The 72,089-nt window shown below is 38.6% G+C and overlaps 2 protein-coding genes and 1 non-coding gene across 3 annotated transcripts; 1 reads left to right on the forward strand and 2 right to left on the reverse strand.

The window, feature by feature from the left end:
* The first annotated feature begins 32,047 nt into the window (after positions 1 to 32,047).
* On the forward strand, positions 32,048 to 37,843 carry LOC111903517 (glutamyl-tRNA(Gln) amidotransferase subunit A, chloroplastic/mitochondrial). Its single transcript, XM_052763773.1, has 15 exons — positions 32,048 to 32,224; positions 32,305 to 33,216; positions 33,306 to 33,491; positions 33,622 to 33,780; positions 34,718 to 34,799; positions 34,885 to 34,991; positions 35,111 to 35,187; positions 35,244 to 35,320; positions 35,459 to 35,552; positions 35,655 to 35,682; positions 35,842 to 35,946; positions 36,150 to 36,205; positions 36,613 to 36,768; positions 37,070 to 37,421; positions 37,510 to 37,843. Exons 4-11 carry the CDS (start codon positions 33,641 to 33,643, stop codon positions 35,843 to 35,845), a joined length of 609 nt encoding a protein of 202 aa, XP_052619733.1. The 5' UTR covers positions 32,048 to 32,224; positions 32,305 to 33,216; positions 33,306 to 33,491; positions 33,622 to 33,640; the 3' UTR covers positions 35,846 to 35,946; positions 36,150 to 36,205; positions 36,613 to 36,768; positions 37,070 to 37,421; positions 37,510 to 37,843.
* A 7,213-nt stretch (positions 37,844 to 45,056) lies between these two features.
* On the reverse strand, positions 45,057 to 46,682 carry LOC111903516 (60S ribosomal protein L13a-4). Its single transcript, XM_023899283.3, has 4 exons — positions 46,339 to 46,682; positions 45,712 to 45,828; positions 45,482 to 45,569; positions 45,057 to 45,352 (listed from the first exon to the last, which is right to left on the reverse strand). The coding sequence occupies exons 1-4, from the start codon at positions 46,608 to 46,610 to the stop codon at positions 45,209 to 45,211; spliced, it is 621 nt and encodes a 206-aa protein (XP_023755051.1). The 5' UTR covers positions 46,611 to 46,682; the 3' UTR covers positions 45,057 to 45,208.
* Positions 46,683 to 63,931: 17,249 nt separating this feature from the next.
* On the reverse strand, positions 63,932 to 64,038 carry LOC111903569 (small nucleolar RNA R71). The gene has a single exon (XR_002854216.2). It is a non-coding gene; the product is annotated as a small nucleolar RNA R71 (small nucleolar RNA).
* Positions 64,039 to 72,089: the final 8,051 nt, after the last annotated feature.

Below are 72,089 nucleotides of genomic sequence, written 5' to 3' on the forward strand. Positions count from 1 at the left end.
CCTTGATATAATTCCACCTCCTTGAACAACCCTAACTATTGACGAAGAACTAACATACCCAAAATTGGAACAAATAGATAACCAATTTGATGCCCCACTTACGACCGAACCAAACCCGAGTATTCTATGGATAATAATTATAAAATTCAACAATTTATGGAAAACGTAACCAAAAGCCAAGATATACCATAACATAACTTGCTGATACGTTGTCACGTCCACTGTTCTTCAACTTTTACAACTCGAAACCTTCGAAGTCTCCCAACTATTGATGATGAATGAGAAATAACCAACGATTGAGAATGCATTGACAACAATCCAATAATCCAATATTCCACCAAACAAAACCCATGTGTAACTACACATACCAAAATCTAAAGTTGATTGACAAATCAACCACTGCTTATCCTAAACTATAGGTAGAAATCTATACATCGAGCTACAAATCCTTCAACAACTGTCACTCAACTCGGGCATCCCAAAGACCTCAAGTTGTGTTCATTGGCATCCCCGAAAGCGGCCATTGGCTACAACGAGCTCTCTGACCAACAACTTCTTTCGTAAAGACACTCATGCATTCCTGAGCACATACATTAGATGTCAACTTGCTCTGCACTATCGTCTTGATCACATCTTGTACCAAAGTCTCGCATACCCGAACCACAGATCCCTCACCCATTATTCTGAAACCATAAACTCATACAAATCGATGATCTTCCAAGTATAATACCTAGTTCTTCTCCACTTAAGGTTCAGACTATCACCAACCGATGTTGAAAACAAAACCTACTTCAAACCGGCTCAATCAGGTTCACACCCTTCCCGAATCTTGGAATATATAACACAACGCACGATGATCTTACAGAATAAGACCAAGCAAACTCAAAAACTTTTTGAATCTCAGATGGAGACCTCAGAAACTTCCTAATCATAACAGCCACTGTAATCAAGAATCTCATGCAGATGCACAAGAAATAATTCTGATAGTCCGTTCATAGCATCGATTCCCTGTCCAAGAACAAATTGACTACCACACACTTCGCCTCTGAACCCTTAACCATCATGTCATCTTGAGAAAGAATCTAAAAACAAGAGGCATAATCCTCATAGTAAAGATACAACATAGACAATGAAGGTTGTCGTTCCCAATTTACTTCTCCTAGTCACTTGGAACAACCTGCTAGAACACACTCTAACTGAACTCAGAGAAGGCATACCCTTGTCCGCATCCTCTATAGTCTCTACGATAATGACGCTCTTTCTACATATGAAATATCTCGAGGTAAACATACCACAAGAATCCTCTTATGTATTTCCACCCTCGTCGTAGATACCGCAACTATCTAGTTCCCCCACGGGGTCTTCCTCCAAATTCTAAATGCTCGGTCTCTCTTCCCCTCAACACAGAAAACGGGAAGAACAAAACCCTCTTCATAGAAAATGACATCATAAGCCATTGGCGGATTACTCAACCTTATGGTGCAAATCCTCAAGCCGCTTATCCCAATCGCTCCCTTCTTGAGTCTCGCGACTCAAACTGGCACTACCTCGAGCAAGGCCCACAAGACCTTAAAATCAATTAATGCATCTAGGTATACGCCATTCAATCCCAAACTGACATGGCCACTAAGTCCCAAACAATCACCAGACCGGTCTTCATCCCAGACAGCCATAACCAAAAGGCTGATAAATACCAAAATTATGCAACATATTCATGGTGCCAAACAATGCTTCTACCCCCAACCAACTCCTTAGAGTTTCCGAGACTTTCCTTGATTCGAGTACAGATCATATGCTTTCAGTAGTATGGGCCCAATAATAACTTCCACATCTACCCGTACTTTCCTCAAGAATGATCTCAAATCCTCAAAGTCACTTTATCAAACTGGTACCCCAGTACTTGCTAAACAGTGCATCCAAACTCACTAAAACACTTCCTAGGCTCTCTCTAGGTTCCTCATCCACCCTACCATCAGCTGTTGAAAGACCTCTACTAATGTCAGTTAACTACTTCACAAATACAATTACATGCAACAAAGTTTAGATAACCCTTCGATTAAAAGACTCAACCATACAACGGTTAGACTCAAACAAGAGTTGCACAACAAGGCCATGTCAACCACTCTAAGATTATTTAACCCTTAATGCATGTAACTTAACATATTCATGTGATAACTAACTTACATCAATCTGAGTCCTACAAAGCACAAAGCAAGCAACATTCAAGCATAAAAAACTAATAGCATTGCATAAACATGCAGTCCTATCTGAGAAGCTCCTAAAGATCTCTAATCACTAGCATGCATCACTACCAGCTCATAAAACAGGCATAATTAGGGGTGAGCATTTGGACCGGTGGACCGAACCGGACCGGACCGGACCGTTTTTTTGGACCCCCGGGCTGGTTCTCGGTTCTAAGATTTCTCGCCGGTCCGGTCCGGTTTTTTTCCCGGTCCGGTCCGGTTTTTACCGGGTTTAGAACCGGTTGGACATGATTAAGATTTTTGTGACGTTTTTTAAACACACATAACTCATTCGTTTTAAGTCGGATTGACATGCGGTTTTTTCCAACATTTAGTTTACTGTTTGTAGATGAATTTAGACTATAATTTTGTTTAATTTGGTATTATATTTACCATGTTACAAGCCTTCAAAGTAGAGCTATCAAAGCTGAAAAAATTCAGCTTTTCAGCAACATTTTGTAAGCTGTGACGTTTGTTAAACACCCATAACTCATTCATTTTAAGTCGGATTGACCTCTGATTTTTTCCAACATTTAGTTTACAGTTTGTAGATGAGTTTAGACTATAATTTTGTTTATTTTGGTATTATATTCACTGAGTTACAATCCTTCAAAGTAGAGCTATCAAAGCTGAAAAAATTCAGCTTTTTAGCAAGATTTTATAATCTGTGATGTTTTTTAAACACCCATAACTCATTCGTTTTAAGTCGGATTGACCTACGGTTTTTTCCAACATTTAGTTTACAATTTGTAGATGAATTTAGACTATAATTTTGTTTATTTTGGTATTATATTCATTGAGTTACAATCCTTCAATGTAGAGCTATCAAAGCTGAAATATTTCATCTTTTTAGTATTATTTTATACTATAATTTCTAGTCCGCGTTTAGCACTTGTGGTAGAGTTGTAAGTGAGTATTAAACTAGTTTATCGACATTGATAGTTGAAGCTTTGTTATGGACCCAATATTGGGTGATAAAGTTTACAAATCCGATAGTTGACAACGTTGATGATATAGCTTTGGGTAAAAAAATTACAATTTTTATTCTTTTTTTATACAATTATTACTTTTTATTAAATACTAACAGCATTTTTATGTGTGTTTATGTAGAGATTGCACAAGCTTTAAATATGTTACATATGAATGACAATGATATGGGGAAGAGGCCAATGAAAGATTAGATTATGAGTTTATGAAATTTGTTAGTTTGATTGATTTTAAAGTTTAAACTATGATTTTTGTTGTTACGGTAATACTTTTGTATGTTTGTCTTAAAATTGTTTAACTTTTGTTGGTGAACTTGATTTATATGTTAGTTGCTTTTATTTAGAAAATTAATTTTTGGAAATTGCAAGTTATAATATTATACATCAATGTAGATTAGTTAGGCGTGAAACGGAAACATATTAATTTTGCAAGTTATAATATTATACATCAATGTAGATTACTTATTATACTCTAAGCAATTAAAGTTGTACCGGTCCAAACGGGTCCAAAAACCGGAAAACCCGGACCTGGACACGGACACGGACACGGACACGACTCATTCGGTCCGGTCCATGGTCCACAAAATTCTTCATAACCGGTCCGGTCCAAGAGCCGGTCCGGTCCGGTTCGGTCCGGGCCGGTCCAAATGCTCACCCCTAGGCATAATGCAAATAACCTAATCAGGCAGCCTACCATGCAAAACTGGGCAGATCCTTACCCTAATCTAGCATGCAATTCTCATATACTCGTATCAAACATCAATCATAAAACACGTATAGGTATTTTGGGAATACTTACTTGAGCTAGGCTAATTGCAAGCATCACACCCCTTTTATCTTAAAAACATTTTTAGAAAATTTTACTAATTACTCAGTTTTAGTTCAGGCACACCCAAGAGTATGCCTGAATCCCATAAACCAAATCACTGATACCAAATTGTAACGTCCCAAATTTCAACCCAATTTTTTTCATTTCAACATAAAAGTATTTATTCAATTTACAACACCAAAGATCTAAATAACACCATTTGATTCAAGCATTTATCAGAGTATCATTAAAAATTATCATGTGCGGAAATCTCCAATAGATGCGATGCAATCGAGCCATGCCCCTTTTTTAATATAAGAAAACCTAAAACATTTAAACCATAAATCGTAAGCACAAAGCTTAGTGATTTCCCCAAAATACCACATCCAATACAACACAAATAAATATATATGGGTTATCAACAACTCTGGAGACTACTGAAAGTCTTAGTGGGCAAACAACACGCCCTATGGTTATCATGTAACATCCTAATACTAAGACCCACAAATTTCATTTTTTAAAATTATTAAAACCAGTATTCCCAAAACCTCATCATATAGATCCAAATAAAACAAGTGAATCAATCATCATTTCACATCAGAGTAAAACAAGAAAATGCGGAACGAGGTGGTGTGTGCACTGCAATCAACGCGAACTCTTCCGTTTAAAAATCAAAGAACCTGAAACGTAAACTGAAAACGGTAAGCACAAAACTTAGTGATTTACCCAAGATACCACATACCAAACATAACAAATCACTTATTGGGCCCCCGTCCAGTATCAAGTCCCACTCGGCTTTGGGCCTCGTCCGGCATCGAGCCCCGCTCGGTATACATATATGTTATTCCTAGGCCCCGCCTGACATCGGGCCTCGCCCACTACACACATAAACATATATCACATAATCATACTAATAAATACGATGCTCATAAAACAATAACATACGATACAGTCATCGGGCCTCGCCCAACATCGAGTCCGGCCCAGTATACATAGCAGTACATATCACATGCAAGGGTCATGTAGACTCCTAGCATCCCAACATAAATAACAAGGGACGACATTGATTCCTTAGACCCGTTAAACCCAGTGAGGAAACTCACCTCGCACTACCGAATCACCCTGATAAATCCATGGTTGCTGGTCTGACAAATCCCTAAGCTAACAATATCAAATAACATCCGATTAATAATTGGATTCCAATCCATCACTATTAACCCATAAATAGGGTAAATGAGCATTTTAACCCTTCTCCTAGTTTGGACCAAGACTTAGGCCCAAACCTCTAATCCAAAAGGCCCAATTACCAAATAATCACTCAAGGCCTAAACATGGCCTAATTTTCCAAACTGGGCCCAAATACCATTGTAGGCCTTCTCGAAATAATTATCAGCCCAAAACCTGATGGCCTAACAGGACCCAAAACGACTAAGCCCAAAAGATGTCCCAAACCGAATCCCAAACACCGAAATCCAATCCTGCTAAGTACGTAGGGCGTACTTAGTTGTATGCTAATTATACATGCTAAATGGCTTGTACCTCGTGCGTATAGACTTGTACGCCCAACATACTCACACAATAAGCCAAAACCCTCTTTAAGTACTTAATGCTTAAGACCAGAAGTCCAAACCACACATCTAATCCCTAATAAACGTCTAGAACCATAAAGTCACTGACTTTAAGACTTTGCATGCCCCAAAAGGACCCAACTTCAAGATATAGCACTTTACTTTCACTAAATGGACATAATCTCATGAATGGGTGATTCTAAACCCTAAAGGTGCCAACTTTATGGACTTTAAACCCTAGAAACACCAAGAGTGGCATCTCATAGCTACTGGAGTGGTGACAAACCACTAGATCTCATTCATGGGGCCAAAAAGGGTCCAAAACCCATACAAACTAGATATAAGCTTCTAATGAGCAAGGTCATAGCTTTTTAATTCAAACAAGCTGGAAATAAAGTAGAGAATCAGGATCCACAAGCTCTTCCTTGATCCACAACTTTACACCAAACTCCTTCATCTTGAATATAAACCAAAACACACCAAAATGCACACAATGAGCTCAAAACACAAAAATGGAGGCTAAGGAACGATTTCTAGGGTTTTGGGGGCTTAGGGGCTAGTAAAGATGCCAACCCTAAAGACTTAAGATGTTTATCTAGGGTACAACGCCCTAAATTAGGGTTTCCACTAACTCCTCGTACACCCTGCGTACTCCTCTTATGCCCAGTGTACGAGGTATTGCATCCATGATGACACCCTCCTAGTATGCTAAGCATACACCAGTGTACGTCTCATGTACCGACCCTCGCACCAATACGCCTTCCGTACTCCCTAGGTACGCTCTGCATACTTGGGTTTCCGTTAAGCCCTAATATACTTCGAAGCCATAACTTCCTTAATATAAATATGATTCTGATGATCCTTATATCCATGAAAAGGTATCGAGAGGTTCTACGCTTTAATCAACTCATACTTGCCTTACAACTTCCCATAAAAAATCCAATCTCCATAAAAGCCTAAGCTGACATATTACCAAAACATCATCCACCTCCAAATGAGTCCGGATCTCAATTCCTCAAGGGTCCTAAGTCTGCTAATACCCAATCATTGATCACCACCCCGAAAATGGGAAAATATTCAGACCAGGGCGTTACAACTCTCCCCCATTTAAATTAGATTTTATCCTCGAAATCATTCCTTACCATCCCCGGCCCACCAGACAACCTCAGCAACACGGCCACAATCCCAAGCATACCACAACCTTCCTAAGGCAACCAAAGCCAACCCTAGCAGGTCTCTCCAACCCGAAGATGAACAAATCATTTCTCAACCTAATATAATCCCATGAAAAATAACCACGTCTACTCAACCTGAAATCTGAAGTCTCGAGATGGTCTGACTCTCTAACAGACCGCCCATACTGAACCATTGCTAATTCAATTCTACTTATCCCCCAACCGACTACCCAACTTTCTGATAACTGGAGGTTCCCACTAGAAAATAGAGTCATAGACTAAACCCTATTGCCGACAACCTTTCACTTGACCAACGGGACCGATATTCCTTCGAGGGAAGGCTCATTCTAATGAAAACATTTCCAATTCTACTTATCCCCCAACCGACTACCTAACTTCTGATAACCGGCGGTCCCACTAGAAAACAGATTTACAAACCGAACATTGTTACTAAAAAATTTTCACTTGACCAAAGGGACCGATATTCCTTCGAGGGAAGACCTTGCACACAAATACCTACGATTCCTAATGTGAGTTTCCACCAGGAACGAACTTGGTACATAACTTATAACCCGAGATCCAAGGATCTACACTTGCATTTCACCTGAAACCTTTTGATTCACAACAACCCCTCACTAAACCGGGATATAGAGATTCCAAAACCATCGCTGAGACTACTAGTCTCGCACCTGGTCCAACCACCACGTTCCCAAGAGTCCAAATAACAAGGCTATGTAGCCTAAACATCCATCTGCGCCATTCGTTGATCACATATTCAATCATGGAGCCCAAGATCCAATACCTTGACCCAACGGTCTCTACCAGGTTCCACCTGTATTCCCATATACATACAAGCCTCGCCCACGGGTCCCACACAAACTATACCATGGAGCGGGCCTCCCCCATAGGTCCCACCCATCTTAGAGCTACACAGGCCCGACTCCACCCTGGACCCCAATGGTCCTCAACCTAAAATAAAGAAATACTCCTCGATAGTCCTGACCGTCATGCCCATTGCACTAATAGATCCCCCCATTTATGCTCGTGATCATTTCCAATGATAGTCTACCTGAAACTGGTGAATGTTATGATCCCATCACAGTCTTACAATTCTTCTAACCAACCATGGTCTTACCACACCCAAACCATCACAACCCCATGCATCCTGAGCCGAAGCTCTCATATCCCATTAAACTTGATGGATTCCTAACCCATCTTATCTTTGTACAACAGGAACCGGCTATTATCTGAGCCTACCAATACTAGCATTCCATTACTAGCCAAACTCAATAATCACCCAACTCCTGAAATTCAGATAGATACTCCCATAGTTCCCAACATCCCAATAACCCCAAATGATTACCATGATACCACACCAAATCCTTAAGTTCGTATGCTAGAGACTAAAACCCATTACCCTTGCTCTGAACTAGCGAATATTCACCCTAACTTCCATCCTCAAAGAATCATTGAATTCTAACCATCTACAATCCTTTCCATAAAAAAAATCCCTTGGCACTTCCAAAGACCCAACGACTCAGGTGACTGCCACTACTATCCTCTTGCTAGCTCTCCTTCCCTAGCAACGGTAGTGATTGAACCCAAAGGTTCTCACATGGATAATTGTTGATCATACCAGAACAGATGTTAAAACGACTGAACCTTGACTTCATTGGAGAACCAACCAACTAATCCGATCATAGACCCATCAATGAATACCCGTGAATTGATCCTGACAAAGACCCACTAGTGATTCATGGCATGCAAAATGATATATAACAATTCTTGATGATATAACTCAAACAATAGTAGAGAACCAAACCAAAGTTAATGCTTACCCCCAAACCAATACAAAATTCCCAAGCAATATAAATTCTGACAATAAATAAGAAGTAAACAAAAGATAACATACCCACAAAAGAACCTATTGGAATCCTGACCTCGTCTTCTTGCCGAGATACTCGTGGTAGAACCTAAGCGACCCCAACCACTAAGCATGGGCAATTTGCGTGGGTATGACCCGACATATGACAAAAATGGCACAATTCTACCTCCAGTGTGCCTTCTTACCGGAAGTGGCCCTTCCGTCCGCACCTTCCGCACTGAGACTTGTTGCGCACATCCTCATGTGACCTTACATCCTTCGTGCAACCACCACGGCGCCTCGGGTCTCTGGCACTAGATATGGCAACATCCAACTACTCCGATCTCTGAACCAGACCATGAGTTCTCTTCCTCTTCACCAACTGCCTATCCAAACCAATCTCTTGCTCATGGGTTATGTAACGCCCGGGTTTCAGGGCTAAGCATTTTTGTCAATGTAATAGTCTAGGTCAACTCTTGTAACTCTTTTTGAAGTAATAAAGATGAAATATTTGAGTATTATGTGAATTATATGTGTTTATTATTTAATTATAAATGTATAATTAATAAAGAATAAAAATGAGCGTCAAAATTAAAGTGTGAGATAATCCTGATATCTCTACATAAAGTTGTAGAATATGTCTCAAGGTTTCCGTGCATATAAGGAACGCCGAAATCCGAGTTATAACGAAGAAGTTATGACCCGTCGAAGTTTCACGACAGAACCGACACGATACCAGGAAGCGTGAATAGTGAATTTACGATAGAGCGAGATTTAGCCTTAGTGATCTAAACGAAAGTCGTAGAATATGTTAAACTAAGAACATCGATAAAAAGAACGCCCAAATCTGACTTCGTATGAAGAAGTTATGAGATTTTAAACAGACCAATCCTGTCCCGGCTTGTTAAAAATATAACTTTAAAAATAAAGTCAAAATTAGCCGACGGAGTCTAAACGAAAGTTGTAGAGTACGTCTTCACCTACGCGTGGATATAAAGAATGACAAAACGGAGTTCGTATGAACGAGTTACAAATTATAATAGCATATTTACGTATTAAAATAAAGTATAAATCATGTATACGTACACATATATATACATATGTATATATCATTAGAAAGGTGTCGACGATGCGGTCATTATAAGACTAATGTTGAGTTCTTTCGACATTAGTTTAGTACAAATATCATTAAATCCATTTATAATAGTATTATAGAGGGGTGTTTAGTTGTTTATATAACTAAAAGGTCATTAAGTAATTATGGAGGGTAGTTTTTGAAAATTCAATTAGTATAAATAAGAGCCTTGGGCTCTCATATTTCTTGCACCATTCTCTTGATTCAAGAGTCTTTCTCTCCTTATCCCCCGAGCATTTAGGTCCCTCGTGATTCGACTTCTCTTTCTGTAGCTTAGTATAGTAAGGTGAGCGCTGAAGCGCTGCACGAATCTTTCTTAGAAAGATTCAGCGACGAAGTTCTGCCCCTGCAGAGCCCGACTCCTAGCTAAAACCCCCTTGTAAGTAAGTTATGCTTACCTTATTTTAATATAGCTTATATTTAAAATTAGTATTGTTATTATGAACTTATAATAAATATTTGAGCTATTATTATAACTTATATAAGTGTCGTTATAATATTTTTTTTAACTACTCGCGGTACGGGGAATCTGGTTTAAAGGGCCGCATAGGGTTGTTGGATTTCAGAAGTGCTATATGCCAAAATGGTCCTGCCCTCCGGTGTTTTATGTCTGGCCCCTGTCTGTACATAGTGGTTGGAAAATATTGTTTAACGCTTATATAATAATAATAATACTAAGACTAATAGTTGGTCACGGTAAATATTAGACTAAAATTTAGCGATAATAATGCTAGGTTTCGTCGAAGGAAAATAGAATCGTTAGAAGCAAGCGCTGCCCGATTTTGGAATCATCACCTTAACAAGTGAGTGCATAGTTACTTTCAACTTACACATAGATATGAATTATTTTATATAAATTACGTGCTATATGTGCATATTATCTGAATACTTGCTATCTATGCTAGATGAACGTTGTTATACATGTTTTCAATGATTTAAACTGTATATGTATTTTATATCTACGAAAATGTTGGGGTAAAACATGGGTAGATGCAATAGGTGATGTGTGATAAAATGATGAGAGGCCTCGATGTTGATGTTGTTGATTCTGTCATCTAGCGGAGTATGGATGACGACCACGGACTCTTCTAGACAGTCCAGTGGAACACTAGCAGGCTCGCAACCTGTAGGTGTTTGTGAACGATATGTTCACCGGTGTACTCCATCCCCCACATGGTTGCCTTTAGGACATTTATTGTTGAGGAATCCCCTTAGCAGTAGTTTCCGTCCCGATGATGATCCTTAGGCTAGGTCCCTTATGATAGGTGTTTAGGGACGTAAAGTGAGGATAACGGGAACGGGTAATCGGGTTATTGTTGATCGATGAAATTAATAAACTTATTTATTGTGGGTTGAAAACCCTATGTGCTCACCAGGCTCCCAAGCCTGACCCACTCAGTTTTATGTATTACAGGTAGTGGCGCATGAGCATAGGTGTGATGTTTTGGACGAGGGATTGCGGATATAGGCCTGTAGATATGAAATAATGTAGTAAGGCTTATATTGTACTGTTTATGCTTTTGATCTGTACGAACATGACATCCCGAGTCTTTTAATGAAATACATTTCTATGGAAATGCTTTTGATAAATCTTTATCATATTTTTGTTTTGGGACAAATTCCGCAACACTTTCATTTAAAATGTAGCTCTGATTTTTAAACAAAGCATAAACAAACCGGTCTTTTCTGGCCGTGATTTTGGGGATGTCACAGGTTAGCCCGACCATCCCAACAACCGCCTGAACGGTCGACGTCCGGCCCTCAAACCAGGCGACCAGTCTATCTGCGACACGTCCAATTATATCAGGTAACTCCTCACGTAAGGCTCGCGAAACCTCCGTAACAATCCAATCATGGGATTGACCCTCCTGAAAACAAGGTGCATAACCCACCTCTGATCCCAAATGATGAGAAGTAGCAATAGGATCCTCTTTCCTGAAGGATTCTAGGGAACCAAAAGCGTTGGGCTCTAGATGAGCCCCTAACTGCCCTGCTACAACCTCGGCCCGAAAGACCCCGACGACCATCCAAGAGCTCCAAAATCTCTTCCTTGAATAAACCAAATATCACCGGAGTCCATTCCAAAATATCATAGGTAATATCTGATAAGATGAACTCCCGCATCCGTTCATCGATCGGCTCGGTACCCACACCTAAGCCAGAACCAGAACACGAACCCCCTTCCTGAGTGCTCAACACCATATTGAAAATAAACAACATGAAAAAGATCATAACATACCCAAGAATCCTCATCCCACAGGATTCCTAGATTCTCCAAGACTCTCCCCGATTCAAGTATGGATCCTATGTTTCTAGTAGTACGAGCCCAATACTACCTTCCACACCTATCCATACTTCCCTCAAGAATCATCTCGGATCCTTCAAGTCACCTTCTCAAAGTAATACTCCAAGCACTCACTAAACAACGCAAAAAAAAAACACTGAAGCATTTCCTAGGCTTTCCTAGGTTCCCGACCTCACCCTGCCATCAGCTATTGAAGAACTTCTCATAATGTCAGTAGCTACATCATGATCATAATCACATGCAACAAAGCTCAGATAATCCTTCGAGTAAAATACTCATCCCTATAATGGTTAGAATCAGACAAGAGTTGCACAATAGGGTCAAATCCATCAATCTGAGATTATTCAACCTTTATTACTAATGGGTTTTAGCCATAAGAACATCCTATGTGCTCATGCAAACCCTAATGCCATGATCTAGGTTTCTCTATTGTATACGCTTATTCATCCAAGACTTTAAACCCTAAATATAGCATATGATAGTCAATATTAGCATAATAATGGGTTTAAGATATTACCTTGATTGTTATGTAGCAATAACAATCTCAAATCCTCCTTGTAATGACTTTAGAAAGCTTAGAGTCACAAATGTCACTCCTCTAATGGTTCACAAACACCAAGAGCAAAATGATGAAGAGGAGAAGAGAAGGAGGCTGCCCAAAAACGTGTGGAAACCCTAGAGAACAAGTTCACCACGTTTTTGGGGCTTAAGGGTTCTTTAAATAGTGAGGCTATTAGGGTTATCTAACAAGGAAACCCTAATTTGGATGCTTAAGCCCTAAGCAACCCATGTACTCCTTTCTTAAAGGCCTTTGGACGATTTCTAATGGGTTTCCCCATAGAATTCGTCCACCCCTTTAATATGGAGTCCATTAGCCCAATATTCAACTATCACACAATTGACAGTTCTAGTCCCTTAAGTTTAATTAATGTCTTTTAGCCACAAACTTAATTCTTATTAATTCTTGACTAATATTAATTAAACAATATGATTTCTCCTTTAATATATTATTCTCATAATATATTAATAAATCATATTTAATCCTTTCTCTCCATAATTCATCCTATCAAGTTGCTTTGGTGAAGGCAACCCAAAAGGACCATGCACCATCGGGTCAAGTACATACCAAAATAGTTATGGGCTTAGACACTAATCCAAAAATTACATGTGACTTAACATATTCACTAAACAACTAACTCACATCACTTAAGAGCCCCACAAAGCACAAAGCAAATAGCATTTGTGCAGTTGCAATTTGATCCATAGAATAACCAAAGATCATTCAAACCCACACCCCACAACTCAAGCTATGAACCTTTACTCTCGTTGTCGACAGCCTTACACATACAAATTATACCCAAACCAGAAACCCATGCTTCCTAGGCTACAAGGCATCACATAACAGGCCAATCTATCACTGACTAATAAGAACTAGCATGCAAGTCTACAAGCTTATTCAATAGGCATACAAGGCATATCTCCTAACATTCTATAATGAAAACATCGAGAAGATCTTTAGCCCTAACTAGCACGCGATTCACAAATTCATAACTCAGCTCATAATCAGATAATATGTATGGGTATTTTGGGAGAAACTTACTTGAGGTCGGTCGATTTCATGCACCACACCCTTTCTTGTCTTAGAAAAATCTTTTCTTAAAAATACATTTATTTTTGAAAACTTTACCAAATCCTCAGTTTGAGTTCAGACACACCCGAGAGCATCTCCGAATCCCTCAAACTAAGGCTTGATACCAACTTGTAATGTCCCAATACTAAGACCCAAAATTTTCATTTTTTTATATTTATAAAACCATTATTCCCAAAAAAAACATGTGAATCAATCATCATTTCACATCAGAGTAAATCAAGAAAATGTGGAATGAGGTGGTGTGTGCACTGGAATCAACTCGAGCTCTTTCGTTTGAAAATCAAAGAACCTGAAACATAAATTGAAAAGCTTAGTGAGTTCCCCAAGATACCACATACCAAACATAACAAATCACCTACTGGGCCTCCACCCTTCATCGGGCCGCTCCCGGTATTGAGTCTCACTCGGCTTCAGGCCTCACCCGACATCGAGCCCTGCTCGGTATAAATATTTGTTATTCTTAGGCTCCTCATGACATCGGTCCCCGCCCACTACACACATAAACATATATCATATAATCATACTAACACATACAATGCTCATAAAACGATAACATATGATACAGTCACCGGGCCTCGCCCGGCATCGAGCCTGGCCTGGTATACATAGCAGTACATATCACATGCAAGGGTCATGCAAACTCCTAGAATCCCAACATAAATAACAAGGGCCAATATTGGTGCCTTAGACCCGCTAAACCCAGTGAGGAAACTCACCTCGTACTGCCGAATCACCCTAATAAATCCATGGTTGCCGATCTGAAAAATCCTCGAGCTAACAATATTAAATAACATCCGATTAATAATTGAATCCCAATACATCACTATCAGTCCATAAATAGGGTAAATGACCATTTTACCCCTTCTCCTAGTTTGAACCAAGACTTAGGCCTAAACCTCTAATCCAAAAGGCCCAATTACCAAATAATCACTTTAAGCCTAAACATGGCCCAATTTTCCAAATTGGGCCATAATCCCATTATAGGCCTTCTCGAAATAATTATCAACCCAAAACCTAATTGCCCAACGGGACCCAAAACAACTAAGCCCAAAAGATGCCCTAAATCAAAGCCCAAACTCCGAAATCCAATCTTGCTGAGTACATAGGGCGTACTCAGTTGTACGCTAAGCGTACATACTAAATGGCTTGTACGTCATGCGTACAGACTTGTACGCCCAGCGTACTCACCCAATAATCCAAAACCATCTTTAAGCACCTAATGCTTAAGACCAAAAGTCCAAACCACACATCTAATCCCTAACAAAAGTCTAGAACCATAAAGTTACTGACTTGGTGACTTTGCACGCCCCAAAAGGACCCAACTTCAAGATATAGCACTTTTCTTTCAGTAAATGGACATAATCTCATGCATAGGTGATTCTAAACCCTGAAGGTGCCAACTTTATGGACTTTTAACCCTAGAAATACCAAGAGTGGCATCTTATAGCTCCTGGAGTGGTGACAAACCACTAGATTCATTCATGCGGCCAAAAAGGGTCTAAAACCCATAAAAACTAGATCTAAGCTTCTAATGAGCAAGGTCATAGTTGTTTACCTCAAACAAGCTGGAAATGACGTAGAGAATCAGGATCCACAAGATCTTCCTTGATCCATAACTTTACACCAAACTCCTTCATCATGAATATGAACCAAAACACACCAAGATGCACACAATGAGCTCAAAACACAAAAATGGAGGCTAAGGAATGATTTCTAGGGTTTTTGGGGGATTAGGGGCTGGTAAAGAGGCCAGCCCTAAAGACTTAAGATGTTTATATAGGGTACAACGCCCTAAATTAGGGTTTCCACTAACTCCTCCGACGCTCCGCGTACTCCTTGTACGGCCAACGTACGAGGTATCGCATACACGCTAAGACCCTCCTAGTACGCTAAGTATACACGAGTGTACGCCTTGTGTATTGACCCTCGCACTAGTACGCCCTGCGTACTCCCTAGGTACGCCCTGCATACTAGGGTTTCCATTAAACCCCAATATACTCCAAAGGCCATAACTTCCTCAATATAAATCTGATTTGGACGATCCTTATAACCATGAAAAGGCAACGAGAGGCTCTACACTTTAATCAACTCATACTTGCCTTACAACTTCCCAAACAAAAATCTAATTTCCATAAAAGCTCAAGATGACATATTACCAAAATACCCTTTGTCTCCAAAACACAAACCAAACACCTAAATAATCCAAATTACATCATCCACCTCCAAATGACTCCAGATCTTAATTTCTCTAGGGTCCTAAGTCTGCTAATACCCAATCCTTGGTCACCACCTCGAAATGGGCAGCGATTCAGAACAGGGCGTTACATATCAGCAACCCTGGAGACTACCTAAAGTCTCAGTGGGCAAACAACATGCCTTTTGGGTTATCAATAACCTTGGAGACTACCCAAAGTCTCAGTGGGCAAACAACACGCCCTGTGGGTTATCAGCAACTCTGGAGACTACCCGAAGTCTCAACACACATAAATATCACATATCATAGTAAAAGTAAATATGACCCTACCATAAGCTGTTGACAACGATAGCTGTGATATCCCCTATTTTCCAGAACTGAAAAAAAAAACATTATTCATGCTTTAAAAATCTTAATATCTTTGTTTGTGAAAATCCCAGTATATTAAAACATTTTGACTACAAATGATTATCTCAAACTAAGGATGTCATAATCAATACAGTATGTAAGTTACATCATAAATACCTAACAATCTTGAATATTATGTAGGTCTTCTCTTCAATCACACAACATCCTAGTCAGATCTTCAGTAGTCCTAACACCGTTACATGTGATGCATATAAATTATGTGGGTCAGGTGGGAAAACCTAGTGAGATACATAGGGCTTTCAATCTCACAGTGTTATTATGATAATAATCCATAATTATAAATCTGGCAAAACCAATTGTTATCCAACAACACATCATAAATATCTATAAGACACTTTACCATTAGTTACCCATCCCGTCAATCCTTACATATTGATCATATGGTAGTGATCTCATAAAATATATCCTAATGGATCACTGTAATCAACGCGTTAACTATACAATTTCGGGATATCCTTGGAAGCAAGCGTTAGTCAATGAAGGCAGCCAGGGGGGATGGAGTACTCGAATCAACATATAATCCTATTTAGATCAATAAAATACATTAACACCACCAGAATTAGGTTTAGTCAGGGGTGGCCATTTATACTCCACTAGATGACTTAGACATACTTAGCGTTAGTCTAATACCAACGCATCCTATTCAACTGTCTAAAACAAACACAACATTTATGGTTGTCTAAAAGGAGGGGAATAATAATATAATACCCATGTGCATAAAACATACCCCAACGATCATCAATTTCATCGAATAGATTTTTACTCTCTGTTCCCATCGTACGCATACCCTTAATATGATGTTACCCGTTATCCAAACTTAATTGAACTAAGCATCTCCTTTGGGCCTTAGTGTATAACTAGACAAGATTACAATACATGTAATCAACATTCAACACAAATTTCATGCCTATGTAATATCTTTATAATACAGATTATAACTATGCACTCTTTCAACTCGAACTAAGCATCCTTTATAAGTCTTATTCCATCACTAGGAAAGACTATAATGCTTGTAATCATCATCTAAAATTTGTTTTCTTGTTTGTGTCATGTTATCACAATACAGTATACAACCATACTATTATCCAACTTAAATGGATCTAAGCATCCCTTATACGTCTTAGTTTAGAAACTAGACTAGACTACAATCTTTATAGTCAACCTCCAATACCAACTATGTTTAGGGCTTCTCGAGAAATTTTCGTGGATGTAAGGTTCGTTGGAAACGGACTTAGGATAAGTGAGTTATGGCATTTTAAAGTTATTGACAGAATTGGCCCTTGGATGGAAAAGCTTGCATATCAGTCCCATGCCCGCGAGGATGCATGCGCGTGTTGGATGGGTACGCCCAGCGTAAGCTGGGGTACGCACAACGTATAAGGATAAATGATCGTGGGTGGTTCGTAAGTACGTCGGTCGTAGTAAGGGGTACGCGGGGCGTACTTCTTTCAGACCAAAACCCTAAAGTCGGGGTTCCTACCCTATATAAGCAACATTATACCACCCCTTTGGTCATTTTAAGTCAGACACCACCTCTCGTGACGTTCGTGAAACCCTAGAGTGCCTTGGGTGAATCTTGAAGCTTGAAATAAGACTTTTGGTGGTATGTGCAAGAAAAGAAGAAGGTGAAATACTCAACTTATGGGGAAGAGCTTAGAGATTCAGTGTTAGCATCTTCATTTCGAGCTTCTAAGGTATAAAGTCTCTACCTTGGCTATTCATTATATATATATATATATATATATATATATATATATATCTACTTTGGGTTGATTTTTTTTCCATTTTAGTCCTTTTACTTGGTCTTGGTGAGCTAAGGTTGTGTTAGGAGCTCAATCTAGTAGATTTGGACATTTTAAGGGTCCCTCATTCATAAAGGTGCAAGCTTAGTGGAGTTTTTGAGTTCATGCATGAGTTAAGACCATCCATTAAGCCCTTTTGAGCTCTAAAGTCCCATTAAGACATGCATGCTAGTAAAGTTGCCGACTTTACTTGAAAAGCCACCCATATGTATCAAACTGGAGAGTTGGAACAAGGGCTGAAGTGATTAAGTGCTTATTAAAGAAGTTTTGAGTCCAAGGGAGTATGTTGGGCGTACCCACCTGGTACATTGTGTGTACTGGCCCAAAAGGGTGTACGTTGGGCGTACATGACGAGTATGCAGGGCGTACTCGGCCTGGTTGAGCCATCTTGTTTTGTTGACTTTTTGGGCTTTGGACCTTGGACCATGGGTTGACTTGGGTTGACCATTCAGTATTTCATGCATTTTTGGATATTGGGCCTTCTCGGGATAAATCTATGATTGATTTGGTCCTAATTGGGGTAATTGAGCCTTATTGTGCCTTGTGGTGCCATTTCGGGTTCGAGTTATCTTATGGGCTTGTATTGCATGGGGTTTTGTTGGGTTAGCTATGATTATGTGTTTTGGTTAAGAAAAAGTAAATGGGCTTTAGGGAAAGGCTCATGTAAGGGTTTGGGCCCAATTTGGAAAATTGGGCCATTAGTGGGCTTTTATAGATCTTGTTTGTTTTGGGCTTGGGCTTTAGTTGTGAGTCTTGTTGGTCTAGGGGTAAAATAGTCATTTTACTCCAAGTTTGGATTATGGATCATGGTTTGGAACCCAATTTGTAATTGGGTGATATTTTGGTATTGATAGCTCGAGAAGGCATCAGAGCAGCAGCTAGCGATTTCTTTCAGTGAGCTCCTACATTTGAGATGAGTCTCCCTTTGTAGAATACGTGGGTCGAAGGCACCAAGGCCGGCTCACTTGTATGTTATAGTATGATGATTGTTTGTGTAATAATCGTCAGTTGTGCATGTATTGCTTGATGCTTTGTGTATGATATTATGTGGTAGTGGTAGGGGTGAAATAGACTCGGTATCCGGTTGAAATAGACCGAAGGGGTAGGTCGGGCACCAAAATATGTCTGAAAACATGTTATGTATGATATTATGTTGTGGTGGTAGGGGTGAAATAGTCCCCATATTTGGTTGGAATAAACCGAAGGGTAGGTCGGACACCCAGATATGCCTGACAATGGTAGGTCGGGCACCCAGATATGCCTGACAAGGGTCGGTCGAGCACCCAGATATGCTCGGCAGTATCCGGTTGAAAGATACTGAAGGGGTAGGTCGGGCACCCAGATATGCCTGATAATATGTTTGCATTATATATGGTATTTGGGGAAGTCACTAAGCTTTGTGCTTACGGTTTTTAGTTTATGTTTCAGGTACTCCGGTTTTCAAATGAAAGAGCTTTGGGCGATCGTAGCGCATACACTTGTGTTTTCCGCAATACGTGATAATGGGATTCAACTCTGATAATTGTGTTACTTAGAAATGCTTTTAAATGTTTGAATCAAGTTACAGTTATGTTTTGATTATGATAAAAATGAAATTTTTATCCTTGATTTTTAGGATGTTACAACTATGCTCCAGTATTTGTTCATATTTATATGCTTATAAAATATTTCTAGATTCTTCAATAATCCCAAGAAATAGTTCAAGCTCTATCAAATAAGGAACAACTAGGTAAGATCATATCAGAAGAAGGGTCCATTTGGTACACAGAGTACACTATTTGGAAAATCCATTTCAAACCCATCACTAGATCTAGCCTTGACATCACTCCCGTAAGTGGATCAATTAGTATTTTGACTTGGAATCACTGATAAATATTATTTATAGATTCATAATAACGACTATGAATATAAGTTACACTTAAAGTGTAGTAAGTGCAACTTAACTTACAGAGTTTCTAGCAAAAAGTCAGAAAGTTCACAAGCAGAACTTCGACTCCGAATACTTCATCTTATCGGGATTTCTAACGTTGTGGCGCCTTGCTAAAGTGCTCAAAGTCTCAAAAATATCGGGACTCGAGATCAAAAAAGTCTCCAAGGAGAAAGATGGGGAATGGTGAGAAATGAGCTAAATTCAGCTCATTCTGCAATAGGTTGTATTCTATTTTCAGGTTTTCAGAGCAGCATAAAAGGAGCAGAGACAACAAATTAAGCCAAACTTAACGTGTATCTTCCCCTAACCATAGATTAACCACAGATGTAAGAGCACGTAGGAGGTCTTTGTTATAGTTGAACCATCTCCACAAAGAACATCCAGAATGTGGTAAACTCTCAACCTGTCTTTCCCACATAAGGTTCCTCCAAGGACATTGTAAATGTCCAATACAATGGGAAGTTTTGAAAATATGGTAGTCGACATTGATGGCGGTGACTTTTATAGTGGTGAACCTATTTGTAAATTAAAATGTAGGTTAATTTGGGTTTTTAATATTGAAGAGCAAAACAAGTTGATTGATTATATATATATATATATATATATATATATATATATATATATATATATATAATATATATATATATATATCAAGGTTGCAAAAATCGTTCGACGGTCGAGTGGTGTTAAGGGATTAATCGGTCTTTGTAGGAATTAATCGGGGACCATAGATTATTAATAAAATATTAAAATTAATCAAATATTAATATATATCTTAAGGAAAACAAGTACTTCAAAATTAGAAAATAAGAAAATTTGTAATTTAAAATTTTGAAAATACGAAAATATGAACATTTGGTATAATATTTGAAATTTTGAAAATTTAAAAATTTTGGAGTAACAAAAAAAGTTGATTTTTTGAATTTTTTTAAAATATTTTTGACCTTTTTTGACTTTTCTCGACTATTTTAACTTTTGTTGACCGATTAATCCCGCCAAGACCGATTAATCCCGCTAAACCCGATTAATCTTAAATTTTCGATTAATACCCTAATCATCGACGGTTGGAGAATGTCAAACGATTAATCGCCGATTTTTGCAACCATGATATATATATATATATATATATATATATATATATATATATATATATATATATATATTCTATGAAAACTGGTTAAGATACTTTACGATATTTTAAAAGTAAAAAAAAAAAAAGAAAAAAAAAGTAAATATAGTATTTAAATTTCAAGCCAGACAAATACAATATTTCTAAGTAAATGTTTCTTTGTTCTAACCGTACGAAATCCATCAATACGTTATCAAGAGGTGTTACATGAATGGTAATGTGTTTTATAAAAAATCATAGGTTCTTCCAACTTTTTTTCTTGACGAAGATAGCCATTGTGTTTTAAATTTGTTGCATGATTGGTCTGTGATTCAAAGGCAAATCTAAGAAAAAAAAAGGTCTTTCCATTTTTGTTCTATTAACAAAAAGTCACCCTTGTTTTTTTGTTTTTATAATTTAATTATTAAAACTGATAAAAACTTACAAAATAATTATTGTAACCGATTAGTGTCGGTTTTAAGGATTAAATTGCAAAACAAAAAAAAAACAAAAAAAAACAAAAAAAAAAAAAACATGGATAACTTTTTCATTAATAAGATTATAGTTTAAGGATTTTTTTAGAGATTTTCTTTTTTATATATACTAAATTTATTTGATGAAAACTTTTATTTATTTATTAAAAAACTCAAAATAAATATAACTTTTTTATTAAAAAACATAATAATGATAATATATATATATATATATATATATATTTCATTTTTGGAAATTTTTGTGATGCTCTTTAATAAATATCATTACTATAATCATAAAGATATCATTTATATTCTATATAATTTAAGAGAACTTTGTTCATTTGTCCCAAGAAGTGTATTTCTAGGCCAAATGTACTTTGAATTTTTAGGTCTTAGATGTAAAATGTTTACCATAAAACTACAACTTATCAAAGATCTTTTCACAATCGAACGACACCTCAGAAAATAAAAGCTTATCAGAGGATATTATTCCTAAATAGAGCTCTATTATACACTAAGTGACCTAGAAACGCACTTCTTAAAACAAATCAACAAAAGTTCGTTTTTATATTCATTGATGCCTCATATTTGTCAATTTTTTCATTTTAACCTTTTCTCATATTTTGCACTCTCTTAGTTGGTATCATTGTCATGAAATCCTTCATATTTTCACATCACCACTATGTCATCACTACCACCCTTTGCCACCAACAACACCATCTTCACCACAAAACACTAATAATAATACTCATTAGAACCATCTCTAACCCACCTTTTGTATTTTCCATCTCTATCACCGTCATCCACCAACTGTTCTTTCTCTTCACAACATGATAAAAAGCTCAAAATAATAAAACTTACCTAAATGTGTAGCATTAATGAATACAAATTCAGACTTAGGACATAACCATATATTTCATGTAACTACGAGGGGATTTTATGGCAATAACCCTAATATAAGATCTATAATAGTTATAAAAAAAAATATGTTAAATACAATAATAGGACTTTTGGTTATTTGTCGTAGGGAGTGTGTTTCTAGACCACATATATCAAAGAGATCTATTTAAGAATTGAGATAATGACTTGAAAGGGTAACAAACTTTCAGTTTTTTTCACAATTAGGCACTAAACTTTTTTTCATTCTCTATTTGCCACTGAACTGCTGAAATTGTTTACATTTTACCCTTATGATCGGTAACAAGCGATCATAAGGGTAAAATGTGAACAGTTTCAATAGTTCAGTGACAAATAGATAATGAAAAAAAGTTAAGTGACTAAACGTGAACAAAGTTGAAAGTTTGTTTCTGTAACGCTCGCAGATCCGGGTTAGTCAATTTAGAGACAATAAGTGTCGAAAACGACTTTTTGGCAAAAGATTATTTATAATAAATAGTCTTAACCAAGTTGTAGAATATGTCTCAAGGTTCCGTACATATAAAGAACGCCGAAATCCGAGTTATAACGAAGAAGTTATGGCCCATCGAAGTTTTATGGCAAAACCGACACGACACCGGGAAGCGTAAATAGTAAATTTACGATGGATCGAATCTTAGCCTTAGAAATCTAAATGAAAGTTGTAGTATACGTTAAACCGAGAACATCCATAAAAAGAACGCCCAAATCTGACTTCGTATGAGGAAGTTATGATTTTTCTAAGATTCGGCTTAGCAGTACACGGCCCGAAACTCGAATTTTAGTTCGAGCGGTTTTTGGCTTACACGACCTAAATTAGAGTTGAAGATCTCATTAATAGGAACTCAACGGTAAAAAGATAGATGAAAACGGAGTCCGTATGAAGAAGTTACGAATTCTTCGTGGTCATTTAACAGTCTAAACGCCTCCTACTGTTAAATTTGAGATCGGTCGAGAATTAGCCGACGGAGTCTAAATGAAAGTTGTAGATCTTGTTTTTACCTTCGCGTTGAAATAAAGAACGTCGAAAACGGAGCTCGTATGCGAGAGTTATGATTTTTCTAAGTTTGAAGGTTGATACGCGATAGGGGTGACGTGGCACCACTAGAATTGGACACGTGGCACCACCAGAAGGCTGCCACATGCCCTAACTCGGCGAGTCCATCAATTAGCACCCTTATAAATAGAGGTGTCGGGTTCCCTCATTTCCTCAACCCTCAACCCTCTTCTTTCTCTCTCTATACTCTCTCTCTAAGCTCCCTAACCCCCCTAAAAGCCTAGGTAAACCCCCCTAGCACCCGAAGGAAGCCCCGAGGCTCCCGAAGCCCCGAGAAAAGAGCCTTTCGGCTTGGGAACGCTGCTCCAGCGAAGCCCGATTTTCGAGAAAACCCGTTGTAAGTGAGCTACGCCTATCCTATCTTTAGTATAGCTTATGTTTCAACATAAAAATGTTATTAGGACCTTATAATAAGTATTTAGGCTATTATTATGGGTTATATAAGTATTGTTTAACGCTTATATAATAGTAATAATAGCTAGACTATTAAGTAGTCTCAGTGAATATTAAACTAAACCCTAGTGGTAATGATACTAGGTTTTGTCGAAGGAAATTGTTTTAAGAGTAACGAAGTGCTGTCATAGTACCGAGTCACCACCTTACCAGGTGAATGCATAGTCCCTTTCATCTTACACATAGATATGAATTATTTTAATATAAATTACGTGCTATGTGTGCATATTGTCTGAATACTTGTTGTCTATGTTGATGAAAGATTTTTATACATGTTTTAAATGATGTAAGTTGTATAAAGTATTTTATATCTACAAAATATGTTGGGTAAAACATGGGTAGATGAATGATGAGGGATAAAAGCTGGAATAGAGGAACATTAGTAGTACGGACCTAGTGCCCTATAAGTATACATTTGCAGCAGTGGACCTAGTATCCTATAGATGAGCACTGGCAGTTGCGCCACAACCCGTAGATGATTTAGATCTACGGTAAATGTCCTAGCAGCTGCGCTCTAAGGACAGTATCGGCAGCTGCGCCTAATAGGGAGCCTTATGACCATGACAGTAGCGTTTAAAGGTCAATACCAGCAGAAGCGCCTCATAGAAAATGTCCCAATTCTGGCAGCTGCGCCTAAGTGATAATATTAGCAGCTGCGCTTGACCAATGTGTCATTGACAACAATGGACTTCATGTTGTTTCCTTAGGATGATCCTTAGGAATGAATGAATGAGAAATAGTTGATTCTTAGGGTAGATCCTTAAGAATAAAGAAGATAATGGGGATGGGTAATTGGGTTGATTGTTTGATTGTTTAAACATAATAATTATATTATTGTGGGTTGAAAACCCTATGTACTCACCGGGTTTCCCAACCTGACCCACTCAGTTTATTTATATCACAGGTGTTGATATGAAGTCACATTACACTGAGAGATTTAAAAGAGACGTAGATCATTAGTGTAAATGAATGTAAGTTCTGTTTATGTTTATGTTTCTGTATTGACGATGACATCCCAAATGTTTTAAAAGTGAATAAAAATATATTTCTTTAGAAATGCTTTGATAACGCGATTATCATGTTTTTCTGGGAACAAATTCCGCAACATTTTTATTAAAAGAGATACTCTGATTTTTATAAAGCATAAACAAAAACGGTCTTTTCTGGCCATGAAAATGGGGATGTCACAGTTTCCCTCTCAAAAAAGTTCAATAACTAAATGTAAACAAACTTTCCTCTTGTATTATGGTTTAGCAAATTATGTATTTTTTTAAATTTTAACAACATTTGTTGATGAAGAAATCTATTAAAAAAACAAAACCCCGAAAAAGGTATAAAAAACGAAACCAACATTATATGTATAAGTATTAGAATAAATTGCAAAAATGGTCCATGTGGTATGCATTTTTGGGGGTTTTAGTCCAAACCCCGACTTATTTGGATTAGTGGTCCTTTTGAGCTAGTTTCATTGCAGATTTGGTCATTCGGTAAACTGAAATGACTGTAATGTCCTTTTGATTTATTTTTTATGTTTTTTATCTATTTAATTTAAATGAAAAATAAAATAGTTAATTAATTTGGGCCCACATCTCTCTCTTTCTCTCTCTCTCTCTCTCTAAAGAAAAAGTCAAAAAAACCCACCCAAATCCATCTTCTTCTTCCCAACCCATCTTCTTCTTCCCCATGTTTTCTACCTCAACTATTATGCAATGAAACCTGTAAATTATTGATGAAGAACTATAAGCTATGCTGGAGTAAAGAAAGATGAATAAATGGGAGTTGGGATCTTACTTGTACGAAGGGGATTTTCGTGTATAGGGAAACCCTCATTGACCCCTAATGGGCTTTCCAATTCCTTACACCTTCGATCCCATTCCATTGTCTCGGTGATGTTTATTGAATAATATTTCGAATTGGAATGGATAAACCATTGATTAGTCCCTAATGCACACGATTTAGTCTCGGCGATGCATATGTTGAGGCATGGAAGCCTTACCCTTCAAAAAGGTAATGGTGTTTGAAGAACACCCAGAAAAATTTCAGACTCATCTCGTTCAAATTTTACCTGGGTAAAGTCGTAATCTTGCAGCTTTACTGGGACCAAATTTCTTTAGGAGTTTTTTATGAGGATAAAACACATTGTAAAAATACAACATGTTCATCATCTTCCCCATCTCATGCACACAGCTGAATCGATTAGGTTCATTATCAGATACAAAATCTCCCCAACAACATTCATTGTTCATTTCACATTATCAGATCATCCCCAATTTTTGATCTCCACAAGTAGATATCTTAGATATCTAAAAAACTCTTTGTTTTGTCTTTTTCTTTGTATCACAATTGACATTCGTATGTTCAAATTTCCCTCATTCACTGAATAATTGGTGAATGTAGTCATTGTTAGATCATGTAGTCAACGTGTTCGATGAAATGCTTATGTGGTTTCTTGCAGTTGCATGAGGTTCTACAAACAACTAAAACATCAAGATGTATGGTCGGAAGGCTTATCAACTCGTTAAAGAATTCACAAACAGCGAATCTAGGCAGCTCACCACGATGAGAGGTCAAAAAATGACGAACATGGGTTATTGATCCAGAGCTCTTGAGTATAGGAAATGTTATTCTTTGAAGCATTTTGTTGAACACCTTGTATGCATGACTCATATCCATTTTTTCTAACATGTTTGTTAAATAGAGAGAGAGAGGGGGGGAGAGAAAGAGGTGGGTCCTTTATTATTATTTTAATTGTTAAAATAAATAAATAAATATTAAATTTTAAGAAAAATGAAAAATAAATACCCGAAGGGTATTATAGTCATTTCAATTTTCAGAGGGACTATTTTCACATACAAACCACTCCAAAATGACCATGAATCCAAAAAACTCGGAGTTTGGACTAAAACCCCAAAAATTTGCATATTACAGTGACCATTTTTTGCAATTTTGGCTAAGTTTTATGTTATAAAACTATGCAATATTATATGTATAAATATTAATTTTGTGTTATAAAATTATGCAACATATAAATTGACATAAATTAAACCATATACATTGTTTATAAAAAAAAATACATACGTACATTGATACATTATATATATATATATATATATATATATATATATATATATATATATATATATATATATATATATATATATATAGGAAAAAAAACCACAACGCCACGTTTTATCTAAACTTTAGAAAGCCCACAAAAAATTGAGAATGCAATGCTATAAAGTAAAAACTAAGAAACCCTATTAACACATCTGATTGCCCGTAGTTCCTTGTTAATGGCACAAGTCATTCATGAAACCCTTGCTCCCCATCACCTTATTTTTTTGACCGAGCCTGCATCTCGCCCATCTCGTCTCTGAGGTATCACTGTTACTGTGTGAACATTCCGCTCTATCTCTCCGTATGCTATTGACTTTCTATTTGATTGTGTTTTCTTTATTAAAGGAATAAGATATATGAAAAGCTTTGTCTTTTTCAGCTATTTTAAGTATTGTGAAGGTAGAAAGCTAGAAGGTTCTAGTTTTTATCAGGATTACTTTTCTTTTTTGCTATAATGTGTTGTGATTTGTGAATACTGAAATTATGAAGATACTTCTTATTTATACCTCTTTTATAATTTTATTTACATAATCAAAATATGAGTTAATATGTTCATAATAGTTTACGAGGTTTCTTGCTTTAGATTTCTTTTTATGTGTGTTGTTTTGAGCATGTGTGTCATTTGTGTTGTACAAAAGAAAAAACTCTTCAAATACAACGAATGAAGATGTACAAATTTGTTTTGAAAAACATAAAAACTAGTACCGAATAAATATATAATATAGCATTTTTCCTTATTTTGGATAAGATTTGACCTGTTAATTCTATAGTTTACGAAGCTACTTAAATTATTTTCCCAATGCAAAACCCGATAATATTAATATTCACACTAGATTTGAAATAAAACCAAACTAGTAGTGTATTTCATTAAGATATCTCAACAATGAAGTTCTTTTATTAATTGGGTTCAAAAAAATGTATTCTTAAAAATATTTGGAAAATGAAAGGATATTGGGCGGCGTTAAAAGCTTTGTCATCTTGGCCCCCTAGTTTAGATGTTCGTGTTCCGCCCCTGTATAAAGTCAACCATAAAGCATCACAAATTAATTACCAGTTAAACAAATATATTTGTTAACAATTATTCTCAAACATTCTAACAGAATACATTTATATAAATAAATTCTAATAGAATACATTACAGAATTCAAGTGCTGTGATTAAATACAGAATTCAAGAGTTGTGACTGAATACATAATTCAATAGTTGTGATTGAATCATCAACACACATCTGCATTCATTCCCCGTCAGGAATTCAAGAAACAAACACACCTTTGCAATATCGATTTAGAAATATGAACACCAATTTTGACTTTTTCGAAACAAACTCCAACTTATGATTGTGAAGTGCAAGTTGTATCAGAATATTTCTTCAATCGAATAGAAATAGAACATTGAAGAAATCAAATTTAATAAGATGATGAACACAATCTCGATCTTGAATCAAAATCGAGATAAATTCTAGACGACTTGATAAAATCAGTTTGATTTTGTCGATCATAGATGTCGAAAGAAACTTGCCAAATCAATTTTATCGCAAGAAACTAGATCATTGAGGTAGAAATACTCAACCGATTATCCGATGACATCGCTAATGGCCCTCCTATCTATGACGATTTCGACGCCCTTGTTCGTCCTTTTCCCTCTATGTGAATGTTTCCGTGTTTCTTTGGATTCATTGATCTGATTTCTGGTATTGAATAGGAAATGGAGGAGCGAGAGAAACTGGTGAAGCATAATAGGGATGTATACCTGTTGACGAGTCTTGATAGGATTTAATGGCGCCGATGTAGACACACCTATCTTTGTTGATCGGCTGAAGCCATTGGTGGCCGATTTGAGTTCGAGGAAAGGGAATACTCGAAGATATAAGACACGATGCAAGAGAGAGACGAGGTCAAAAATATTGATTTTATTTCCTTAATTGTAAGATTTCAATTAAATGATTCCTTAATTAAAAAGTACAAAAGGTCTAAAATGTCGTTAAATGATTTATTTAATTGTTTATTATTTCTTGAATTCGCATTGGTACATTTAGGAACACAATAGTTGCTAGCAACATTTGAACCTATATATATATATATATATATATATATATATATATATATATATATATATATATATATATATATATATATATATATACACATATATACACACACTCCATGTATTGACATACATCATATTACTATATTTACTATCAAAAAAGATATCGAAAATAAAAGTCAAGTTGTTTAGAATTTAGACATTTTTAATTTATCTGGAGAATTGATTTATATTTGAGATTGTATTTTCTTAGAAAGTTTGAATAATTATTGAAATTATGATTATTTAACTAGATATATAGAGTTAGGTAAAATAGTTAACAATTTTATGAAGTGTGGCGCCCAAACCACCACATCCATATTACCTTTACAAAAATATTTTTTTTAGAAAAAAATAGCTATATATTCAACAATTAAAACAACGGTATTTTTTTCTTTCAAAAAAGTCACTCATAATTTTAAAATGTTTTAGAAAAAAACAATTCATATCTAAATAACTATTTTAAAAAAATAAAGTTTTAAATTTTTTTTTCTTCAGAATACATCCTAATTTCTGACCATGAAACACAATTTCTTAATAGTTATGGGTGAGAATGGTTTATTTTTTTGTTAAACCAAAATCAGATTGGAAATTTTGATTTTTTATTTTAGAAAATACCAAACCATTGGTTTTTTATTTCGGTTTCGGTTTTTCGTTTTTTTTAATATATTTTTTGGGGTTTTGTTTTTTTATTTAATAGATTTCTTCATCGACAAATGTTGTTAGAATTTAACAAAAATAAATAATTTGCTAAAACATAATACAAGAGGAAGTTTGTTTACATTTAGTCATTGAATTTTTTTTAGGGGGAAACGAACTTTCGACTTTGTTCACATTTAGTCACTAAACTTTTTTGCTTTATCTATTTGTCACTGAACTATTGAAATTCTTCACATTTTACCCTTATGACCGGTTATTATCGGTCATAAGGGTAAAATATGAACAGTTTTAATAGTTCGGTGAGAACGAAAAAAAATTTAGTGAACAAAGTTGATGTAACATCCCGAAATCAGGTATATCTCCTTCGCCCTTCTTCTTTCCCTAAGTTGTCAAATTTAACCCTTGAAATATTTTATGGCAATTGAGTACGCTGGGCGTACTGGTGAGTACGCTGCGCGTACTCATGAGCGTGTTCTTGACGCGGAGGCTACCCAGTGCGCTGGGCGTACCATAGTGTACGCTGCGCGTACTGGGTTCAGATTGAAACCCTATTTGTGGGGGTGAGCCCTATAAAAGGAACATATTGGCCTCACTTTTAGCCACCATTTTCAGAGAGTGAAACCCTAAGAGTGCCAACCCTCAATCTAGAGCTTGTGTGTGTGTGTTTGAGCTTGATAGTGTTCTTGTGTGCCTTTGAAGAGAAGAAGGTGTCATTAAAGAAGCTAAAGTTGGAGTGCAAGCTGTGGATCTGAGCTTTTCAGAGGTTGAAGCATCACTAGGAGGTAAAAAGCTCAAAGCTTTCTTGACCTTTTTGGATTTGTGCATTATGGGCCATTTTTAGAGTTTTTGTCCCAAAGGTGGAGACTTTATGAGTAAAGGAGCTCCATAGACCTTGATCTCCCCTTTTCAGTGTATTTTGTGTTTTAGATCCATAAAAATCCAATCTTGGATGTAAACCATGCATGAGTTGTGAGTTCCTTAGTGAAGAAAATGGTGTGTTTTGGGAGATGATGACCTTTACAGCCATGCAAAGGCGTAAAGTCTTCGACTTTATGGATTAGGAGGCTATAGGGGGTCTAGATCTGTATTTTGAGCCAAGGTCCTAACTGATTAAGATCTTAAGTGAGATAATAGTGAAACTGGGACGTACGCTGAGCGTAAATCCCAGTACGCGGGGCGTAGGGTTCAAACAGCCTGATATCAGCATAGTAGTCGAGTACGCCCAGCGTAGGGATCTGGTATGCGTCGCGTACTCCTTAGGGTTAACTTTTGTTGACTTTTTGGGTTTAGTCAACAAGTGGACCTTTAGGCCATTAGAGGGGTAGAATGGTCTTTTACCCTTCTGAGTGAGTATAGGAAGGGACTAGTCTAGCCTTTGAGAGACGTTTATAATTAGAAGTGAATTTTGTATGTATTTAGGCGGAGGCTAGATCAGTGTTTCAAGTTCGAGATCGTCCAAGTTTACCTGAGGTGAGTCTTCTCACTATACATTACCTAGGGTGGTATCTATGTTTGTACTGGAAGGTCATGCGTGTTTGGTTGATATTATGTGTGTTTGTGATTATGTATGTTATGTGTTATTTTGACTGGACCGGAGGATCCAACGATTTCCGAGGCCAGAGGGTCCTCAACCAAACCGGACCGGAGGGTCCAACTAGCTAGACCGGACCAGAGGGTCCAACAAGCTACGGGACTGGAGGGTCCAACTGAGACACATTGACCAGAGGGTCGTGCTGGGTATAGCCTCGAGTGGCAAATTATTGTATGTGATATTTTAGGAAACACACTAAGCATTCATGCTTATCGTCACTACTAGAAAATAGACCTTTAATGACGCGCTTTTTACGACGCGCGCTGATTAATGATACGCAAAAGGGCGTGCCCTTAAAATAGTGTCATCTCTCCAAAAAATTTAAGGATTTACGTCATGCATTATTGCGTGCCCTTAATTTAGTGTCTCAAGAAAAAAAATTAAAAACACAGAGGGCGCTTTATCTTAAACGTGCGTCATCTGTACCTGTCGCTTTATAATTTTAATGAAACGCGCTTTTAGTAGACAAGGGGGAAACGAAATCCCCAAATTTTTGAAAACCCGCCTTGTTTTTTCTATCTTCTATCTATTTTTCATCCTTGCAATCCACTCTCCCCTCTCTGATACTCTCTCCTCTAGATCTCCCTTCATTCTCTACCTCCCGTCTCTCTGTAAACCTCGAAGGTGAATCGTAATTGATCTGTGAGGTCTCCTTCTTTTTCTTTGTTTTCTCAGGTACAACATCATCCCAATCCATTAACCCCTTTAATTTTTCATTAAAAAACCCTAATTGACTTGGCAAGTTCATGAACTAGATGTAGCACATTCCAAACTGGGGATTTAACCAAACCCAATAGAGCCATTGACAGAATCTTTGAATTCGGTCAACAAGGACTCTCTGTAATCATGCAGCTTTCTTCACAAGGGATCGCTCCAGGTCTTCAATCTATCAATCTACAATGGCCATTGTCAAGTTACATCGAATCAAGATCTAGGGTTTCAAATGCTTCAAGTTCTTCCCAAATAACTTCCCCTCTCAAGACGATTTTCCTCAATTTTCTATCGAACTTGGTAGCTGTTGAATCGGTGTGTATCGCTGTCAAGAACCTGCCTCGAGATCTGTTGCATTTATGAATGAGGAAGATTTGGTAAGGCAACTCACTCGATCTTCTACCTCTCTCGTGTTTTCAACACATAAAACACAGACAAACCTTGAAGAGAAATTTCAAGCTTTTGAATAAGAATCCTCAAAAACCATCGTGATTTCAAATGAAACCACTCCCCTAGATTCCAAACGCTTCTTCTCTGTCGATAGCACATAAAATCTAGGTTTTCTTTTGTTTCTATCGACCAAAGACTTTCAATGGAGAAGACAAAACCTGGAAAGAAAGATTCAGATGCCTAGAAATTCAAGGGCATAAACAAAGTTTTTAGATATATATCATCTCTCTCTCTCTTGCTTCATCTACTCTGTTTTTATTGTGTTCTTCTGATATGATAATCAACAATCTTGTTGCTCTATAAGAGAGTCGATTCAAGTGACCAAAGGGATGGTGACCAATTATATTGGGATATTCAAAACCTTTTGTTTGGTAACACTTCACCTGACTACTTACCCTTTGAGTTTAGGGCTCTAAAAGTTTCTTTTGAGGCTTTTTGTACATTTCTGCTGGTGGTGATGGAGTTGGTAACAGCAATGGAGCTTCACGAGCACTTGTAAAGGATAGGTTTGTCTTTTCAACTATCTATTATATCTATAAAAAATAATTAAAAATTTGGTTGATATATAAACTGAAATGTGGTGGTTTAACATTAGGTTGAAGATCTTCAATGGTCATTTTGAAGAGCTTCATCAAAGACAATCTCAGCGGAAAATTTTTTATTGATTACAGACGGTGCTATCCAACTGAAAAAATAAACGAAACCCTAGTTCCTCTTAAACTCAATTTCGCGTCCTAGAAGTTATCACGATGTTATTGGCAGCTGAAACCAGTTCTGTGAAGTAAGTTGTTTGCTTCAATTGCATATCTTTTTGGTTTCAAAGTAACTTAGTTAGGTTGGATTTTACGTTTTGTTTTAGAGTATATGTTAATCACGCTTTGATTTGTTTCTGTATATTGTCTGCGGTGTAGTTGAAAAGCTAGTGTGAAAATGGAGGAAGAAGCCATGGAAGGGGATGACAGGGATGTAATGTTGGCATGCATAATATCGGGAACCCTTTTCTCTTTCTTGGGGTTGGCTTCTTTTGTGATACTTTGGGCTGTTAATTGGCAGCCATGGCGGATATACAGGTACTTCTTCCTTATTTCCTGTTTTGTTAACCAAAAGCTGAAAGGGGCGGCACTACCACCTGAGATTGGCGGCAGAGCAACAACACTGCCCTCCATAACCGCCTGAATCTTCTGTGCGTACTCTTGTAGTTGCTGCAAAACAGCTACACAAAACAAATTCATCAGAAAAAACAAAAAGTGATTTAAAATTCAAAACAACCACCACCACCTGCCGCCTCCACCACCACCATACCTGGAAGTAAGTCAATAGACGGTCTGTGTTCTTTGACCCATTGGTAACTCTATTCAAGAGTCCACCTTCTGCTCTTCATTAAGTATGCCATAACAACAGCGGGTGACATGTGAAAAAAAATACAAAAATGTTTTTTCATGGATTATAATATGAGTGATTTATTATATTAGAATGATATTTAGTAAGATATGAAGTGATACAATAAAAATGTGTCATGTTTTTGTATGAATTTTAATTTGGAAAAAAAAAACCACGAAATAATAGTGATTTTGCAGAAAGAGATTACATGTTTGTCGTTATGGGTTCTCATTTGAAGCAATGGGGAATTCAATAGCTTTCTTTGACTACTGTTTCTTTATCAGTGGTCTACGAGGTCACCTCATGTTATATTCTTCAGCTAAACAGAACTTGAAAGTTAAAAATAGGAAGATTTGGAAATTGGGTATATAAGTATATAACATTACATTTTGAACCTCTTAAATGTTCAACCATAAGTAGGAAACTTTTGATTAACATGCCTTAAGTTATTAATCAGTTGGTTTCAATTTGTTCATTAGCAGTAATTATGGCTGGAACTGCTCTTATTTTGGTTATTTGTTTCCTTATTTCTTTAGTGCAGAAGGATGACATGATTCTTGATTCATTGGTGCTTCCACCAATAAATGGTAGAAATATGACCTGGTTCATTTAATTTTGTGAGTTCAGAACATGGTCACTCTATACTGTGACATTATTTGTGCGTGATGCTGACAATTTTCGAACCAAGGCATGCGAAAGAGGGTTTCAAGTGAGTTTTTCATCAATAAAGTAGCTTGTTTGTCACTGTGATTGAACAATCACTCCAAATCTGAGCCAAGGCATGTGTAAGAAAGCTTGATGGCTTCTCCCAACAAGGGTTCATGGATGAAGCTTATAAGCTATACTATGTTCTTGCTTCATTCGAATCTTCTTCAAACTTGTCTCGTTATGATGGTATTAGGTAATATATAGAATCTTGTTTTTCTTCAAATGTAGATATGAAACCTATTAAAAATATAAAGATTGGTAGGAGAAAAGCAGAATAATAGGTTGCTAACATCATTTTTTTATAATTTCCAGATATGGTAACCAAATTGTTTCTGATGAGCTAAGTTCCCTTTACGGGGGTTCACGTGCTAATGGCTTAGGTCCAGAGGTATGAAAGGAAAACTAAATAAAGGGCAAAGTTGTAAAATATTAGGATTTAAAATTTTAAAAAGGAGGATTTTGATGGGGACATATGCCCTTTCAGCAGGTTATTATGATGCCTATTACAAGCGAGCTCAGCAGGTAACTTTACTTGGTGTTCTGTTTGTTACACAAGCTTCCTAGGGTTTTTTTATGATTAGAACGAAAAGGGCAATTATGTCTTTTTCACATACAAGAAATCATTGAGTAAACAGTAAACAGTAAATTATGGTGATTTAGGTGAGAACTGTAGTCCAGAAAAGCTTCAAGGCAGCATTAGATGAACATGATATTCTAATTTCACCTGCAGCTCCATCTGCAGCATATAAAATTGGTAATTTTCCACATCATCATTTTGTTTCTTGATGTGAAAACAATCATCTCAATTCATAACCAGTGTTTGTTTATTTATATGTTATGTTTATATTATTTACAGGTGAAAAGAAAAATGATCCATTGGCAATGTATGCAGGGGATATCATGACTGAAAGTCCTTATAAGCTTTGTTTTTAAAATGCTATATTTTTTTCCTTTTGTGTTATTCTTGATGCAATAATTTGTTTTTTATTATTTTTTTTCTGAATATTGTTTTGGCTTTTTGGTTTTCATTTGTGAAATTAAAGGTGAATTTCAACTTGGCTGGATTGCATGTATTGGTTTTGCCATGTGGATTTGTCCAAAATGGCCTTCCTGTTGGTGTTCAAATGATAGGGGCTGCTTTTGATGAGGTGGGAATAATTTCTTGATATATAAAGTTTGTTGCTTTTCTAGACAGGTTTAGACTAAATGACCATTTTACCCTAACATTCCAAAAAACAAATTTTATAATATTCATCAATTTTAACTTAAGAGGATTTAGACAGTAGAAAAGAATGGAAAAATAGGTAAAAAGATGCCTTGACATATTCATCAATCTTATTTATATTACTAGATTTTTGCAGGAAAAATTGCTGAGAGTGGGCCATATCATTGAACAAACGCTTCAAGGTTGCTCCTTTATCCCACAACTGATAGCAGATGAATTTAAATTCTAGAAAAATTGATCATAATATAAGTCATGAATTGTATTATTTTTTTGGTGAATTATGAGTAAGAATGATAGTCCGGAAAGAGGGTATCAAAAGGTAGTAATATTCTTGTAGTCAATTTCCTTTGAACTCAGATTCTTTTGCTGAATAAACTATGTGTTCATTCATAAGTTGGAGTTAGAAGTTATGTTTTTTGATGTGATGTTTTTAGTGTGTACTTGAAATGGACAAAAGTCAGTGTAAGAATTACAAGAATGATTTCTACATCTATCTAAAATAAGTCAATAACATACAAAAAAAACATAAATGAATGTCATTTGTTGTGTATCCATATAGTATTTACATGCTTACCCAACTGTGTTGCAGTTTTACCAAATTGGTCATTGCAAATATGGAGAATCTTGCAGATTCAATCACTCCAAATCTGAGCCTGGAAACTCTCTCCAGCGACTTAACATTCTCGGTTTTCCAGAAAGATTGGTGATTACAAATTTATCCTTGTATAGCTTTTCATACAAAGAGGTTCAATTTATGCTTTGCTCACTACTTTGTAAGTTATTAAAGTATACTTCATATATCAATGGTGAAATCAGCATGACAGGAGGCATTTCATGTATTTTTTTTTAACATACATGTTAATGGTAACGTGTCTAAGGCTGTGTTTTGTCTTTAATTGTTCCCAATTTCGCTTTTTAATATTTCTGCTTAAACATGAAATTTCGAGGCCTTAAACTTATTGTATTGTAATCTAGGTTTTCTTTGACATTTATATGTTTTACCTTCTTATTGTGGGATTCTTAAATCATTTTGTAATTTTTTCTAGATAATCAAAAAAGAAAATATGATTCTCATGGAAGATATGAGTAGAGATCTGCAAGTTCAGCATGGCAAATTTTAGTATTTTATTTCACCTTCAATATTTTATATTTTAGAATTCAGTTAGTAAGTGTCATGATTTGGGATATTTTAATAATTTCAGTTGGCATTTTGATGAGGCGGTAACTACACATTGTGAACTTTTCATAGCTAGATGTACAAACACAACTGAATATTTTGCAAGCCGGAAAGTGATCGGAGAAAGTTGGTTGCACTTAAGTTCATTGAAGCAGTAACTCTTTTATATACAGCTGATCCAAGTGTCTCTTCTGAACCACCTGAAGATAAAACTTCTGGAGGTATTTATCCTCCACTATCAATAAGTTATTTGTTCTTTTGCATGGTTATTGAGTATTGATGATGTTTTTTGTCTGATTACTTGTGCAGTAGAGATGCCATATGAATTTAACACAACATGGCTTCATAGAGGGGGTCCCATACTTAATGTTAGTGATTTATCAATTGAATCAAGTAGGAACTTAGGTTTGTTGCTTGATCAACTAAGGTATCAAGCTGTGAAGTTACTAAGCAATATGGTGGTTATTATGCTAATCAAGAGGTATCTGGTCTTTGCCATTCAAATATATATGCTATAGTGCTTTCTATATTAGTAATTTCTCATTATGATGTGTTGTTGTCACAACTAGAAATTTTGTGTCATGTAATCTATACACTCAAGTAAAATGTTGAATCAAAAACTTAAAAGCATGTGTGATACTTACTCTAAGACAACAGAATTTTAATCAAATACACCATACAAGTGTTACAAATAGTCAATAAGCAATTGGAAACCATAGAAGTTCTTGTTTAGGTCCATTTTGGACTAGGACTTCCTTATTGGACCCATTGGGCCAATAAGCCTCCAATTTGACTATCATGGGATTAGAACCTTTTAATGGGCTCTAATTGGACCCACATTAATTTATTTCAACATTTTGGGCCATATTGGGCCTAGAATGAAATAAATTAAATATTATGAATCATAATTAACTCAAACTAGCCCAACAAAGTGTAAAAATCATATTATATTTTTTTTGGGTCAAAAATCATCCAACTTAACTCCTATATGGGCTTAGGGGCAATAAAGCCCAAAAACTCTTTTTCCCTTCCATATTCTCGGCCCAAGGCCCAAATCCAAGAAGAGAAGAGGGGTTTGACTTTCTCATGCCACCTCACTTTTGCATGGGGGATATCCAAGCCTTCTACACTCAAAACATCCATACAATCTCATTCTTCCATGCAAACATCACCTCAAGGTCTCTTCTTCTCTCTCTCCCTCTCCCTTCTTGTTTCGTCCGAGAGTAACCCGCACACATACACCTCACAAACTCTCTCTAAATTACTCAAGAAATCATCCCCTCTCTCCATTCCAAAAATCTCGAAAATTTGGCTTGAAGCCTAAGGATCATCATAAAGAAATTCATCATCTAAGGTAAGTTAATGTTTAACTTATGATCTAACTCCCTCCACTTCATTAAAATCTCTTCTAAATTCATTCACTCTTATGATCTTGCATCCTAGAGGTCGAAATCTTCATCAAAGGGTGCTAAGGCCAAAAATCACTTCATTTCTTCCATCTTTTCTCCAAAAACCAAAACCACACCCTAAGGTGAGCTTCATACTCCCTATTTTCGGTTTTTATAAGTTTTTTGGGGGGGGGGAATACAAGCAAATGTGTAGATCTATATGTATTTGTATGCCTTGTATGATTTCTATGCTTATATGTGTGTTTTTGTGTGATTATGATGTTGGATCTAGACATAAGCCCCTAAAAATCGAGATATACTTTATGTTAAATGATACTAGCATCAAATATATTGCTGCATACAAAGTATTTCAAGAAAAATAGCTAAGTGGCTTAATAACATCTTCTTTGGGCTAAAAACTAAATTTTTGGACACAAAATGTTAAAAATATAAAGTTAAAGGGCCCAAAATGACATATTACGAATTCTGATGGATGAGAAGAGTCAAAACAGTTTCAATAAAATATTTTCTGGAAATATACTCATTTGGAGGATTAAAAATATAAATTTCAAGCTTAATGGGCTAAAAATGACATTTTCGGCCCAATAGGGCCCAATATGCAAAATTTCTGTTTTGGAGGGCTGAAACTGTGTTTTTCGGTAAAACAGTGGACTATTAGTGTTCTAAGTCCTTTTCAAAGGTTAAAAATGCTTTTCATAATTAAAAAGGACCAAAGTTGCAAAAAATTTCCAATTTGGACCAAAAATGTAAAAATTGCAAAAAAGAGGGGTTACAACCGAGAAAACTGTATTTTCAGGGACTAAAACTGTTTTCAACTAAAAATTTGCTGAAAAATATCAATTTCAATAAGTTTTGATGTTAAAATGCCAAGAAAAATGGTTTAAGGACTAAACCGGAAATTTATTTATTCAAAGGGTTGAAAAAGTAAATTTACAACATAAAGAGGGGCTGTAACAGAAAATTTTCAATGTTAATTCAATACATCCGTTGTGATCAAATATTGACACTACGACTACCGACGAATTACAATACACAACAACACCAAAAATCGTTATCAAACGAATTGATTCGGTCTCGAATCAATAACAATTCCGAAACTACTAACACGACGACAACTCGATTCATACACGGAAAATTTGGGAATTCAATACACACGTGAGAGTGCACAGACGTCGATACACCATCTTTGGACCCAAAAGTGTAAAATCTTGTTTGTTGGGCCTAGCTAGCCCAATGACCTGATCTTTAGGCCCGAAGACATCAACCTTACGAGTTGTTGGGTCTTACATGATCCAACACAGCGTAAAAGGGCTTTCAATGGCAAACGTGTTGTTGGTCCCCAAGGGTCCTTCGGTACTGCTAGCAAAGTCGAGATTTCTCCAATGCGAGTTGGGCTAAGGGCCCTTCGCATTCACTATAGCCTTGAACGACGTAGGGAATTACCGGGGGCTTCGCACCTTCTTTTTCCTCTCGGTCGTGGGACTACATGAGTCCGGGGGTTGGATTATGTGAATAAGTGTGACCGACGCCTAAGGGATCGTTTGTACGGTTGTCAACTGGTCGTTTTCATTTACGTAAGTTACAACAATTCACAACCCACTGTTAATCCAAGGTCTCCGGAGCTCAACGAATACACCTGTCGCAACGAAGTAACAACACATAAACTAATTAAAGTAGAGTGATAGGAAAACGTCGGGTTTTCCTAGGGTTTTCAGTTAATACACTTTTGAACTACATACCGAGTTTTACAAATCGTATTCTTACATTTATAGAAACAAACAAGCATACTTATGGATCTTCACACTTTTTATACTAAGCTCTTTTCAGAAAATATCGGATTTTCTGGTGGTTTTCAAACAATACAAAACATTGGATTTCAAACATTACTTATGAACTCACCAACATTTCATATGTTGACGTTTTTCAAAATACTTGTATTCTCAGGTAACAGATAAAGTGAAGAAAGGATTGTACTCTATGATGTTTTGCGGTTGTTTAATTAACAATGAACAATTTATTTTTGGGCATGTAATATTTTGAGGCAATGTAATGGATGTAAACACTATCAGTTGTAATATTTAAATGTTGGTGATGAATGATGTTATGTTTCATGTATATTCATTGTGATGGTATTCAATTGAGTCACAACAGCCCCCGGACGTTTCTGCCGTCTGGTTCGGGGGTGTGACAGGTTGGTATCAGAGCTCTGTTTATAGTGAACTAGCATATCTAACCATACATTGATATGCAACTATAAACCAAAAGAGGGACTAACATAACTCTGAACAAAACAAGTAAAATACAATGATAAAACACCTCTGCTTGCATTAGGGATAAGGAACATAACGTCGAACCAAACAATATAATGCTAGTATCTCGGTTAAATCAGGACTGTTCTTAGGGGTACCAAAGAGTGGATGTAGCCTGATCAACTACATTCTCTCCAAAGTATAACTAACACACGTTCTGATGAGATCGTGATAGCTAGGGAACCTAAAACTATACCCCTTTATCACCAAAAAGAGAACGCTTGTTTAGTTTGTACAATAGTTGTAGCATCCTAGGAATAATGTTAGCATATTTACATACTCGCGCAGACATCATGGCTGGTTTTCATCACCCTGGAGACCCTTATTTCCCTAATCAGGGGAATAACGGATGGTTAGAGGAAGAGCCTGAGGAAGACCCCGAAGAGGAATCTGACGGGGAACCGGAGGCTGGAGATGAAGGCGAGCCTGCCGAACCTGAAGAAGACGAAGAGAATTTCGAAGAGGAACCCGATGACAGCGAAGGGGATGATTCGGACGTAGAGTCCAAAGTCATCAACCCCCCTTACCCGATCAGGGTGCCTGCTTACCGTGTGGGCCCTACTGGCCCTACCCCTCCTTGGGGTATTGATCTTTGGAGATGGAGCAGACAGCAGGGACAGCGACCTCCGTTCGGCATGTCACGCGAGTTCTTTGACCTGAGGGACGGAGGACCGGCCGACCAAGCCCTATCGGTCATGGTGAGACGCTTACGGAACACCGGCGATCTTGCTCAGGGCACTGCTGATCAGATACGCCAGCTGTGGACTAGGGTCGAGCGTGCGGAACAGGAGACACGTGACGTCCTTCGGGAGTTTCACATGGGGCAGGTAAGGTGTGAGTCTCGACTCCAGGACACAGAACGATTGGTGGCCCGTCTTCAGGGAGCATCCACATCCTCGGCACCACCTCCGGACGCAGCTCATCGCGGTTAGGGATAGACTTATCTTAGTAGGTCGTTAGGAACTATGCTATGTACCCCGACTCTATGTTTAAGTGACTACACGACTCTATGTTTAAGTGACTTGATACGCATTGCGTGTCGTAAGCGCGCGTCGTAAATGCGCGTCGTCTCTCTTTATGACAGGGCCTTCCTTGACGCGCATTTGCGCGTCGTCTGAGCCTTTTATGACACGCAATGAGCGTCGTAAAAGGTTGTTTTTCTAGTAGTGTGTGTTACGTGTTATGTGTTTCAGGTACCTTAGAGGATCGTGGGAAGGCACTAGCATGATTGTACACACACTTTTGATTTGGAGCAGTATTTGTGGATCCTAGAATTGAACAACTGTTTTGAAAATTTGTTAATTGTTTAATTTGGAAATTTAATGATGAGACGTATGTTTTATGAATATTAAAAATGAAAAAAAAAATTGGTTTGAAATTTCTTGTTGTTACAGTTGAAAGTTTATTACCATTTCAATTCATTACCTTAAGAATTATATCTAGATAAAATCTTTATGACTGTGATAATAAAATTTTTAAAGATCACAAAAAAATCCTAAAAATTATATATAAATGATCATTATTGTGTTTTTTAATAAAAAAAAAATACGAGTTTTTTAATAAAAGAGATGTGGATAGCATCTTTATTTATGTTTTTTAATAAATAAATATAAGTTTTTTTCAAATTAATTTGGTATATATATATATATATATATATATATATATATATATATATATATATATATATATATATATATATATATATATATATAAATTCATCAAAGCTTTAAATTTTAACCTTATTAACAAAAAAAAAGCATATATATATATATATATATATATATATATATATATATATATATATATATATATATATATATATATATATATATATATAGCTAGGTAAATATGTTTATCACATTTATTATGTGCTAGAATACACTAATAAAAATTTTATAAAAATTAAATAATTGTTTAATTAAGTAAAGATAAATATTAAATGATTTCCATAATTGTTTGTATATTAAATGATATCCATGATTATAATTCTTTTTTTACGGAAACAATATATATTTTTCATTAATGTCAGCAATAACATTCTTTCAAAATGAATTCGCATCTAGGTTTTTATTTATGAGTTCGTTTTTTGTTTCAGGATCAGACACTTAAAATACACTCACATTCTGCAAGAATACACTCTCTTTATTTTGGATACGAATTTATTCTTAAAAAATATTATTGATGATGTTAATGACGAATTTAATTAATTTCCATAAAAATGAATTATAAGTATGAATATCATTTATTATGCATTTAATTTTTACTTAATTTTTATTGGTGCACACAATAGATGAAAGAAACATTTGAACCTCTCTCTCTCTCTCTCTCTCTCTCTCTCTCTCTCTATATATATATATATATATATATATATATATATATATATATATATATATATATATATATATATATATATATATAGTAATTTTACTCTTAAAACCAACACTTTCAGGGTATTATAATAATTGTTTTGCAAGTGTTTACTTAATTTTTATTGGTACATTGTAGCACACAATAGATGAAAAAAACATCTGAATCTCTCTCTCTCTCTCTCTCTCTCTCTCTCTCTATATATATATATATATATATATATATATATATATATATATATATATATATACATATATATATATATATATATATATATATATATATATACATATATATATATATATATATATATATATATATATATATATATATATATATATATATAGTAATTTTACTCTTAAAACCAGCACAGGGTATTATAATAATTGTTTTGCAAGTGTTTAGCAATTTGAGTTGTCAAATTGCAACAAAAAAATAGTTTTTTTTGTGAATAGAGACAAAATGTAGGGACATTTTTTTTAGATTTCTCTATATAAAATGACATTACTACCCTTTACATTATTTTTATACAAGTTTTTACTTATTTTAATTAAGAATAAGATAAATTAATAAAGTAAACCCCTCTCTTTGTCACAAATACAAATCAACTCTCTCTTAGATACAAATCAAACATCAAAATGGAAAGCGAAATTAATAAAGTAAATACGTCTCATGATCAACAAGCCTTTGAAATCGATTTCCAACACAATAACAGAAACTAAAATCAAAGATCTACCCCCTTTGTCACTAACACACCCCAATTTAAAAGTAAAGATCCGATGTGAAAAGACAGAAGGTTCGAACAACCGGTGCCACCCCCTTCCTCACTGCTAATCTCCTTTCTCGATCCTTGATTGGGAAAGTTTTGAATGTTATTCGATATCACTTGTTTCCCCTTTTTGGTTTTGATGTGGAGATGAAAAAATTCAAATATTCAATCACAATTTTACATATATCTCTCAATTTGTTTAACACAGAACCGATCATTTCATCAGTAATTCACGGAGCTCTGTTATTGCTTTAAGTCTCAGGTGACAAAAACTATCTCAATCATAATGTTGGTGCTATGCCAGGATCAACTTAATAGGTTTCCAATTGGGCTCTAATTCTCTTCCCCATATAATAATAACCATTATCAACTTAGTAGGCGTTCTATTGACTTTTGTACTTTTTATTTAGGGTAAATTACACGAATAATCCCTATGGTTTAGGGTAACTTGCGCATTTGGTCCCTAACTTATTTTTCTAACTCGGAAGGTCACTACTTTTTGTTTCTGCTACACGCTTGGTCCTGTCTTACATAAAAAAGTCTATTTTTCCCTTGATTTTTTAATTTATTTAAATAAACTCATCCCAACCCAACCCAACTCCCTCACCTGACCTTACCTTATCTACCATACCATTTTTTCTATATTTAAATAATTAAATTTTTACATAAGATAGAGAACAAACACTTAACAAAAACAAACAATAAGGACCAAACGTGTAATAACAAACAATAGGGGTCTTCCGTGTTAAAAAAATAAATTATGAACCTAACATGTAAATTAACCAAGACCATAGGGACCATTCGTGTAATTTACTCTTTTATTTATAAAATGAAAAAGAAATAAATAATCTGTGTCAAAAAAAAATAGAATTAACCACTAAGAAAGGTTACATGACTAAACCTATAATTTTTGTAAGACACAGGGACCATTTATGTTGTCGATAATTTCTTGAACATAGTAATATTATCTTAATATAATTTTTCCGATCATATATAAGAGCATTTTGCGAGAATTAAGCGTTTATCAAGTAATATAGCATCAAAAGTTGGCACAACAAAAAAATAAAACACAAAATCAACACAAGTGTATTGCCAAAATGAAATATAAGAAGAAAAAAAACAAAATCTCTAGCAAGAAACTAAATTTAAAAGGTTTAATAGGTAACAGGAGCAAGGATTTCAAGTTGTGGACCAAGTTTTTCCTGTGCAACCTTCTCAGCCTTGGCTCGCAGTTTGTTAAGCTGCTTCTTCCTTTCATACACCACTTGTGCCTTCTCTTTCCTCTTCTTCTCAAGATCCTACAAGTATATATTACATATTCAGTTTCCATTGTTTATAAAAAGGTGTTACAATACATATACATAATAGTTTAATGATTAAGACACACATTATATTATATCTAAATGCAAAACAAAAAAATATCTTACCTTGATTGTCTCATAATGATTCCATCCAACTTCGGATGAAAGCCTACCAAGCAAGCAGTACTTGTGTCCAGCAGTTAACCTCAAAACCCTACATTTGTTTTAACAGATCAATTAAATATAACCTCAAAGGATGAGCAGATAAGCCTCTCAAACACCTAATGTATATTAGGTTATGCTAATATAAATCTTCATTTCGAATCCAGTTCATATAACATCAAAAAGAAACTCACTTGAGGGCATCAGGGATAACCATCCTCTTCTTCCTGTTGTAAGGAGTTGGGACTCCTTCATAAACCTTCAACCTTGCAAGTGCAGCAGCTCCACGCTTGGTCTTGTGTGGAATCATACTGTAAACAAAAACATATACTTTTTTAATCATTCAAAGTGACACAAACAAATACCATTTCAATAAGGATCCATATGATATACAAACAATTGTCTTTTCAATTCAACGAATTTGGAATTCAGTTTTAAATACACACATTTGAACAGTTGAGTTGCTATACTAACAGAAATCATCTCAGAAATAGATTATATGAATTGATACTTCTACTTCTTACTCTGAGCAGAATCAAAGTACTAAATATTCATGAATAATTTCAAATCCGATAGAGTTTATGTTAGGATACATGTAACGTCAGTTTCGTGTTGTACCTAACTCCTATAACGCACGAAAACTTCAATACATAGCTACTTTGAGCATGAATTTATTCTATTTAGACATGAAACGAAGGATTGCAGTGTGATTATGCATGTAAGAAAATCGCTACAGCCATTCAGCAAGTGCAAATGTCTACGAATATTAGCAACATAAAGTGATGTGTGTGTCTGTGTGTGTGCATGAAATTGGGGTTTACCCTCGGATGGTACGCCACAAGATCTTCGAAGGAGCACGGAAGTGAATGGGTCCGTGAGAAGGCTTGGTGTTCATACGCTTACGGAGAAAACGAAGGTACTTCATTTTCTGACGAACGAGACCACCGGAGAGGCAGATCTCTTCAGTGCGCACGACGGTGACTCGCTGGCCATTGAGAAGCTCCTTTGCCAAAATAGACGACAATCGGCCGAGCATATGGTGGCGGGCGTCCACCACTACCTCCTTTGCGCAAATACCTGATCCGGAAACCATTGTTGCAGCAGCTATGGGTTTACTTCTCCCTCTCTCTCTCGCCTCTCTTTCTCTCTCTCGATCGCTAACAGAAGTATATAAGATTAGGGTTGTAGGGTTTAGAAGACAGGCTGACAGGGTAACTATTTTGCTGATGTAGGGCTGGGCTGTAAGCCCAGATACTCGTTTATTGGGCCAAATTGAAATCAATTTTAAGGTTTTCATAATATAAATATATATAGTTTAAACAGTGTATAAATTGTAAACGACATGTATATGCGTTAGAAATGGAGTATGTGGGTTCGATTTCTTTTTGGTTATTATATGATAAAAAACAATTTTGAGATCCTTTGAACTTTGTTTTAGAATTAATCTTGATATAACTTAATAAGATTTGAAAAACAAAAAGTGTCTTTTAAGTCTAAGTCATGTAGAGTTCTTTAAGCAATAAGAATGTATGTATATGTTTTAACAGTCCGATTCTAAACAACGTTATAGCAAATGAGAAACGAACACCATGGCATGCGACAAAATGCAAACATATAGGAAAATCAACATAATCGAATATTGGTAGCAACGTTATAGCATTATAGAGTTCTCTAACAGAATATAAAGTTTAAAATTTTTCTATATTTTATAGAAAGATGTTATGTTTAGAACATTTTAGAAGCTCAAAACCTTCTATAATTCTTATATTGCTTCTTAACATAACAGTGATAAATTTTTAGGACTTGCTCCCCCTATAAATATGTGAAGTTGAAGTTGTTTGCATTTGTAATCATGAAGCATAAATCCTCAATAAATATAAAGCATTTCCCGAGAGTTTCTGAGTGTGTATAAATAATTTTTTTTATGAATGACAAGAATAAATCATATGTATGTCAATTTTATTGATTTATGAAAATCTCGGGTCACACCACATCATGTAACCATGTGGATCGGGAAATCATCCTTAAAGGGTCTAGTTGACCATCCAAAAGTTGAAAACATGTGACAAAGTTTTTTAAACGACAATTGTATTAGTATTAGAAAAACCCTATCAAGTTGCTAGGCGAAATAATACAAGATTTGTAGCAAATCTAATTAAAATAATCTTTTCTTTTTTAATCAACCACATGTCTCGAAGAAAAGAAAAAAAAAAAAAAAAAAAACTTTACCATGTTATGAAAATAGTATATTTTCACAGTTTTTCTTGAAGTAAAAAAAATGTCGTTCTGAAACTTCCAAGTGACCCAGCGTACAAACAAAAATAATCACATTAAAGCATTGATTAACTTCACAATTGTCTTGAATATGATCTGTCACTAACAATCTTTCCTCCGCCATGGTAATCTAAAGTTGTATCATATCCCACGATATAATTAGTTTATCTCACACGTTTTTATCTATATCACAAATGATCAATCCATGTTGATTGGTCTCAATTTCGAAAATACAAAATAGGACAGTTTATAAGCCAAGTCAATACCCATTTTATCCTAGTTTTCTAAAGTATTAATTTAATTAATCCAAACTTGTCATGTTAGGTTCTGTAACATCCTAAATTTCGAAGCCAAAAATTTCATTTTAAATTAAGTATTTCACAACTCAGTTTACCAAAACATTTCCCATGCCATGTCATTGTATAAAGAAACATAACAAAGTGTCTAAAAGTCATATCAACAAAAGTAAAAATAAATCAAAGTACATTCCCAGAAAACTCTATGCGGAAACCATGTATATGTGTGATGCGCTGCTACACCGCCGGCTCCTTCCCCTTGGACGAAGAGGTACCTAAAACCAAAACTAAAACTGTAAACACAAAACTTAGTGAGTTCCCCCATCATACCACATACCATACAAACACATAGCATACATACTATCGAGAAATTCTGGGGTGCCCGACCTACCCGGTACGGCCATTCTGGGGTGCCAACCAACCCATGTCAAGCCATTATGGGGATTGGGGTGCTGACCTACCCGTCAGTCCAAACACCCGACCCTCGGGGACCATTCCACCCCTACTGCTACTATATCATATATCATAACATAAACATACGATCAGACATATATGGGGTGTCTGAACCATCCTTCGGTCCTAACAACCGAACTTGGGGACTATTCCCCTCCTACTACCACTATCACATATAACATATCATGCCAACATATAAACATATCATCACATACTGTCAGACATAACTGGGGTGTCTGACCTACCCTTCGGTCCTAACAACCGAACTCTACTGCTATCACATATAACATATCATGTCAGCATATAACATATAAGGTAGTAGCAAACCTAATATAGATGTCGGCCAACTTTTCGACCGAAATACTCTCCTGAATCGGAATAAAATAGGCGCTCTTGGTCAATCGATCAACGATGGCCCAAATCGTATCCACTCCTCGCGCGGTCCTGGGAAGCTTCGTAATGAAGTCCATAGTAATATCCTCCCACTTCCACAACGGAGTATCCAACGGCTGGACCTTTCTGTGAGGTCTCTGGTGCTCAGCCTTGACCTTCCTGCAGGTCAGGCACCTTTCCACAACCCAAGCTATGTCCCTCTTCATACAAGGCCACCAATAATCGAGACGAAGATCCCTGTAGATCTTCGTCGCCCCGGGATGGATAGAGAACATGGACTTGTGCGCCTCTGCCATCAATACATGGCGCACACCCCCATGATAAGGGACCCACACCCTACAGTGAAGAGTCAACAACCCTCGGCTATCATAATCGAAGGAGGAAACATGGCCCACAATTCGCTCGCTCTTTCGATATTCCTCCTTTATGGCCTCCTTTTGGGCCTCTCGAATGCTCCAACAGCGGAGTCACAACTGTCATCCTCAGACAAATGTCCTTGATTGACACTGGCTTGCGGCTAAGCGCATCGGCCACGACATTAGCCTTTCCCGGGTGGTAGAGGATCTCGCGATCATAATCTTTCACCGCATCAAGCCACCGACGTTGCCCCATATTCAGATTCAACTGGTCTATGAGATAACTCAGGCTCTTGTGATCTGTGTAAATAGTACAACGAACCCCATAGAGGTAATGGCGCCAAGTCTTAAGGGCGAAAACAACAGCACCCAGCTCCAAATCATGCGTTGGGTAATTCGCCTCGTGAGGCTTCAGCTGCCTCGAAGCGTAAGCTATAACATGACCTTTCTGTATCACAATATACAACAAAATCCTCTATGCCCTCCGGCAGGGTTAAGATCGGCGCTTCGCACAATCTTCGTCTCAAGGTCTCAAACGCAGTCTGCTGCTCAGACCCCCAACGAAAGACCACGTCCTTCCTCATGAACCGGGTCAAGGGCACGACTATCTTGGAGAAGTCCTGAATGAATCTCCTATAGTAGCCTGCTAATCCCAGAAAGCTCTGAATCTCAGATGGAGACCTCGGAACCTCCCATCTCATCACGGCCTCCACCTTGGCCGGGTCAACCGAAATCCCGTTCTGATTGACAAGGTGCCCCAAAAATTGCACCTCGTGCAACCAGAACTCGCACTTAGAGAACTTTGCATACAAGTTCTCCCTCCTCAAGGTATCCAGAACCTCCCGTAGGTGCTCCTCATGTTGCTCTCGAGTCTTGGAATAAACCAAGATGTCGTCAATGAAAACTATCACAGACCAATCCAACATCGGTCTGCACACGCGATTCATGAGATCTATGAACAATATAGGAGCATTGGTCAGTCCGAAAGGCATCACCACAAACTCATAGTGACCATAACGCGTCCGAAACATGGTCTTCTGCACATCCTCCTCTCTGACCCTCATCTGATGATATCCTGAACGCAGATCAATCTTGGAGAACCAAGATGCTCCATGTAGCTGGTCAAAGAGGTTATCAATCCTCGGGAGTGGGTAACGGTTCTTCACCGTTACCTTATTCAGCTCCCGATAATCTATACACATCCGATGCAACCCGTCTTTCTTCCTCACAAACAGAATCGGGACTCCCCAAGGTGAACTGCTCGGCCTAATGAATACTTTATCTAACAACTCCTACAACTATGTAGACAACTCCTGCATCTCATGGGGAGCCAACCGATACGATGCCTTGGCTATCGGAGCCACACCAGAGACTAGGTCGGTCCTGAACTCTACCTGCCTTTCCGAAGGTATCCCAGGAAACTCCTCAGGAAATACATCCGCAAACTCTCGTACCACGGGCACATCGCCCACCATCGCCTTACCCGTTTCCCGGGTATCTATAACATAGGCGACAAATCCTGCACAACCCTGTTGAAGGTAGCGCCTAGTTCTCGCTGCTGAACATAAAGCTGGTCCTCGTTGTGGCCTCTCGCCCTGAATCACCAGCTCTCCCCCACTTGGGGTCCTGATCCGCACCAACTGTTGCGCGCAGTCAATCACTGCCCCATTGGGTCTTAGCCAATCCATACCAATAATAACCTTGTTCCCCCACAAAGGTATGTGAACTAAGTCTACCAGGTAATGTTCATCGAACAACCTCATATCACAATCTCGGTAGACCTCTGATGCTCGCACTGACCGGTCGTCCGCAATCTCAACCTCTAAAGGGCAATCCAACATGCCTGAAGACTCAGGAAACTTCTTGCTAAGCGCAAGAGAGACAAACGATTGGGTAGCACCCGAATCAAACAATACCTGAACTAGGATATCGTTCACATGGAACGATCCTAAACAGGGCACATACATAGCATATCAAAATTACAGCGACATAACATAGAAGCATAAAAAAAAATTGTACCCGTCACCACATCGGGTGCAGCTCATGCCTCCTCAGCTGTCAACTGAAATGCTCGGCTCCGCACCACTGTGTTGGATTACTGTCTAAGGCTGTAACTATATTTGGTAAGTACTTGACCCGGTTGTGCATGGTCCTTTTGGGTTGCCTTCACCATAGCAACTTGACAAGGTGATTTATATAGAGAGAGAGAAGAGATATTATTATTAATGTATTATAAGAATAAAGTGTTAAAGGAATAATAATATTATTTGATTGATATAAGTCATAAATTATTTAGGAATTAATTTGGTGACTTAAAGAGATTAATTGAATAAAGGGGCATAAAATGTCAAATGTGTGATAGTTGTGTTTAGGGCTATGAATCCTTATGGATATAGGAAGGGGCGATTTTAAGGATATGGATATCTTAAAAATCGTCCAAGGCCTTATCTAGAAGGATCTTTGGATTGCTTTGAGGCTAAGTTATCTAATTAGGTTTAAGGTGAAACCCTAGGAGCTCATAGTATAAATAGACCCTTAGGGTTGGAGAAATCGGCCAATCTATCTTCGAGGAAACCCTAGAGCCGATTTCTCACCTCTCTCTCTCTTTCTCTCAAAATCATCTTCTTGCTAGTTGGTGTTTGTAAGCCATTAGAGGAGTGACAATTGTGACTTTAAGCTCCAAGAAGAAGAAGTATCAAGCAAGTAATCCAAGGTATTGTTCTAGATCCTAATTCATATGATTATAACTAATTGTTTACATTAGATCTAGTATTGAAAGTCTTTGATACAATGCATGTTCAATTAGAGAAACCTAGATCCAAGCAATTAGGGTTTGCATGTGCACATAGGAAAGTTCTTATGGCTCAATCCCATCATACCGGAGCCTCTACCTTGGCCTTCTGGCCATCCGCAACCCGCGCTGTCACTGGGGTCGGCGCCGCCGCAGGCGCTGCTGCTGTCGCTGCTGTCAATCTAGGGCAATTGGCCTTCTTATGGCCCCTCTGATTGCAATGGAAGCAAATCGAGTTTGACGTCTGCACTGTGGGGGCGGGGCAGTACAATCTCTGCCAAAGTGCCCCGTCTTGCCGCACTTGTAGCAGCCGGTCGATCCCGCTCTATAAGCTCCCTCATGCGGCCTGCCGCATTTCCTACAGCGGCTCTGGCCTAGCTGGCCCTTCGACCTAACGTCGGATCCCTTGGGTTTTGATATCGCCATATTTATACTTATTTTTAGGCAATATTTAAGTACATTTTTATTAATAAAGTGGTAATATGTTTAGAATAATGATACTTATGACTTTCAATTGTTATTTTCAGTTAATATAAAGGATTTTCGAAGAGAGGGACCAAAAATGCCAAAATGTGGAACATGGGAGGCTTGAAAGACAAGAAAATAATAAATTCACGATAAACACTCAGTTCACGACGTGGCAATGAAGCCCACGACGTGGCACGGGTGTTCCAGAAGATAAACATCGCGACGCGGAGGATTTCCTCAAAGGATACGGATTGCTTGAAGCCCACGACGTGGCACCTCTGGCCATGACGTGGCGCGGGTTTTTGAGGATTATATAAGTCCTCCTTATTATTACGAAAGGGAGAGCTTTTTGGCAGAAGAAAAGAGTTCCAGGAGACGATTAACAACGAAAGAAAGGTTCTGGAAGAGGGTTTTTAACACCAAAAGAAGTAAAAGTTTATTTTTTAGTTAAATAAGAACATGTATTTCATTAGTTTTAGTTGTTTTGGTTTAGTTGCTATGATGAGTAGCTGAATCTAGCTACTCTTGTTTAGCTAGATGAAGCTTTGAACTTATGATGTAACGACCCGAAAATCACGACTAAAAATTTCTTTTAATAAAGCATCACTTAAAGTAAAATCATCATTTCAAAACATAAAGAGAGTGTTAGTTTTCAAAACACATATTCATTATCAGAGTAAAACATTCCCAGACTGACTAATCTATGGTGTGTGTCATGCGATCATCCCGAGCTCCTCCCTCCGCAACCGGAAGTACCTGAAAACAAAAACTGAAAACCATAAGCACCATCATACCACATACCATACAATCACATAGCATACATACTGCCGGGCAATTCTGGGGGTGCCCGACCTACCGTGTCAAGCCATTCTGGGGTGCTGACCTACCCGTGTCAAGCCATTCTGGGGTGCTGACCTACCTGTGTCAAGCCATTCTGGGGTGCTAACCTACCCGTCGGTCCTAACAACCGACCCTCGGGGACTATTCCATCCCTTACTGCTACTATCACATATATCATAACATAAACATACTATCAGACATATCAGGGGTGCCTGAACTACCCTTCGGTCCTAACAACCGAACACGGGGACTGGTCCCCTCATACTACCTCTATCGCATATAACATAACAAGCCAGCATGCAAACATATCATCACATACTGTCAGACGTATCTGGGGTGTCTGACTACCCTTCGGTCCTAACAACCGAACTCAACTACTATCACATACAACATATCATGCTAGCATATAACATATCCGGTAGTAGCAAACCTAGATGATATCACAAAGACAATCATCTATCATACGTCTCCTACTGGCGGGTCGGCATTGTGGCCTTAGACCCACCGCTACTGGAAGGTAACTCACCTGATACTGCCGAACTGCTGCTGCTAACCCCTTTGACCGCTACCTGACCACTGACTCCGAACTGCTGCTCCGCTAGCTCCCCGAGCTACCAATATCAACATAACACTTAGTCTAACTGATCTTCAAAGGTCAACCAAGCCAACTCTGGTCAAAGTCAACGTCCTGGTCAAAGTCAACCTTCCAGGTCAACCCTACTCGTCGAGTCACCCTACTGACTCGCCGAGTTCATAAGTCCAGAGTCCTTCCACTCGCGACTCTACTCGCCGAGTCAGCCCCTGACTCACCGAGTCTACTGATTCCCGATTCCTGTCCTGTCCAACTCACTGAGTCCTGGCTCGACTCGCTGACTCGAGACTTAACTCGAAGGGTTTGGGACCACGCGACCTGACTCGCCGAGCCTAAGAACAGACTCGCCGAGCACACGGCAATCTTCATCCAACTCGCCGAGTTATTCATCCAACTCGCCGAGTTCATGCTCACCTTCATCCGACTCGACGAGCTGTTCATCCCACTCGTCGAGTTCCTCCTCATCTTCAAGCTACTCGCCGAGTCCACTCGAAGGACTCGCCGAGTCCATTAAGATCCACTTACATGCAGAGGACTTCCGAGTCATGCATGAACTCCAAACTGTAGATCTACCCTTCCCGAGCCTATTCCCCACGTAAAGTTGCAAACTTTACGTGTAGAGAGGGAGATCTAGGCAAAATGCACTAATAACTAGGGTTTAAGACCAAGAGGCTCCAAAATCCGCCCAATGGCTGATACTAGGGGTGAGCAAAAACCGCACCGCAACTAAAATTAACCACAAAAACCGCATAAACCGCAACCGCAATAAAAACCGATTGTGAGGTTTTCTGTTTTTCAAAAACCGCAAATTTGCGGTGCGGTGCGGTTATTAGTTTTCAAAAACCGCAAAAAAAACCGCACCGCACCGCATATATTATATACAACTTTTTTATCAATTATTAGTTTATTAAATATTAAAAATAACACAAGTTTCATGAATGAAGAGACGGACAAAATACTAAAAGACAAAAGTGTTGGTTTTTTCTTATGTTTAAATTTGAAAAAAGAATGAAATTAGACAATTTTAAGATATTTATTGTTAATTACTATTGATTTGATGTTTTTAAGATATTAGTTGTTTGAGGTTTAAGTTAAATAGTTAATTGTCTTATACCTTATGGTTTTTATTATTATTACAAGTAATATGTTTGAACTCTTAAAACTATTTGAACTCTAAACTGTGGTTAAAAACCACACAAAATAAGCGCACCAAACCCATACGGTTAATAACCGCAACACAAAAAAAACAAAACCGCACCGCAAAAATAACCGCCTAACCGCACCGCAAAAATAACCGCACCATGCGGTTTTGAAAATGGATTAACCGCATTTACGGTTAGTGGTGAGGTTTTGGCTAATAACCGCACCGAACCGCACCGCGCTCACCCCTAGCTGATACTTTACGGGATTCTAAACCAACTCAAGCATGGATCTGAGGTAGCAACCTCAGATCCGGACCTCAAGCTTGAAATTGATCTTAGGCATGGCTTAAAAGCCCCAAAACTCATAACCGAAGAAGATCTAAAGGAGGGAAACGAATTGATACCTTCCAATGCTCTGAAATGTTCCCCAAACTTCAGATCCAAAGCCACTCCTTGATGCTTCAAAGATTCCCACTTCTTCTTCTTCTTCTTCTTCTAAATCACTCAGAAATGGCCAAAAACATGAATCATCACAATGGAGGCTTAGGGTGCGGCGTTCTGGGTGTGAGGGGCAGTAAAGGAGCCCTAGGAAGAAGATTGAGACGTTTAAATAGGCTCCAAGCCCCGGATTTAGGGTTTTCCTCGCACAGACCAGACTCGCCGAGTCCACTTGGCCGACTCGCCGAGTTGGTCACTTACTCCTCGACCCGGATCCCGCTCCGACTCGCCGAGTCCTTCCTTGGACTCGCCGAGTCCCTCCTAAATTTAGGGTTTCCTTTACTTTCTTGGCTTTCAAAATCTTGGGTGTTACAACTCTCCCCCACTTAAACTGAACTTCGTCCTCGAAGTTTACCATGACCCACCGCCTGCGATCTGCCTCCAATACCCAACACCAGCCGCTTACCTGCGTTGGTCTTCCACCTAGTCCAATTAATCTACCGATATCTGAGTTACCAGACTCCCACCGGTCACTACACTCCATCGCAATCTCCTAGTAGCTTCCAGTGACTCCTGAAGATACTTCGACTTTCTATAACTGTTCTATCCATTCTGCCGCTCATACTGAAACGATGCTGCTGGAACCAACTTGCTTATCTCCCATCTGATTACTCAACTCCTACTAGCTTGAGCCTTCCATCCTGAAAGAAAAGCCACCTATCTAGCTATCCTTACAGATCACTTACACTTGGCAGAAGGCTCAACTGATCCTGCTGAGAGAGACTTGCCATTTCCAAATCGACTAACTATACCGTCAGCACTTGCATTCCAACACAAATACTAATACTGTCCAAAATTCTGAAACTTTCCAAACACTGAACTGCCTGCAATACTGAACATGCCTGAAACTCTAAACTGCCTGAAACGCTGAACTGACTGAAACGCTGAACGACCTGAAACACCGAACTGACTGAAACACTGAGCTGCCTGAAACACCAAACTGACTGAAACACTGAGCTCCAACCCAACTGTGGAGTCAAAGGACTCCTCACTTAGTCGCCTCCACGACTTCTGAACGAAATCTTCCTCTGGGACTAGTTTCCACTAGTTATCCTGTCACTGTGGCTCTAGCAACCTTCCGATCCAACCGATTGGGTCCATACGTCACATCCTGACATCATCAATTCCACGACTAACAACATGATGGCTCCTAGACTGACGGTAGCCCTTAACATACCCGAACCCCAACGGTCCACTGCTACTCTGATCTCATAACTGATGTGACGATCTATAGCCAAATTGTTGACTTAGCCATAACTGAACCATTTGGGAAATCCGAAATCTAACCCGTGGATTCCCATATCCTCACTGCTGCACCCGAACTGATGGGTACTACTGTTTTCCCGCGTCCAACACGCGCTCATGCTACCTACTAAACTGATAAAGGCTGCGACTACGCTCGCGGACTTACAACTCTCTAATACCATCTGACTACTAGTGAATGCTACGGCTACCCCCGCAGACTTACCACACCACTACTACTATCTGACTGCTAGTGAATGCTACGGCTACCCCCGCAGACTTACAACACTACTACTACTATCTGACTGCTAGTGAATGCTACGGCTACCCCCGCAGACTTACAACACTACTACTACTACCTGACTGCTAGTGAATGCTACGGCTACCCCCGCAGACTTACAACACTACTACTACTACTATCTCGAGGACATCCTGACTATCCCTAGTCCCGCTAGTGATTCCTCATCCCGATTCACTTGAGCCCCTACAAGTGATTCTCCAATCCTGGATTCTCAACCAGCTTTCGACCATCTTGTTCGCACGCGCTAACTGGTGGGGAGTTTCTCAAACTCCCAACCCTGAATCCTTAGTCCATCAAACGCTGAACTACTCCTTTTCCTTCTCGGAGGCCACATACTCGCTCTGGGTATGCGTGCTCTTACCTGGGCGTACTCGGAGGATTCTCCCCCACTTCGATCCTGCTTACCCCTTGTTGCTCGATACTCAAAAGAGATTCCGATCTTTGCTGCCATTCCATAATCATTCTGCTAAGGAACCCAAGCCTGCCATAGCTAGGGATCTAACCAATCCGTCTCTAACACTATGCCACTCCGAACTAGCGAGACGTACCAAATCCTTCCCAAGCATGCTACAATTACTGCATCCTTCGAAACCTTCTTCAATAGAGCACATCCCCTAACTACCATACAATATCCAAGGTATGCAGATGGCATATAACTCGATCACAATCAACCAATCAAAATAAAATACTTTTACCGCTAATGATGCAGAACCATAACAATGAAATCATGCACAAATAAAAGAACTGAAAATCGGAAATTGCATACCTGCAACGTCCGGCGTTGCTCGCGTCTCCAAGGTCGTCATCTGAAAAGCCCCGCTCCCTGCCGCAGGTGTCTCTACCCAGCCCTGACGGCCATCTGCGATCCTCAAGGTTGCAGGGGCGGGTGCCATCACCCGTCCTGCCGAAGACAAACTGGGGCACTGGGCCTTCTTGTGGCCCCGCTGGTTGCAATGAAAACATATCAAGTCTGATCCCTGCGCGGCGGTAACAGTACAATCCCTGCTGAAATGACCAGTCCGACTGCACTTGAAGCAGCCAGACTCACCACCGCTACCACTCCTGCACGCGCCCCCGTGCGCCCTGCCACACTTTCCGCACCGACTGCGGTCCTGATGATCCCTCGATCTCGAATCCGATCCCTTGGGCCTTTTGCCCGAACCCGTAGCTACCTGACCCTCATCCGGCTTCCTCTTCCGGATCTGTTCCAAATTAATTTCCCTTTCTCTAGCCCAAGAAATCATATCTTCCAGCGTCTTACCGCTGGACCTGCTCACGAACTCCCTGATGTCATCCCTCAACATCTCATGGTACCGAGCCTTCTTCATCTCCTCATCCGCTACATACTGCGGTACAAGAAGAGCCCTCTCCCTGAACTTGGCGGTGATCCCCGCCACAGTCTCAGTAGTCTGTGTCAAATCCTGAAACTCTCGTGCCAGCGGCTGCACCTCAATAATTGGCGAAAACTCCGCCCTGAACCTAGCCGAGAAATCGCTCCAAGTCATCGTGTCCAACGCGGCATCATCCCCCAAGGCATGACCAATCTCCTCCCACCAATCTCTTGCTCTGTCCTTCAGGAGACCGGAGGCGAATCTAACCTTGTCCCCCTCGAGACACTTGCTCGCACGAAAAGCGTTGGCAATATTAGCCAACCATCTGCTGCTAGCAACGGGGTCCCTAGCCCCATGATAATCTGGTGCCCCGGAGGCTCTAAACTCTCGAAATGTCAAGGCACGCGCGCCCATCAATGCCATCATCTCAGTATGGAAGGCTCTCAGCCTCTCATCCAAAATCTCCAGTATACCCTCCTTGACCGTGCCAAAGATCACAGGAGTTTGAACTAGAATATTGCGCGTAACCTCAGCTGATATCAACTCTCTCATCCGCTCCTCGAGCTGCTCGGTCCCTGAACCCGAGCCTAATCCCTCTCCGGCGCCTGATCCGCCCGCTGGTCTCTCTCGCAATGTCACCATGCTGAAAATATACCACAACCACTATCAGAATACTCATCACTGATGCGAGGCCAGACATGCCCTACCAAGTTCCCGGTCTTGTCTCTACCCTTCCCGAATCGAGTACGGATCCTTTGCTTTCAGTAGTACGGGCCCATACTACCTTCCACATCTATCCGTACTTTCCTCAGGAATTGCCTTGACTCCACCAGGTCCCTTATCCACTAATACTGCTCCCAACACTATCTCATCCTAGGCTTACCCTAGGGAAACCTCTGACTCAACTCAAACCAGTCCTCAACTGCTGAAGGTCTCCTTGTGATGCCAACTAGCAATCACCTGGATACCATCACATGCGACGAGGCTCAGATAATCCTTCAAGTAAAAGACTCGTCCCTACAACGGTTAGACTCAAACGAGAGCTGCGCAATAGGGCCAATTCCAGTACTCTGAGATTATTCAACCCTGATCACATGTGACGTAACGTATTCATCTAATGGCTAACTCCCATCACTCAAAATCCCACAATGCACAAAGCAAGCAGCATTCGGATAAGGGGAAAATCTAACCACAACATACTCAAGCAATCATATCCACGTAGCAAGAATCTGAACTAGCATGCATCACAACTCATAAACTCAGGCATAACCTAAACAGGCCATCCTACTACTGTCTAATCAGCACTATCATGCAGCTCAAAAGCACAAATAACAGGCACATAAGGCTCATCCCTAGATCCTTAGTCCTATTCTAGCATGCTGTTTTATCAACTGATAATCATAACATAAACTTGTATGGGTATTTTGGGGTACTTACTTGAGCTCGGTTGATTGCATGCACCACACCTCTTTTCTCTTTTCAAAGTTCTTTTCTTTCTGAATTCTTTTTGCTTTTCTAAAACTGTTTTTCGTTCTCAAAATTCTTTTTACAAAAACTGTCTTTTCACTTTTGAAAACTTTTTAGCCGTCCCCTCAGTTTGAGTTCAGGCACACCCGAGAGTATGCCCGAATCCCTCAAACCAAGGCTCTGATACCAACTTGTAACGACCCGAAAATCACGACTAAAAATTTCTTTTAATAAAGTATCACTTAAAGTAAAATCATCATTTCAAAACATAAAGAGAGTGTTAGTTTTCAAAACACATATTCATTATCAGAGTAAAACATTCCCAGGCTGACTAATCTATGGTGTGTGCCATGCGATCATCCCGAGCTCCTCCCTCCGCAACCGGAAGTACCTGAAAACAAAAACTGAAAACCGTAAGCATAAAGCTTAGTGAGTTCCCCCATCATACCACATACCATACAATCACATAGCATACATACTGCCGGGCAATTCTGGGGGTGCCCGACCTACTCGTGTCAAGCCATTATGGGGTGCTGACCTACCCGTGTCAAGCCATTATGGGGTGCTGACCTACCCGTGTCAAGCCATTCTGGGGTGCTGACCTACCCGTCGGTCCTAACAACCGACCCTCGGGGACTATTCCATCCCCTACTGCTACTATCACATATATCATAACATAAACATACTATCAGACATATCAGGGGTGCCTGAACTACCCTTCGGTCCTAACAACCGAACACGGGGACTGGTCCCCTCATACTACCTCTATCGCATATAACATAACAAGCCAGCATGCAAACATATCATCACATACTGTCAGACGTATCTGGGGTGTCTGACTACCCTTCGGTCCTAACAACTGAACTCAACTACTATCACATACAACATATCATGCTAGCATATAACATATCAGGTAGTAGCAAACCTAGATGATATCACAAAGACAATCATCTATCATACGTCTCCTACTGGCGGGTTGGCATTGTGGCCTTAGACCCACCGCTACTGGAAGGTAACTCACCTGATACTGCCGAACTGCTGCTGCTAACCCCTTTGACCGCTACCTGACCACTGACTCAGAACTGCTGCTCCGCTAGCTCCCCGAGCTACCAATATCAACATAACACTTAGTCTAACTGATCTTCAAAGGTCAACCAAGCCAACTCTGGTCAAAGTCAACGTCCTGGTCAACCCTACTCGTCGAGTCACCCTACTGACTCGCCGAGTTCATAAGTCCAGAGTCCTTCCACTCGCGACTCTACTCGCCGAGTCAGCCCCTGACTCACCGAGTCTACTGATTCCCGATTCCTGTCCTGTCCAACTCACTGAGTCCTGGCTCGACTTGCTGACTCGAGACTTAACTCGAAGGGTTTGGGACCACGCGACTTGACTAACCGAGTCTAAGAACAGACTCGCCGAGCACACGACAATCTTCATCCAACTCGCCGAGTTGTTCATCCAACTCGCCGAGTTCATGCTCACCTTCATCCGACTCGACGAGCTATTCATCCCACTCGTCGAGTTCCTCCTCATCTTCAAGCTACTCGCCGAGTCCACTCGAAGGACTCGCCGAGTCCATTAAGATCCACTTACATGCAGAGGACTTCCGAGTCATGCATGAACTCCAAACTGTAGATCTACCCTTCCCAAGCCTATTCCCCACGTAAAGTTGCAAACTTTACGTGTAGAGAGGGAGATCTAGGAAAAATGCACTAATAACTAGGGTTTAAGACCAAGAGGCTCTAAAATCCGCCCAATGGCTAATACTTTACGGGATTCTAAACCAACTCAAGCATGGATCTGAGGTAGCAACCTCAGATCCGGACCTCAAGCTTGAAATTGATCTTAGGCATGGCTTAAAAGCCCCAAAACTCATAACCGAAGAAGATCTAAAGGAGGGAAACGAATTGATACCTTCCAATGCTCTGAAATGTTCCCCAAACTTCAGATCCAAAGCCACTCCTTGATGCTTCAAAGATTCCCACTTCTTCTTCTTCTTCTTCTTCTAAATCACTCAGAAATGGCCAAAAACATGAATCATCACAATGGAGGCTTAGGGTGCGGCGTTCTGGGTGTGAAGGGCAGTAAAGGAGCCCTAGGAAGAAGATTGAGACGTTTAAATAGGCTCCAAGCCCCGGATATAGGGTTTTCCTCGCACAGACCAGACTCGCCGAGTCCACTTGGCCGACTCGCCGAGTTGGTCACTTACTCCTCGACCCGGATTCCGCTCCGACTCGCCGAGTCCTTCCTTGGACTCGCCGAGTCCCTCCTAAATTTAGGGTTTCCTTTACTTTCTTGGCTTTCAAAATCTTGGGTGTTACATATGAATAGTTATATGCTTATGGATTGAGTTTAGTTGGTAAAAAAATTGCTTGTGTTTGATTTGTATAACCTAGCATGCTATTATTTGTTTATCTAATTGCTTGATTGCATGTTCTGTGTAGCTTGGTGACCATTAAACTGCATGAACCTGTTTACCTAATAATTTAGTGAACATTGAATCGTTAGAGCTAGGATTGACTAATCTTAGTTAGTAATTAGAATAAATAAAGCTTAGTTGTGCTAGAGAACGTGTATTGTGACCATAATTGCGTTTATACAACAAATCTTACATAGCATATTTACATTCATAATTAGTTTTGTGTTTAATTATGTGTGAACATACATGGTTTGACATGAATTAGTTAATTATTGGTAAGATAGAACTAAATTACTAATACAACTAAAAACTCAACTTAATAATCCGTAATCATTAGCTAGCCATAAGGGAGAAGTGGATTCAAAACTAAACAAGAGTGTGTTTTTATTTATTGAATTTGAATTAAGTTCATATGATCTTGTAAAACCAGATAAAACCCCTTATTAAACTTGTTAATAAATTAGGTTAATTTAATAGTAAGTAAATTAATTAGAACACCATTCCCTGTGATCGACACCCGACTTACCCACGCTATACTGTAATCTAACTAGGTACACTGCCTATAAGTGTATGGTTAGTTAAGTTTGTTAGGTTATAAATATTAAAATTAGTAAGTACTTTTGTGCACATCAAGTTTTTGGCGCCGTTGCCGGGGAACGGCTTAGTTTTTAGCTTATTTATTTGCATTAAATTGATCGATCCTTCTTGTGGAGTAAAAAACCCACAAAAAGTTAATTTTTCAGCGAAATAATTTTTTCTGTTATTCACAGAGTCCACGACGTGGCATCACTCTAGCCACGACGTGGACAGTTAAAAACTAGATTTTTTTGGTTTGAAGTTAGTTTTTCTTATTTTAGTTCAGTTTTACGTTTTTTTTTAGTTTAGCAAGTTGCAGAAGTTCATGACCAGAAGCTCAAACACACACTTGGTGCCACCACTGGAAGACCCCGAGTATGCACTTCACAAGAAAAGACGCCCTTGCAAGAACTGAAGTCAGGTTTTTCTAGGAAGTCGGGAAAGAAGACAGGAGAGTCAAGTTCATCAGCGAAGCACAAGAGCAATCTTGAGCATTTGGATCATACACCCGTCCAGACCGAGTCCGAAAGCAATACCGAGCCAGAATTTGAAGAACACACAAGCGAACCCGAGAACGAGCCAAGGAACGAGATGGCAGCGATTGAAGAAATGTCCATGGGAGCTTACAAGAAGCGAATGCGAGAAGATATGGGTCCTGGTTTAGTCCAACCAGCAATACCTGCCACTGCCACATTCGAGCTGAAGGGACACATATTGACAGCACTGAAGGACATCCCATTTTTCGGGAAAGATCATGAGGATGCTTTTAAGCATCTAGATGAAGTCAATGACATTGCGGATTACTTCAATGTCCCAAATGTCAACAGAAACACAGTCTTGCTTAGGATGCTTCCCATCACTTTCAAAGGAGCCGCTAAGGAGTGGTTGAAAGCACTCCCACCCGGTACAATCACCACTTGGGCTCAAATGCGTGAGCAATTCCTGGACCAGTTTTGCCCGCCATCCAAGATAGCCAAACTCAAGAAGGTAATAGCCAACTTTGAGCAACAGCCGGGGGAGTCACTATACGAAGCATGGGAGCGGTACAAGGGCTTGATCAGAAATTGCCCTCAACATGACCTAAATGTGCAGTAAGAGATGTCAATCTTTTATGATGGGGTCAATGTGATGACAAGACAACTCCTTGATTCTCAAGGACCGTTGACAAAGAAAAATCCAAGGGAGGTTAAGGAGTTAATTGAAGAATTCGCGAAACACTCTCGCGAATACCACAACCCAAGGCAAGATGGAATCAGAGGCGGTGGAGGGGCCCAAACTAAAGAAATTGCAGATGTCATGGCCATGCTAAATAACATGGATCGCAGGATAACACAAATGGACCAGTCGATACATGCCATAAGAGTAGGGTGCGAGAGATGCAGTGGTCCACACTTGACCAAGGACTGCAATGTAGATGAGTTTGGGAACAGAAAAGCTCAAGTGTGCTACTCTAGTGGGGATAAATTTGATGAGGACTGGAGGAAACCGAAGAAGGAGTGGCTGCCATATGAAGAGTACAAGAGGCAAAAAGAAGAGAAATATAGGCAGACAGGTCGAGGCCTATATCAAAAGGAGCAGTCACCGGCCGAGAAGAAACCCGACCTAGAGACCAGTTTATGGAGGCTTTGGAAAAGAGACACGATGCCACTGATTCCGCTATCATGGAACAACAAATATTGATAAAGAACCAGCAAGCCTCCATCCATAACCTTGAAGTACAATTTGGTCAACTAGCCACTCTAGTTCATGAAAAAATTGTCCCCGAAGAATCCCGAAGTAAAGACCCAATCTCACGTAATGGCCATCGATACTGAAGAAGATGCAATATCTGAGTTCCTGGAGGGATTGGAAGAAGAACCACAGCAACTCAAGAAATCAAGGATCGAAAATGGAGAAAGTGCTGAACCAGGCTTGCCACGACGTGGCACTCCTCTGGCCACGATGTGGCGCAAGTATGATCAAAAGTCCTTTGAACCCATTCCAGCTTATCATCCACCTCTGCCATTTCCCACCCGAGCTACCCTCAGTCAACTGGAGAAGGAGCATTTGGAGTTCGTAAAGCATGTGAAGGGGATCCCAATTAATACCCCCTTTGTCGAGTCCTTATCCAAAGCTCCCGAGAACCAGAAATTACTGCAAGACTTGATAGATACGTGACGGCAATTAAAGAAGCAGTCTACAGTGATTCTAAGTGAACAAACTTCAAAACTGTGTTGGGAGAAACACTAGAAAAAATGGGGGATCCTGGACGCCTCACTCTTCCATGTGAGTTTGGGAATAAAATGAAGGTTAATGCTTTAGCCGATTCTGGGGCTAGCATTAATTTAATGCCTTTTTCATTTTATCAAAAATTGGAGATTCAGAAGATGAAGGCTACAAAAATGAATATTCACATGGAGAATCGTTCGGTGACACAACCCCGCGGCATCGTGGAGGATATTTTGGTGAAAATTGGAAAATTTGTTTTTCCAATAGACTTTGTAGTCTTGGACATGAAAGAAGATCCGGATGTTCCAATAATCCTTGGTCGGCCATTGCTTAACACTGTTGGAGCCCTAGTTGATATCCGCGAGTCCAAGCTCACTTTGAGGGTTAGGGATGAACAACAAGTCTTTGGGATAAAAGATGACTTTCAAGAAGATAAAGAAGATGTGTTCATAATTAATGAAGAGAATGAATTAGAAGAACTGAAAAAGCTTATAGAAGAAGAGATAAAGGCAGTTCATCAAGTCAAGAGGACAAAACCAAGGGCATCTGTTCCGTATTTGATTGAAGTTGTTGGGTCGCGTTTTGTATAATATGTTGCGTCTATTGGGCTCATTAGCTAGTCCATTTTTGTATCTCCGGTATGGGCCTGTCCATCCGTGAGTTTAGTAGGGTTGAATATAAATATAGGTGCTTGCATGCATCTTAGAAAAAAAAGGAATAGAACGATCAGATCATTATTCAGAAGTTTATTATTATCGTTCTTATAACCCTAAATCCTATACAGCGGAAGTTCTTAGTCGAGCTCTGCTAAGGATTGTTTGATCTAATCATTCGACATATTTTGATCCACTCTTGTCTTATTTATTGTTTTGTGTTCATCGCAATACCTGTTTCATAAATCTAATCGATCTTCACGTTTGTTATTTTATCATATCAATTGGTATCAGAGCAGGAGGCTGTGTAATTCATACACATCTTTTCTGTGAAAAAGGTTGCGATTAGGGTTATTCCGCATTAACTAATATTTATTGAGCCGTCATCCCATAATTGACGTAACTCAGCATTTATTCGTTTTGCCCTAACTTAATATATTACAAGTCTGATCTTTTAAACAGGTTATTCGATCTAGCATGGACAAGTCACAATCAAATCCCATTAACATCTCAAACAACATTGGATCAACGATGAAGATTCCCATCCTTTACACCCAGGATTACGAAGTCTGGGCACATCACTTTGAAGATTATGTCATTGGATCTGAGGACAACGAATATCTTATTTAGGAAGCAATCGTGTCTGGACCATTCGCTCATTCAGCGACATCAAGAATCATTAAAACTCAGAAAGAGTATAATGATCTGTTGAAAGATGTAAAAGATATTGCCCAAGACGAAAAAGATAAATTTCAGTGCAATATTAAAGCATTGAGACTAATCAGATTTGCTCTTCAATCTGATACTTTCAGGCTAGTGAGTTCGTGCAGCACTGCTAAAGAAATATGGGATAGGCTGCGAGAGTTATATTCCACGGATGAAGATCTCGAGCATTCCATTCAAACCTTACTTTTGTCCGAGTTTGGTGAATTCAAGCAGAGTCCTAAAGAAACTGTAACTCAAACGTTCGATCGCTTCAATCATCTTCTTAGTAAGATGATTAAACATGATATTGAAAGGAAGTTGATTGAACAAAAGGTTACGTTTTTAAACGGTCTTAGATCTAAGTAGAGAGCGGTTGTGTCCACTGTTAAAGCACATGAGCAATTCAAATCTTACCCACTGGCAAAGCTGGTAGGGATTTTGAAATCCCAAGAAAAGATCGTCTTGCAAGAGAAAAATGTAGTTTCAAGCTTGGGATCATTGGCCCTTCTGTCCAAAAGCAAAGGTGTGATGGAAGATGAAGACTTTAACTTAGAGGACTATGACCTTACCTCTGAAGACTATACAATGATGGTGTCAAACCTGAAGAGGTTCATCAAGAAAAAGTTTCCTACCAATAAGAACCGAAATTGGCAGAGAAGTTATAGTTCTGAAAAGGTCAGGGAAGAACCGAAAGCAGAAGAACCAAAGAAGGAACCGAAAGCTGAAGGAGATTCGGGTGTGAACTGCTACTATTGTGGAGGAAAGAACCACTATGCCAAAGATTGTGTCCTCAAGAAAATAGCAGAAAAGGATGAGGAGAAAGATGAATAAGCCGTGTTAATGAAAAAGCTGGAAGAGATCAAGAAAAAGAAAGTTGTCACTAACCCTTCAATGAATGCTTTAATTGTGCAGGGTTCGGTAGCAGATGATGAGTTCGGTGGCGTGGAGGTCTGGTCAACCGACTCTGAGGATGATGAAGTAAGGAAGCCATCTCATGGAAAGGCTTATGTTGCGAAAGATGAAGGAAGTGGTGGAAAGTGCTTGATGGTGTCGGATGTATCTCAAATGAGGGGATACAACACAGACGGTGGGAATGAAGACACAAAGGAGCGAGAGGACTTGTGCTTCACAGCAAAACCTCTCAGCGTGCAGTTTAACGAGCTTGATGAATTAATAAAGAAGGTACAATCTATTTTTGTTTCATTCAAAGTCCCACAAAGTTCATATGAAAAAGAATTAAAAATGTAAATTCAAGAATCTCGCATCTAGACAGCAGTTTAACTCAAACAAGGGTCACCAATTCTAACCTAACTGACCAATTAAGCAGGGCGTCTTCAAAGAGTGAGGAACGGAGGATGTGGATCGAGCTGAAGGAGTCGGAGTTAATCAAATCTAAGGACGAAAACATTTATTTACAAAGAGACAATTTGAAACTTTTAAAACAGAGAAATGTCTTTTGTTTAATTGCTAAGCGTCTTTACACTAATATCACTCAACTTCATTTAAACTGTGAAATAGGGCAGAAAATTCATCGCATGATTTTGCCTTTCCTTGAGTTTAAGGAGGATGAAATCGACGCTGAAGCATATAATTGCGAAAGTGTAGTTTCGTCTGAGGATGTAAATCCGACTTATATGTATGGACTAGACAAAATCGAATCTTTCATAAAGTCCAAGGACCATAAGGACATGCTGAAAAACCTTTTGGATGAAAATTATAAATTGAAACTAAGGACCGAAACCATACAAAAGTTTGACTCATTGAATGCCAACTTGAGCTCAGAAAATAAAATTGATGTTGAAAATGCATATGAGCTTAATGAGGATGATGATATGAGTGAAATTTCTGTAGATGATGTAGTTGACTGTTCTGAGTTTGTCAAGAGCGAACCCGAAAACCACAAAAATCTTATTTCAGAAAATTCTGTGGAGTTTGCTCGTTTGTCCCAACAAAAGTCCCCGATCCTTGAAGAAAAGGTTGTTGTATACCAAAAGGTAAGGACGACTCCAAATCAAGTGTATAAGGTCACAGGAGTAACCGAACATCAGACAGCTGAACTCACAGCCATTGTAAACGAAGATAATGTTGATGGTTGTGATGAGTTCTTCTGGTCCGCTCCTATCGACAATGCTGACGAAACCGTTGGTCTGTCTGAACGGACGTCCTGGAAAACCAAAGGCAGATATGTACCAGAGCCTCTGAACAAGCCCGATAACTTTGACATGCCAAGTACTAGTGGTACAAAAGATGTTCCTGAAGAAAAAGGAGATCCTGCAAAAGAAGTCACTCCTTCAAGCGAAACGTCATTAGTTCAGAGTGAACCGGCTGACAAAAAGCAAAAGAAAAAAGCAAATATCCATCGACAGCCGAAGCAAGTGAAGAATCAGAAGCAGCAAAGGAATATGAGATACAAGAAGAATCTCTCAGAATGAAAAAGTTTTGGCAATCTCAAAACGCCCATTTCTCTTATCATGACAGAAACTCAAAGTCAGAGAAAAGTACTGTTAGATCGCAAGAAAGTAATAACAACCGAAGGGAGAGGTTCGGTTCTGAGGGTCATAACAACCGAAAGGATACGTTCGGTTCTGAAAATTATGATAACCGAAGGCAAAGGTTCGGTTCAGAAAACACAAGCTACCGAAAGCATAAGTTCGGTTCTGAGAGCAAAAGCAACCAAAGTTCTAAGTTCGGTACCACTAATGATAAAAAACAAAAGGGTCACTTAGAACTTCAAGTAAAGAAAACATCTCAGTCTAAATTCTCTCGTTCTACTTCTTCTAATCCTTTTAATTCCTCTCAACCTCATTCTAAATCCAGTTATGTTAATACTCAAAATCCAAAATCTTCAACAGATTTGAAAGGAAAATCGAAGGTTTCCTCAGTCAAAACCGATCAAAAGCATTCCAATGTCCCAGTGCCTAAACTTGAATCCAAACTGACTGTAACAAATCCCAATAAAATTAAGGTTTTCATCATTAAAAAGAAAGATGAAACAGCTTTAATAAAAAGAACATATCTTGTTGACATCTCTCTTACTATTCCTGTTCCTGTGAAAGGCTCACGTGGACCCAAGAAACTTTGGGTTCCTAAATCTGCTTAATTTTTGCAGGTTATCAGTGACGAGCAGTTTGACGAAGAATGGTATATTGACAGTGGTTGCTCGTGTCACATGACAGGAAGGAAGGAAGAGCTGAGGGAATTTCGGTCTTTTTCAAACGGTGGAAATGTCAAGTTCGGGAACAACTCATTCGGCACAATAAAAGACTATGGAATGATAACAAATGGTGATTTTACGATTAGGAAGGTCGCATACGTTGAAGGACTACAACACAACCTCATCAGTGTATCTCAGCTTGTTGGAGGTACCGGTCTCAAGGTCCCATTCGATGACGAGGGTTCAGAAACAATTGAAAAGAAAACTAAAAGAGTAATTCTCAAATCGGAGCGCAAAGGTGAAATGTTTCCCCTGAACCTCAAACCCATCAAAGGGAATCCAACTATCTGCCTGTTATCCAAAGCACAATCTGAAGAAAGCTGGTTGTGGCACCGAAGGCTCTCTCATCTCAACTTCAAGGATATCAACAAACTTGTCACAGGTGGTCATGTTCGAGGTCTTCCATTGCTCAAATTCGATCGAGAACATTTATGTGTTGCGTGTGAAATGGGGAAGCAGAGTCGTCAAAGTCACCCATCGATTGTAAACACTAAAGTTGTTGAACCATTAGAGTCAATTCACATTGACTTGTGTGGTCCATCATCTATCGAAAGCATTGGCGGTAGCAAGTATATTCTTGTTATTGTTGATGACTTTTCACGGTTTACATGGGTGTTCTTTCTAAAGCACAAATCTGAAGCAACTCTCAAGCTAAAGATGTTTATCAAGCAGGTTTAAGTACAGCTGAAGAAAGTCGTTCGCAACATCAGGAGCGACAATGGGCTGGAATTCAAAAATAAAGAATTTGAAGAATTCTTGGCCGAAAAAGGAACCAGTCACAACTTCTCAGCTCCCTACACCCCTCAACAAAACGGGATTGTCGAAAGACGAAACCGATCTTTGTGTGAGGCGGCTCGAATCATGCTAAGTTTTGCTTCTTTACCTTTATATTTTTGGGCTGATGCTATTGCTGCAGCATGCTTTATGCAGAACAGGTCATATCTCAATAAGCGATTCACTCTCACTCCTTATGAGATCATCAACAACAGGAAGCCAAATGTCAAATTTTTCCATGTATTCGGCTCACGGTGTTTCATCTTCAATTCTAAAGAACATCGTAACAAGTTCGATGTCAAAGCCAATGAAGGGATATTTCTAGGCTATTCTCTCACTTCTAAAGCCTACAGGGTATTAAACTCATCGAAGATGCTGCCAAGCAAATGAATGAAGGAGGATCAAGTTCTAACGAACCTCCACAACATGATGCTTCAGTTGAGGGGGAGGACCCATCTTCGTCATCACAGCCGAGCTCACATGTTGAGGGGGAGAACAGTTCTCAAGCTGCTCCCGAACGCACAACAGTACCCGAAAGTGCTACAACACCCGAAGGTGCTACAACACCTGAAAGCTCAACACCACCCGAAACCCCTATAGCTCCAGAAACTCAAGACACACCTGAAAACTTATCTGTTGAGGGGGAGAATGCCGATATGCTTTATGACGATGACAGTCAATCTGAACTAGAAGAAATGGTAAACGCTGAATTGGATCCATCTTATGATCCAAATTACCCTGCTCTTGTCAAATGGACCAGAGATCATCCTGTTTCCCAGGTTGTCGGTAATGTCTCTGAAAAGGTCCTGACCCGATCACAACTAAAGGCAAAACAAACTTCCTTATTTTTAAAAGTAGAATTCTGTATGTTTAATTCCTTCGTCTCAAAAGTTGAACCAAAGACAGTTAACACTGCTCTTGATCACTCCGATTAGGTTCAAGCTATGCAAGACGAACTGAATGAATTCGAAAGGAATAAAGTTTGGCGCCTCATTCCAACTCCTCAAGATGCCTCAGTTGTTGGTCTCAAATGGGTCTTCAGAAATAAGATGGACAAGGAAGGCAACGTGATACGAAACAAAGCTCGTCCGGTGGTGAAAGGATACTGTCAGGAGGAAGGAATCGACTATGAAGAGACTTTTGCTCCTGTAGCTCGGCTGGAATCCATTAGAATATTTCTTGCCTATGCTGCACACAAAAACTTTGAGGTCTACCAAATGGATGTCAAGTGCGCATTTCTAAATGGAGAACTTGAAGAAACGGTGTACGTGGAGCAACCTCCTGGATTCGTCAATGAAAGGTACCCCAATCACTGTTACATTTTGGACAAAGCCGTATATGGACTGAAACAAGCTCCGAGGGCCTGGTATGAAACGCTAACCAAGTTTTTAAAGATGTCAAAATTCAAACAAGGTTCGGTTGACCCAACCTTCTTTCGTAAGAAGGAAGGTAACCACCTTATGATTGTTCAAATTTATGTCGATGATATCATCTTTGGCTCAACGAATCCTAGCTTAACGGCTGAATTCAGAAAGCTGATGGAGACTACATTTGAAATGAGCTCAATGGGCCCAATTAA

Source organism: Lactuca sativa, chromosome 5, assembly GCF_002870075.4.
Source record: "Lactuca sativa cultivar Salinas chromosome 5, Lsat_Salinas_v11, whole genome shotgun sequence".
Classification (NCBI taxonomy): Eukaryota; Viridiplantae; Streptophyta; class Magnoliopsida; order Asterales; family Asteraceae; genus Lactuca; species Lactuca sativa.

Coding starts and splice junctions, on each gene's coding strand:
- LOC111903517 (XM_052763773.1), top strand. CDS start 33,641: ATGGAGGAAGAAGCCATGGAAGGGGATGACAGGGATGTAATGTTGGCA. Junction 33,781..34,717: donor CAGCCATGGCGGATATACAG/GTACTTCTTCCT, acceptor TTGTGAGTTCAG/AACATGGTCACTCTATACTG. Junction 35,553..35,654: donor ATCTGCAGCATATAAAATTG/GTAATTTTCCAC, acceptor TATTATTTACAG/GTGAAAAGAAAAATGATCCA.
- LOC111903516 (XM_023899283.3), bottom strand. CDS start 46,610: ATGGTTTCCGGATCAGGTATTTGCGCAAAGGAGGTAGTGGTGGACGCC. Junction 45,829..46,338: donor TTGTGGCGTACCATCCGAGG/GTAAACCCCAAT, acceptor TTTTGTTTACAG/TATGATTCCACACAAGACCA. Junction 45,570..45,711: donor GTTATCCCTGATGCCCTCAA/GTGAGTTTCTTT, acceptor AAACAAATGTAG/GGTTTTGAGGTTAACTGCTG.